At 38.6% G+C, this 63,510-nt stretch overlaps 3 protein-coding genes across 5 annotated transcripts; 2 read left to right on the top strand and 1 right to left on the bottom strand.

The window, feature by feature from the left end:
- Nucleotides 1-16,225: 16,225 nt before the first annotated feature.
- On the bottom strand, nt 16,226-18,746 carry LOC124278292 (proline-rich protein 36-like). Its single transcript, XM_046714019.1, has 3 exons — nt 18,712-18,746; nt 16,548-17,681; nt 16,226-16,265 (listed from the first exon to the last, which is right to left on the bottom strand). Exons 1-3 carry the CDS (start codon nt 18,744-18,746, stop codon nt 16,226-16,228), a joined length of 1,209 nt encoding a protein of 402 aa, XP_046569975.1.
- Nucleotides 18,747-27,712: 8,966 nt separating this feature from the next.
- On the top strand, nt 27,713-47,594 carry LOC124278284 (glutamine synthetase-like). Of its 3 annotated transcripts, none has more exons than XM_046714011.1 (2): nt 27,713-28,175; nt 46,115-47,594. In XM_046714011.1, the coding sequence occupies exons 1-2, from the start codon at nt 28,025-28,027 to the stop codon at nt 47,287-47,289; spliced, it is 1,326 nt and encodes a 441-aa protein (XP_046569967.1). In that variant the 5' UTR covers nt 27,713-28,024; the 3' UTR covers nt 47,290-47,594. The 3 variants fall into 3 exon arrangements, with proteins under 3 accessions (XP_046569967.1, XP_046569966.1, XP_046569968.1); XM_046714010.1 differs by lacking the exon at nt 46,115-47,594 and adding an exon at nt 35,406-37,770 and having other exon boundaries at nt 27,720-28,175; XM_046714012.1 differs by lacking the exons at nt 27,713-28,175; nt 46,115-47,594 and adding exons at nt 34,985-35,100; nt 35,406-37,770.
- On the top strand, nt 38,521-41,465 carry LOC124278285 (glutamine synthetase-like). Its single transcript, XM_046714013.1, has 2 exons — nt 38,521-38,617; nt 40,194-41,465. The coding sequence occupies exon 2, from the start codon at nt 40,247-40,249 to the stop codon at nt 41,006-41,008; it is 762 nt and encodes a 253-aa protein (XP_046569969.1). The 5' UTR covers nt 38,521-38,617; nt 40,194-40,246; the 3' UTR covers nt 41,009-41,465.
- Nucleotides 47,595-63,510: the final 15,916 nt, after the last annotated feature.

The following is a 63,510-nucleotide window of genomic DNA, read 5'->3' as shown; positions in this document are numbered from 1 at the left end:
TATGGAAGTTACGTATTGTTTTTCCCAGCGGGTACATGAGCGAACGAGCTTCACCCTGCCGAAAAACGAAAATAAGTTCCTCACACAAGCCTGTACATTCTGGTGCATTTTGAGGCAATATTAGTGGCTGATCAGTCAGTTTTATACCCTAATCTGCAGGTACATGGTACCGGGGGCATATTATTCCCTTTGACATCTCCTGTGTTCAAGATTTGATACTAGAATGTTTGGACGCAGCTGGATACGTTGTTATCATTTGGCTTACACTATATAAGATCGTGTAGGGTTTGATAAATGATACCTGTCATATATAGTATGACCAGAAATTATAGAGAATTTTAGGAATATGTTTTATTGATTTCTAGTATAAACAACCATGACCAGCTATCAAGTGATTGCTTTCTATTCAAGAGAGACAACTCCGTTAATCCTTTTCATTAGTTTGTGGGGGCGGTGGGGGTAGCCTAGTGGTTTAAAGCGTTGGCTCGTCACGCCGTCGAAGACCTGGTTAGATTCCCCACATGGGCACAATGTGTTAAGCCCATTTCTGGTGTCCCCGCCGTGATATTGCTGGAATATTACAAGTAAAAGCGGCGTGTAAAACTAAACTAAGTCACCGACTATGAAACCCTGAACAAAAGGAGCGAAAGGTTGAACTGGTGCTTACAGCATAGAAATTTTAACTGATTTTCTCAGATGAAAGTTCTGTGTGGCTGCTTCCTAATACCCTGAAATTCTGACCAAACAAACTGAAAAACTTTGTATCAGCGCCCAAAAGTACAGTCCGAAATATAACGTGGGGTGGCATATCTGTGTTAGGGGCAACGCCCCTCTGTATTATTTGAAGGGAATATGAACATGTGAGCGGTACACAGATATTCTCGAGGGACATTTACTTCCATCTGCTCACGTGTTTCTTCCAGCAGGGACAACGATCCAAAACATCGTTCCGTAAAGCATTCACAGGTCTGGTTTTGGACCCAAATTATGACATATTAGCTTGACCAAGCTATAGCCCTGACCTAAATCCAATTGAAAATGTTTGGGGACTTATGAAGGAAAGTGTCAATAAGAAACATCTGACAAATATTGCTGAAATGAAAGAAGAGGTGGTCCGATATTGGGACAGCATGGACTCACGGACTTTCTAACTTCTTTGATCAGTAGTATGCCCCGCCGCATTGAAGCCTGCATTGCTGCCCATGGTGACTTTGACAAAATACTAACTGTTCACCTGTCTTTGAATCTGGAGTTATGTTCTGGCTAATATTCACATTTAATACGTGAGTAATGAGTGAAAAAAATATATAAAAAATTACAATGCCAAAATTCTCAATAATGTATGGTTGTACTGTAATGTCTTTGAGTACAATGTCATAAACAATACAGACTCTCAAACACCACGTGAAATATTAATGCAAATAAAGGGCGAAACATTTAGGCACTGAAATTCGTAAATCTTTATTTTAATATGTGTTGTGGTTTAAATACAATTGTTATTGCTTGTAATTAAGATATTTTATTCTAATTTAGTTATTTGTTAGAAAACGTGTAATACAGAAACATATACAAGCAATAAAATATATAAATAGGTAATTCTCGCCTCCTGTTGATTACAAAATGGATGTCATGTTTGCCACTCTGGTTGTATTCATGTACAAAATAAGCATATTACCTGTGTATATTAGCATACACAAATAACTAGATTATATCTACTTACGGAGTAGATATTCACCCCGAATATCAACTGAATGTCAGCTGAACGATTCAAATCCCCGAATGTCAACTGAACGTTTCGGAATCAAAGCATCAACAATCTGTAAGTTGTGGCTTAATTCAATGAAGGGGTACTTCTGTAAATGAATGTATAGTCTGAGAATGCAGTTTTGCAAATATCTTTTTGTTATTCTGGGTTCCAATGTAAAAGTGTTTACATGTAACTGCATGTTTCTCCGTGACTTAACATGAACCTATTTTAATGTCAAAAGTGATCGCCTATAACAAAAAAATACACCTGACAAACATTACATTAAATGAACCCACACCTGGAATGAGTTGATCAAAACAATCACGAAACAATAATGATAGTTATACAGGTAACCTTTTAATAGGCGATCACATTTAAAGATGGCATTAAGGTTCCTGTTACGTCTCGAGATACAAGAAGGTACATGCGAGCACTTTTACATTGAAATGAATAACAAAAACATTTACAAAGCATGCAATCCCAAAACTTGACAGACTATAAAAGCTTTCAGAACATAGTTTTAAACTCATTAACAGTAACCAATAAGGATTAAAATGAATGCAATGCAATGTCTATATAATGTCGATTGTATGCTCCCCGTGTCGTGTGAAGAAGGATACTCATTTTAGTACGGCAGTTTATCTGAGAAAATATTCTTGCTGTTGAGGAGCATCAGGGATTTAGAAAATGACACGAGAAAGTATTCTCCTTACAAATGTATGATGAAGTATCACGACGATACTTTGTTGTTGCCATGGCCTTCTATACAACAGGAGGGTGATATTAATTGGGTACCACTGGCGACTGTGTGTACTCGTATCATGTAGAGCGCGTTTCAACAGATTCAACCCGGAAGTGATCAAGTTGTGAGCGAGACTCGTAGACCCATCGATTCCAAAGTCTCCCAAAGATTCTCGATTGGACACTTGACGCCCTTGCATCGATTCATACGTTACAGTACGTTTCAGGTTCCATTTCACGCAGTCATACGTATAATGTAAACTAGCCCCGCAACGGTGGACAGATAAGCAAACCCATTGCACTTTTATTTGTATTGTATTTATATGTTTCACTAGCACATCTCACACGCAATTGTCACGTGTATGCGTTCTGGTGATTGTTTCAGTTTGCCTTAGTTGCATTTCGACCACCGTAACAAGGGTAACATGTTAGGTTCACCACATTACGTCATAGTCATAATTTATGTATTGCTGTGTTTAACAGTTCTACATACATTAACGATTTAATTCATTTTGGCTATTTTCTCTCCCAATAGGCACGTCTTGTGTTGCTTATTATTTAGACGGGGTCTGATTCCAAACAAAATGACACGGGCACTGCTGGAATATTTATCTAAAATGTTCATGAAAATTATTATTGCTATGTACCCTAATATATCCAAAACCATATTATGAAGTCGCTGTGTAAATGTCAATGCCACTTCAAGCGTAACGAAATCCACTGTTCAGCGTGGATCTAGGATCCCCTTGGGCACTGACGTATCTGTATGATTATTAAACAGCAATATGATATTGTCCTTGTATATATCTCTGTTGATGTAAGTGTCTCATGAGTATATGCTAATACCAATACATGTTTCGAATAATATACAAAACAAACACAAAGATACAAAGCCAAAGCATTTAATTCAACATTACTATCATTGGACCTTGCACAACCAACACACGAACGTGATTCAAAGTTCAAACACATCCTGCTCCTGATGGTGATAACATTTCCGCAACAGACTTCCATACACTGTCCACATCACAATATTGTTCACAGTCCAACTTGGCCTTTGAGCTTCAGGCTATAAGCTGTTCACATGACCGTTGATAATATAAGTACTTTCAGGATTTCCACACAGGTCTATCGTTCTATAGCGCTTTTTCTTGCATGCAGAGTAACATGTTCTGTATTAATTAGTGGTAACGAACTACGGTGATGAGACACTGATGACGAACTAAAATTAACAGAAATCACTAAGGCGATGACGAACAAGACTTGGTGGTCCCTTGAGCTCGTTATAAACGTTATATATGTCGACCCGAACACTGGTACACTCCTCTGTCGTTCATTCCTCAGGAATAGTAGTCGCTGGACCTTTGGACGCTGGAAACCAAGATTTTATGCCCTTGTTCGGCACTGATTGTCAAAGGATACATTGTTCAGTGGACATCGCAACATTACGATTGGATCTATAATGTCGACTCTTACATCAATCAGCGGATGCACATGATAATATTCTGTCCCAGAATTCAGGATAGGTATCTACCTGTTCGTGTAACTTTTAATAGCTTTCTGTTTACATTTGCTCATAGGGTGATTACATTTGATGAAATGTACATATTACTGCAAAATGACATGCTGTTATGTTGAAAGAGCTGTATTTGTACAACGATTGCAGTTCAGGTTCAAGTAAGACAATATATGAGAGATGGTATCTGTCCCCTGCGTTACACGTGTACCCATTTATGATTTGATTGGAATTCCTGAAGTAGAACGTCACATTCTCCACGTCACATACCACCTGCTCACGCCCTCCTGTTCCACAACGCGTGTAATGTCCTTGTATCTCCACTTCCAAAGTGAACCACTGATTGGCACTGATGGCAACCGGCTTCTCCCACAACACATCAAACGTGTCGTCTTTAACCTCATATTTCTTGGCATCATGAATCATCGAGTTCGTATCTGTATCTTCGTTGCCCAAGTAGGACGTAACAGTGTAAAAAGACACACCAGATGGCGTATGGGGGCCATACAGTTGATAACCAAGCAGCATCACATCTTTGTTGGATGAGAAAGAAATACTATGTCTACTCGCATTGCGTACACAGGGCAATGTTTCTGTTCTGTATCTGTGGACATAGTACATGGGTAGTTTATCATATGCAGTTCTCTCTTTTGCATTAAATGGCTGGATGTCATTACTTGAATTGTCTCTGTAATCGAATATCTTAAGTCGCTCAGAGTCAGACAAGAGACCACTAGTTTTCACCTCACCCTCCAGAAACGTCGGCTTTAAAAGGGGAAATCTAACCTTTATTAAAGTTTCCCCAAGGATGGATTTCTTGGCATGAGGGAGTTACCTCCCTTCCCTGACGTCCACACTCTGCTTCTGCCCAGCTGTTCACTGCATTGAAGACCACGTGTGTTGCGACCAGAACTGGGATACGACCAGAACTGGGATAACTAATATGGAGAATTATACGTCCTACTGTCAACTATGTATTTAATCGACAAACAATTATTAAGATCAAAATCAGCTGCACAACTCGTGTCCTTTATTTTAACTACTGATTGCTAAAAATGCCAATGTCAGCGCTCCATAGTCGATGTCCGCCATAATAGCTAAATATAGCAGCGCAAAAAATGTAGAAACGTGAAACTGAAACGAAATAGAATTCATTTTCATACGCTTTACTCTAATTACTCTACTAGCTTAAAATAAGTGATGTTCCTGGTTGTGGATGCTGAATTTAGGTGTCAGGTGTTTTTCATTCATTTTGTATTCATAACGGTTCATTCATTCCCAGAAATGGTTACTACTCAACTTGAAATATGACTTTCTTGCAATATCTAATGATATTTTAAAATATAGCTAATTATTCCTTTTAACAATATATGTGTATGCCCACAAATAGAACCAGAAAATATATGATGTATGAATGGTATTGGATTTTATTTTATAGTTTAATAATTATGCTAATATTTGTAAAAATATAGTAAGTTGTATCTAAATATCGGCCAGCCTAGCCATTTTTGCATACAGTAAATAGTTTCTTTTAAAGTAAGAACGGGGAATAAAAGAAAATTAAATTATGTCATAATTATTTTTTAATGATGTTACATCCATTTTGATGGGTATGTAAGTATAACAGTTAGAGTTTGTTTTGGGGATTTAAGACTTCTAAGTTATTTGTGTTATGCCATTTGTGAGAGTATATAAGAGATTGGTATGTTGCTTGGTCATACTTTTCAGAAAATATTACTTTTGAAATACTCGAAAAATATACAGGTTCATGTACACATTCATGACACTGTAAAAGAGTGGTGATCTATTATTTATAATGGTAGGGTGTATTCAGTAACATCACCATCACACATAATACTACGCTGATAATGCTGAGTTAAAGGTCCAGTTAAAGTTCTCATCCCCAAAGTTCACATGGCCCCCTAAGCAGTTAGTGGCTCCCTTTTATAACATGTTTAGCCTCCAAGTAATGTTGTGTTAATATTACTGCTATTACCATATAAGATTTGCCAGTAATGATCATTTATAGCTTTCATCATTATTGTGTACATGGAAGCTGTTTGTAACAGACACCAGACATACAAGGCATAATTACTTCAGAATGAAAAAAGTGGGAGAGTTTGTGCCCCATCTCAGAAGGCTAAAGTTATAACTTTGAAGAAAAATGATGGTGTAGAAATTATCCAAAAACATTTCTTTAATGTTCCTTTGAAAATCCCCTTCCTGGTCAGCTTGATATAAATGGGAAATTCACTGAGCCCTTCATAGCAGCTTGAACTTGTTATTCCATGCATTGTCATTAATAACCTTATATTTGCTGAACTAATTCATGGTTAGAGTTGTCCCCCTTCACTATTTGCTTGAAAGGGTCATCTGCTCATTGTGTTAGAAGGCCAAGCAGCTGAAGCTTCTTTGATGACATATTGTTACTGAGATGAAACTGTCAAGGTAAATGATGCCTTCATATTTACTGTTTTGTGTGTAATTTTCCCCAGAAACCAATGCTACCTGATGTGGATATGGTTGTCAGGCTCAATGACTTAGTCACTGTCTAGCATCAAGTCTCAATGATTGCATGTGTGGATGCTTATGATCTCAATAACTGGATTGTCTGGTACAAACTCAGTTATTTACAGATATCATGTAGCTAGAATATTGTGTAGCAACAAACAACAAACTAACGAAAACAATTTATGCCAGCTTTGGATTAGGAAATTGTGTGATAAATGTAGTCAAGGAAATTAAAACATGCAATATTGCCCCACTACTTTTTAGATTTTGCCCATAAGTATGAAGTATAAGAACCCAAAAGAAAAATAATAAATTCCATTAAAATATAGATTTTAAACTTGTTCCACTTCAAACACTTTTGGTTGAGGGAATATAAGTAATACTATTAAACAAATCTCTTAAAAGTTAGTACTGTAGATCAGCCCAGTGTGCTCATAAATATGAAGTGTGATTTGCTATGAGCAGCCAAAATGAAATCAGAAGATTCCATTGATTGTAATTTTATGGTGTTAACCCTCATCTGGTTGAATCTGTATGTATTATACTAATATTGTACAGATTCTCTGAAAATAAGAGATATTGTCCTGTTCAAGATTCAGCCAACAATTTTTAAATGTCAGATTATTCTGTTAGTATTAGACTTAGGAGACATTATCCCTCTCCTGGTCAAAGGCATACAGGATTAAATCAAGTTAACTCTCTTAAAGTTGTACTAAGTAATGGCCTATTTGCTTTCATAGTCTGCTTTCTACATGTCTGAAATATGATCTACTATCATCAGATTTTAAAGTTGTTTTCCTTTATCTAATTAAGGGCATATGAATAGTAAAAATAGTTTAAAAATCTCTAAACATTGGCAATATTGACCTGTTGCATGTAGACTCTGTTTCATTAAGTTTCACATATGACTAAATACTATCAACAGCCAAGAGGAATCTTTTTTAGATTCGATAACTGTAATGTTTTAGTCAACTTTACTCAAGCAGATATTGTCACAACAAGGAATAAGAACGCCATAATAACTTTTACCAGATAGATATAACATGAACCTAACAGTTTACACACTCACACCCATTCAGCTTGAGTCAAATAACTATCACCCTTCAAGGGCATCACACACAGCACACAGTTTAGACACAAATCAAACGTTGCACAATCACTGTTTCCCTCAAAATACTAAATGTTACTACATGCAAATCACTAATACATTAATAGTGTGCTAACAATCAATCCTTCTCATACAATACATCCAACTGTAGATTTTTAGGCATATTCCCACTCTTGGTTAAGGACATGTGAGTATCATTATTACTATTGCATTATTAATGCTACACTATTATTTCATTCAGAATTTGCTGACAAGTTGGAATTGTTATTTACCACTATAAGCTCAGATGAAATCTTGAAATTCCATAAACTGTAAGTTTTAAAGGCTTTATCCCACTTCGGCAAAGGGCATGTCATTCATGATAACAGTTAAAAGTCTCTTGAAAATAAGAACTATTGACCCAGTTCATTCATAATTTGCTCACAGGGTTTGAAATGTTATTCAATATCATCAGCCAAGATACCATTTTGAAATTGAATAAACTGTAGGTTTAAAGACATTATCCTACTTCTGCTCAAAGGCACGTGATTGATAATAATAGTTGAATATCTCTCAAAATTTGAACTATTGACCCAGTACATTAATAATATTTTTACTTGTAGGTTTGAAATACTATTTACTATCATCAGGCAAGATGACATCTTGAAATCCCTTTAAACTGTAGGTTTTAAAGGCATTATCCCCTTCTGGTTAAATGTAAGTGATTAATAATACCAGTAATAGGTAAAAATCTCTGAACATTTGTATTATAGACCCAGTACATTCATAATTTGCTTGTAAGTTTGAAATGCTATTTACAATCATCAGCCCAGATAACATCTTGAAATTCCTTCAACTGTAGGTTTTAAAGGCATTATCCCACTTCTGGTCAAATGTATGTGATAAATAATAATAGTTAAAAATCTCTGAAAATTTGAATTAGTGACCCAGTCCATTAATAATTTACATGTAGGTTTGAAATGCTATTTACTATCATCAACCAAGAAAACTTCTTGAAATTCCATAAACTGTAGGTTTTAAAGGCATTATCCCACTTCTGGTCAAAGGCACGCGATTAATAATAATAGTTAAAAATATCTATAAAATAGAATTATAGACCCAGTACATTCATAATTTGCTCACAGGTTTGAAATGCTAATCTATATCATCAGCCCAGACAGCTTCTTGAAATTCCATAAACTGTAGGTTTTAAAGACATTATCCCACTCCAGGTCAAATGTATGTGATAAATAATAATAGTTAACAATCTCTGAAACTTTGAATTAGTGACCCAGTACATTAATAATTTAATTGTAAGTTTGAAATGCTATTTCCTATCATCGGCCAAGAAAACTTCTTGAAATTCTTAAACTGTAGGTTTTAAAGGCATTATCCCACTTCTGGTCAAATGCATGTGATTAATAATAATAGTTAAAAATCTCTGTAAAATAGAATTATTAACCCAGTACATTCATAATTTACTTGTAAGTTTGAAATGCAATGTCCTATCATCAGCCAAGACAACTTCTTGAAATTCCATAAACTGTAGGTTTTAGAGACATTATCCCACTTCTGGTCAAAGGCACGTGATTAATAATAATAGTTAAAAATCTCTGTAAAATAGAATTATAGACCCAGTACATTCATAAGTTGCTCACATGTTGGAAATGCTATTTCCTATCATCAGCCCTGATAATATCTTGAAATTCTATAAACTGTAGATTTTAAACGCATTATCCCATTTGTGGTCAAATGCATGTGATTAATAAATATAGTTAAATATCTCTGAAAATTTGAACTATTGACCCAGTTCATTCCTAATTTGCTCACAGGTTTGAAATACTATTTACTATCATCAGCCAAGAAAACTTCTTGAAATTCCATAAACTGTAGGTTTTAAAGGCATTATCCCATTTGTGGTCAAAGGCACGTGATTAATAATAATAGTTAAAAATCTCTGTAAAATTGAATTATTGACCAAGTACATTCATAATTTACTTGTAGGTTTGAAATGCTATTTACTATCATCAGCCAAGAAAACTTCTTGAAATTCCATAAACTGTAGGTTTTAAAGGCATTATCCCATTTGTGGTCAAAGGCACGTGATTAATAATAATAGTTAAAAATCTCTGTAAAATTGAATTATTGACCTAGTACATTCATAATTTACTTGTAGGTTTGAAATGCTATTTACTATCATCAGCCAAGAAAACTTCTTGAAATTCCATAAACTGTAGGTTTTAAAGGCATTATCCCATTTGTGGTCAAATGCATGTGATTAATAATAATAGTTAACAATCTCTGAACATTTGAATTATTGACCCAGTATATTCATAAGTTGCTTGTAAGTTTGAAATGCTATTTACTATCATCAGCCAAGAAAACTTCTTGAAATTCCATAAACTGTAGGTTTTAAAGGCATTATCCCATTTGTGGTCAAAGGCACGTGATTAATAATAATAGTTAAAAATCTCTGTAAAATTGAATTATTGACCTAGGACATTCATAATTTACTTGTAGGTTTGAAATGCTATTTACTATCATCAGCCAAGGAAACTTCTTGAAATTCTATAAACTGTAGGTTTTAAAGGCATTATCCCACTTCTGGTCAAAGGCACGCGATTAATAATAATAGTTAAAAATCTCTGTAAAATAGAATTATTAACCCAGTACATTCATAATTTACTTGTAAGTTTGAAATGCAATGTCCTATCATCAGCCAAGACAACTTCTTGAAATTCCATAAACTGTAGGTTTTAGAGACATTATCCCACTTCTGGTCAAAGGCACGTGATTAATAATAATAGTTAAAAATCTCTGTAAAATAGAATTATAGACCCAGTACATTCATAAGTTGCTCACATGTTGGAAATGCTATTTCCTATCATCAGCCCTGATAATATCTTGAAATTCTATAAACTGTAGATTTTAAACGCATTATCCCATTTGTGGTCAAATGCATGTGATTAATAAATATAGTTAAATATCTCTGAAAATTTGAACTATTGACCCAGTTCATTCCTAATTTGCTCACAGGTTTGAAATACTATTTACTATCATCAGCCAAGAAAACTTCTTGAAATTCCATAAACTGTAGGTTTTAAAGGCATTATCCCATTTGTGGTCAAATGCATGTGATTAATAATAATAGTTAACAATCTCTGAACATTTGAATTATTGACCCAGTATATTCATAAGTTGCTTGTAAGTTTGAAATGCTATTTACTATCATCAGCCAAGGAAACTTCTTGAAATTCTATAAACTGTAGGTTTTAAAGGCATTATCCCACTTCTGGTCAAAGGCACGCGATTAATAATAATAGTTAAAAATCTCTGTAAAATTGAATTATTGACCTAGGACATTCATAATTTACTTGTAAGTTTGAAATGCTATTTACTATCATCAGCCAAGAAAACTTCTTGAAATTCTATAAACTGTAGGTTTTAAAGGCATTATCCCACTTCTGGTCAAAGGCACGCGATTAATAATAATAGTTAAAAATCTCTGTAAAATAGAATTATTAACCCAGTACATTCATAATTTACTTGTAAGTTTGAAATGCAATGTCCTATCATCAGCCAAGACAACTTCTTGAAATTCCATAAACTGTAGGTTTTAGAGACATTATCCCACTTCTGGTCAAAGGCACGTGATTAATAATAATAGTTAAAAATCTCTGTAAAATAGAATTATAGACCCAGTACATTCATAAGTTGCTCACATGTTGGAAATGCTATTTCCTATCATCAGCCCTGATAATATCTTGAAATTCTATAAACTGTAGATTTTAAACGCATTATCCCATTTGTGGTCAAATGCATGTGATTAATAAATATAGTTAAATATCTCTGAAAAATTTGAACTATTGACCCAGTTCATTCCTAATTTGCTCACAGGTTTGAAATACTATTTACTATCATCAGCCAAGAAAACTTCTTGAAATTCCATAAACTGTAGGTTTTAAAGGCATTATCCCATTTGTGGTCAAATGCATGTGATTAATAATAATAGTTAACAATCTCTGAACATTTGAATTATTGACCCAGTATATTCATAAGTTGCTTGTAAGTTTGAAATGCTATTTACTATCATCAGCCAAGGAAACTTCTTGAAATTCTATAAACTGTAGGTTTTAAAGGCATTATCCCACTTCTGGTCAAAGGCACGCGATTAATAATAATAGTTAAAAATCTCTGTAAAATAGAATTATTAACCCAGTACATTCATAATTTACTTGTAAGTTTGAAATGCAATGTCCTATCATCAGCCAAGACAACTTCTTGAAATTCCATAAACTGTAGGTTTTAGAGACATTATCCCACTTCTGGTCAAAGGCACGTGATTAATAATAATAGTTAAAAATCTCTGTAAAATAGAATTATAGACCCAGTACATTCATAAGTTGCTCACATGTTGGAAATGCTATTTCCTATCATCAGCCCTGATAATATCTTGAAATTCTATAAACTGTAGATTTTAAACGCATTATCCCATTTGTGGTCAAATGCATGTGATTAATAAATATAGTTAAATATCTCTGAAAATTTGAACTATTGACCCAGTTCATTCCTAATTTGCTCACAGGTTTGAAATACTATTTACTATCATCAGCCAAGAAAACTTCTTTGAAATTCCATAAACTGTAGGTTTTAAAGGCATTATCCCATTTGTGGTCAAATGCATGTGATTAATAATAATAGTTAACAATCTCTGAACATTTGAATTATTGACCCAGTATATTCATAAGTTGCTTGTAAGTTTGAAATGCTATTTACTATCATCAGCCAAGAAAACTTCTTGAAATTCTATAAACTGTAGGTTTTAAAGGCATTATCCCATTTGTGGTCAAAGGCACGATTAATAATAATAGTTAAAAATCTCTGTAAATTTGAATTATTGACCCAGTACATTCATAATTTGCTCATGTAAGTTTGAAATGCTATTTTACTATCATCAGCCAAGAAAACTTCTTGAAATTCCATAAACTGTAGGTTTTAAAGGCATTATCCCATTTGTGGTCAAAGGCACGTGATTAATAATAATAGTTAAAAATCTCTGAACAATTGAATTATTGACCCAGTACATTCATAAGTTGCTTGTAAGTTTGAAATGCTATTTCCTATCATCAGCCAAGAAAACTTCTTGAAATTCCATAAACTGTAGGTTTTAAAGGCATTATCCCATTTGTGGTCAAATGCACGTGATTAATAATAATAGTTAAAATCTCTGTAAAATTGAATTATTGACCTAGTACATTCATAATTTACTTGTAGGTTTGAAATGCTATTTACTATCATCAGCCAAGGAAACTTCTTGAAATTCTATAAACTGTAGGTTTTAAAGGCATTATCCCACTTCTGGTCAAAGGCACGCGATTAATAATAATAGTTGAAAATCTCTGTAAAATAGAATTATTAACCCAGTACATTCATAATTTACTTGTAAGTTTGAAATGCAATTTCCTATCATCAGCCAAGAAAACCTCTTGAAATTCCATAAACTGTAGGTTTTAAAGACATTATCCCACTTCTGGTCAAAGGCACGTGATTAATAATAATAGTTAAAAATCTCTGTAAAATAGAATTATAGACCCAGTACATTCATAAGTTGCTCACATGTTGGAAATGCTATTTCCTATCATCAGCCCTGATAATATCTTGAAATTCTATAAACTGTAGATTTTTAAACGCATTATCCCATTTGTGGTCAAATGCATGTGATTAATAAATATAGTTAAATATCTCTGAAAAATTTGAACTATTGACCCAGTTCATTCCTAATTTGCTCACAGGTTTGAAATACTATTTACTATCATCAGCCAAGAAAACTTCTTGAAATTCCATAAACTGTGGGTTTTAAAGGCATTATCCCATTTGTGGTCAAATGCATGTGATTAATAATAATAGTTAAAAATCTCTGTAAAATTGAATTATTGACCTAGTACATTCATAATTTACTTTGTAGGTTTGAAATGCTATTTACTATCATCAGCCAAGAAAACTTCTTGAAATTCCATAAACTGTAGGTTTTAAAGGCATTATCCCATTTGTGGTCAAAATGCATGTGATTAATAATAATAGTTAACAAATCTCTGAACATTTGAATTATTGACCCAGTATATTCATAAGTTGCTTGTAAGTTTGAAATGCTATTTACTATCATCAGCCAAGAAAACTCTTGAAATTCCATAAACTGTAGGTTTTAAAAGGCATTATCCCATTTGTGGTCAAAGGCACGTGATTAATAATAATAGTTAAAATCTCTGTACATTTGAATTATAGACCCAGTACATTCATAATTTACTTGTAAGTTTGAAATGCTATTTCCTATCATCAACCAAGAAAACTTCTTGAAATTCTATAAACTGTAGGTTTTAAAGGCATTATCCCACTTCTGGTCAAAGGCACGCGATTAATAATAATAGTTAAAAATCTCTGTAAAATAGAATTATTAACCCAGTACATTCATAATTTACTTGTAAGTTTGAAATGCAATGTCCTATCATCAGCCAAGACAACTTCTTGAAATTCCATAAACTGTAGGTTTTAGAGACATTATCCCACTTCTGGTCAAAGGCACGGATTAATAATAATAGTTAAAAATCTCTGTAAAATAGAATTATAGACCCAGTACATTCATAAGTTGCTCACATGTTGGAAATGCTATTTCCTATCATCAGCCCTGATAATATCTTGAAATTCTATAAATGTAGATTTTAAACGCATTATCCCATTTGTGGTCAAATGCATGTGATTAATAAATATAGTTAAATATCTCTGAAAATTTGAACTATTGACCCAGTTCATTCCTAATTTGCTCACAGGTTTGAAATACTATTTACTATCATCAGCCAAGAAAACTTCTTGAAATTCCATAAACTGTAGGTTTTAAAGGCATTATCCCATTTGTGGTCAAATGCATGTGATTAATAATAATAGTTAACAATCTCTGAACATTTGAATTATTGACCCAGTATATTCATAAGTTGCTTGTAAGTTTGAAATGCTATTTACTATCATCAGCCAAGAAAACTTCTTGAAATTCCATAAACTGTGGTGTTTTAAAGGCATTATCCCATTTGTGGTCAAAGGCACGTGATTAATAATAATAGTTAAAAATCTCTGTAAAATTGAATTATTGACCTAGTACATTCATAATTTACTTGTAAAGTTTGAAATGCTATTTACTATCATCAGCCAAGGAAACTTCTTGAAATTCTATAAACTGTAGGTTTTAAAGGCATTATCCCACTTCTGGTCAAAGGCACGCTGATTAATAATAATAGTTAAAAATCTCTGTAAAATAGAATTATTAACCCAGTACATTCATAATTTACTTGTAAGTTTGAAATGCAATTTCCTATCATCAGCCCAGACAGCTTCTTGAAATTCCATAAACTGTAGGTTTTAAAGACATTATCCCACTTCTGGTCAAAGGCACGGATTAATAATAATAGTTAAAAATCTCTGTAAAATAGAATTATAGACCCAGTACATTCATAAGTTGCTCACATGTTGGAAATGCTATTTCCTATCATCAGCCCTGATAATATCTTGAAATTCTATAAACTGTAGATTTTAAACGCATTATCCCATTTGTGGTCAAATGCATGTGATTAATAAATATAGTTAAATATCTCTGAAAATTTGAACTATTGACCCAGTTCATTCCTAATTTGCTTTCACAGGTTTGAAATACTCATTTACTATCATCAGCCAAGAAAACTTCTTGAAATTCCATAAACTGTAGGTTTTAAAGGCATTATCCCATTTGTGGTCAAAGGCACGGATTAATAATAATAGTTAAAAAATCTCTGTAAAATTGAATTTATTGACCTAGTACATCTATCATAATTTTACTTGTAGGTTTGAAATGCCATTTGTACTATCATCAGCCAAGAAAATTCTTTGAAATATTCCCATAAACTGTAGGTTTGAAATTTTAAAGGCATTATCCCATTTGTGGTCAAATGCATGTGATTAATAATAATAATAGCTAAAAATCTCTGAACATTTGAATTATTGACCCAGTACATTCATAATTTACTTGTAAGTTTGAAATGCTATTTACTATCATCAGCCAAGAAAACTTTGAAATTCCATAAACTGTAGGTTTTAAAGGCATTATCCCACCCCCTGGTCAAAGGCATGTGGATTAATAATAATAGTTACAAATCTCTGAAAATTTGAATTATTGACCCAGTACATCCATAACTTTGCTTGTGATATTTTGAAATGCTTTTGTACTAGTAATCATCAGCCAAGAGGAAACTTCTTGAAATTCCATTAAACTCTCACAAGATATAAATGAATAAAAAGAAATTTGCTTAGTTTATGTCCATTTCTTTACATGTAAATCCTGCACATGGTAACTGTGAAAAACATAATGAAGATATGGCATCTGCAAAGCTTTAAAAGTCATTTTAACAGTCATTCCCTCCATTTACACTTTTCCAGTTACATAAGTTAGAAATTAACATAAGCCTTCTGCCCTTCTGTCCCTCCATCAAAACCCAACACAGGTCACAAACACTTGGGATGGACTCCATTTCTGAACTTCATTGTTGAGATGCTTGTAATCCAGGTTCCTTGAATCCCCTCAATCAGAAAACGACATGCTTCTTCAATTGCCACTCGCACAAAGGTGTGGTGTGGTGTTGCAACTGGTAAAGAAAACAGAAAGACATAATCAATGCAACCATGCCTGCAATTAACTAACTACATAAAAAAATCCACAAGAAAAAATGGCCACCAACATACTGAAAACCATGGAAAGCACTTTGAATAACCTTGAACGGCAGCTGCAAAATGGAGTGGACTGAACAAGAGCCGAGTGGAGGAGGAGTGGGTCAGCAAGGAAACGAGTGAGCACGCGGATGGCTGGGGAACGAGTGAGTGAGTGAGCGAGCGAGAGAAGCCGAGCTGAGTTGCTGAGCGGAGCTGACCTGAGAGGAGTGGGGTGGTGGAGGGAAGAGGGTGCAGTGAGTGCAGCATAGTGGGTGGAGGACTGGAGCAGTGAGTGGAGCAAGGGAAGAGGGGTGCAGTGAGAGCAGAGGGCGTGGAGTGAGGAGAGCAAGGAAGAGGGTGCAGTGAGAGCAGCCGAGGGGTGGAGTGGACTGAGCCGAGTGAGTGGAGCAAGGGAAGAGGGAGAGGCAGCTGAGTGGGTGGAGTGAGTGGAGCCAAGGAAGAGGAGTGTGAGAGGGAGTGAGGGTGGAGTGGACCGAGCAAGGAAGAGGTGTGAGAGCAATGGGTGGAGGACCTGAAATGGAGTGAGAGCCGGAAGAGAGTGAAGGAATGGAGTGGAGTGAGTGGAAGAGGCGTGAGTGAAGGACTGGTGGAGGAAGAGGTGAGTGGAGGAGTGTGGAGTGGACTGGAAAGGAAGGAGGAAGAGGTGAGTGGCCGTGGAGTGGACCGGAGCCCACTGGAAAATGAGTGGAGGAAGGAGGGGTGGAGGAAGAAGGTGGAGTGGAGTGGAGCGGAGGGAAGGAGGAAGAGGAGGAAGAGGCAGAGAAGTGGAGTGGACATGGAGTGGACTGGAGGAGAGTGAAATGGAGTGGAAGGAAGGGTGGAGAGAGTAGTGGTGGAGTGGACTGGATGGAAATGGAGTGGAAGGGGTGGGAGGAAGGTGGAGTGGAGTGAGGAAGGAAGGAAGTGGGTAGTGGAGAGTAGTGGAGTGGAGAAATTCAGTAAAGGGAAGTGGAAAGGAGAGAAGTGGAGGACTGGAGCTGGTGAGTTGAGGGAGTGGAGAGTGGAGGAGGCCGAGGAGAGGAGCAAGGGAAGAGGGTGTGGTGGAGAGAGAAGGAGGGTGGAGTGACTGGAAGGAAGCAAGGAAGAGGTGTGGTGGAGAGTAGTATAGTGGGCGGGAGGACTGAGCCGAGGAGAGCGGAGCTGAGGGGAAGAGGGTGTAGTGAAGAGGAAGGAGTGAGAGCAGCCGAGTGGAAAGGAGAGAATGGTGGTGGAGCCGTGGAGTGAGCTGAGCGAGGAAGAGGGTGTAGTGAGAGCAGCCGAGTGGGCGGAGTGACCGGAGCCGAGAGGGTGTAGTGAGAGAAGGAGGGTGGAGGACTGAGCCGAGGAGCAAGCTGGGAAGAGGGTGCAGCGAGAGCAGTGGGTGGAGTGTGAGTGGAGTGAGGAGCGAAAGTGAGTGAAGGCAGGGTGTAGGAGGAGTCGAGGAGAGGAGACAGTGAGTGAGTGGTGGAGCCGAGTGAGCTGAGGGAAGAGGGTGCAGTGGAGAGAAGAGGGAGTAGTCGAGTGAGCGGAGAGGGCAGTGAGAGTAGTGGGTGGAGCAGTGGAGTGAGTCATGGAGTGAGAGTGAGGAGGAAGAGGGGGTGTAGTGGATGGAGCAGAGTGAACCAGGAAAGAGGGTGAGAGAGTGTAGTGGGTGGACCGGAGCTGAGCTGAAAGGAGGGAAGAGGGAGCAGAGTGAGGACGGAGGGACTGGAGCGAGTGAGTCGAAAGGACTGAAGAAGGTGTAGTGAGAGTAGTGTAATAGCGGGTGGAGGGAATGACTGGATTTAAGTGGAGTGGGAGGAGGGGAGAGTGGAGTGAGTGGAGTGGAGCTGGATGAGAGCCAGCAGAGTGGATTGGAGAGAGAAGAGAATTTTAGCTATATGGAAACATATATTTACCAAACTGGTATTTGGGACATACCAGTGTAACATTAAACTTAACATCTCTCTCACTCATGCACTGTATCTTATCATTAACTGTTCAGTTTCCCTTTACATGTATGTAAACAGGATGCAACCTGCCTTTACTCCCTGATACAGATATCTCTGAGAAACATTGTGTGACTCTCTCCTCGCACCCATTTCCGTGGCCACTGTAAGGAGAGTACACATTGTACACATAGGCGTGAGGTTGAAGAAACATTGACTTACTAATTACCTGATTTCTTTATAAACCATGAAAATTTGTAAGAATAAATAGGAATGGCAGTTTCATTTAGTTATGTTAACGAATGCCATCAAAGGAAAAAATATATGAATGTGCATTTAACTTTAGGCTTGTTGAGAACTTCTTGGGTTTAGTCTGTTACATAACTACACATCAATGCAGAAATCACATGGAACAAGGATATGGGAACAGGCTAGACATGTTAGATTTTCTTACCAGAAGTTTCCTGTATTAAGTTCTATTCGGTACATGACAAGATTCACTTCTCATAGAGAAAGAACAGTGAACACTGTGTAGAAACAACTCCTATAAACTTGTGACATTATGACACTGTATAATGCTAAAAGAGTAAACAATATCTATATTGTTATTCATCCCATGTAACTTACCTTGTTCTCAAAGAATGCTCTTTTGAACTTGCATAGTTTCTGAAGTTGGAACACTGCTATTTTCTATTACTTGAATCAAAACTTTTAGATTCAATTTCATCATATACATAGAATATTTTTTCATGTCAAGGAGGATAACATTATTCAGTCTACAGTACAGAAAAATAGCTCTTAAAATGTTATGCTAGATGAGTGATATATCTGTTTCTTGGCACCCTTTAACTTTGGTTACTGTACTTGCAGTCTGTGCTAAAGTCTCTCAAGTTTGCTGGACTGAAAATGTAAATTGGCATTATTTTTCAGCATTTTTGTCTCACTTTATGGACTGGAAGTTTGTGTGCTCTTACTTGATAAGAACAAATTTTACCAGACTTAGCTATTAGACTGGTGGGTAAAGTCGAGGACTGTAACTTCAGTTTCTTAGGATATGTTCATAGAATTTATGAATCGTTGGATATTGTTCTCACCCCAGGAACCTTATTAGTATTCATTAGGATTGCTTCTAAATATTGTGTAGCGTATCATCATCTAATTGAGTTTCTTTTGATGTGAGATGTTCTTGGATATTTTTCTCATTCTACTATTGCATTCTATGTCATATCAGTTTTCTGTGTATCTCATCTTCTGTGTTGTTTCTCCAAGATATAGTATATATTTTAAAGACTTGATAACATGCCTTCATTGATACTTCTAAAGTTTTCTAATACTGTTTTGAAATTCTGTAATAATTATTTCTTTGCTCAATGAAAGTTTTCTTTAAATCGCTTCAATAAATCATCAATGTATCTGAAAGGTCATTTTCCATATCACTCATATCAGGTTTGGGAACACATAATTCCTTGATAAATTTATATGTATTTTCTTTTATATTTCAAGTGTAACATTTAATGTTTCATTTCACTTCAAGCATAGTTTAGGGTCATAAGATTCCAGTTCATTTAGCTTCTGGAATATTTATACAGTGTTGTAATTTCCTAAATCAGTTGAGGGGTCAAAAACTAAATTTCAAGCCCCATGTTACTACATGTATATACTATTATCAAATTCTTGAAAACACATGGGGTCATCCTTTGAAAATATGTATACATTTGTAAGAGATAATCTCAAACCTTCAATAGATCTTCATTCCCCACCTTTGTCCTTTTAACTGGATAATGCCAAGGATAAATCGACTTCATTGACAGAGTTTCTCATACAAATTTCATTGAAATTCCATCCATATATATAATTACTTAATAACAACAATGATACATAGAATTATGATAATAAGTATACCAATAAGACTTCCTTCAAAAGGAATGTATAACAGTGTGGAACAATCCAACACAAAAATTAATTGAAAAATTGCAAGAAATGGTAAATTACAGTATTTTTATCATTGAAGGCTGATATTACAGAACAGTTCAGTCAGTGGTCATAAATCTGGTAGTATTTAAATGAAATATTAACTTACCTATATGTGTTAACATTCAGGTGAAGATGGCCATTCTTCTCTTTCTTCTTCTTTGAAGTTATTTCTATATCAGTGCCTGTACTATGATAATTGTTCATGAAGGAAACATTGTACAATCTGATAAAGGTATTGTTAAAAACCTTTGGTTATAAACCCAGAGGTCAAATGTTCTTACACTCTTAATTAATTCCAACAACCCTCAACTAGTTACCAGTTAGACACTGACACTGACACTGGGGATGGGTAGAGGAGGGAGGGGGGTCTTGGCATCTGAGGGAGGAAGTGGTGCAAACAGTTCACAGCCTAATTTGGTGGCATTTTACAGCAGCTGTGATTGGGTAATTGGGAATACAGATTCATTTCTGACATGACAGTAACTGTGCAAGAATTAAGAGCAAACACAAATGTTGTTCCCATTGGGTGATCAGTTTGGTTTAGGTGTCTCATGTATATATAGGAGTTTAATTAGCTACTTAAAGTCGTGTGTGTGTGGAATTCTTTTACATCACTTTAATACTTTGTTAATATAATCTTGAAATCGAAACATTTTAGAGTGTTTTGTTACATAACATCAGAGACCATATAATATATTATATGGTTTCTGATAACGCCAAGGTGAGATGAATATATTACATGTTACCTACTAGTATGTTAATACCGCCAACCATGCACAGTACATTTTGGTGTATACCAAAGCATATCTGTTACACCAAACACATGCTCACCTTTTACATGTTACCTCCCCAATAAAGAAGATGCTTTCCTTACACATGAATGCTATGTTATGTAGATGTACTATAAGAAACAGTCACATTTCATTGTGTTCAAATGAGTTCAGTTATACAATTATACAGTGTCATATCTGGGTTGTATTTCACTTTTGCTGCAAACATTGTAATATGTATTGCAGAAAACAAATTCCAGTATTTGAGAGATGATATGTACTATACTAGTATATCAAAGGTTGATTATAATCAATGAATTGCCATCATCTTTGGATATGAGTGTTTGTCTGTTTCTAGACTTGCTTGAACTGAATTGGTGAAAGTAGAATTGGTTAAAACTGTCTGTTAATGGCTGAATCAAGTGAATAGAGACCAGCTTGAGTTAGCACTGACTGTGCAGACTTGCCATCAACATGTCACGAGATGCTTCCCTAATTGCTACTGAGTAGCTGTCTGTTCAGATCTGCTGCTGCTCACCAGATTGTTGAAACAATAATTCCAAGGAGGAACTGACTCTATGAAAGGTGTGAGAACCTATTGTTTATTTGAGCAAGGTGGTTATCTCTTATAGGACATTTTGTGGGAGAAATAATAATATTTGTAAAATAATTTGTAAATCTGTAAATGAATTTGGATGGGAATGTATATGGTTAGGTAATTTCTTAATTGTTGCAATGCATGTTAACAGATAATGTTGTCCTGATTTTAACCTATGTATACAATATGTTGAAAAGTTAAAGTGTGACCCATTAAGGTATTAAGTATGAATTTGGATTAATATGTATACTATTGGACGAAAGTAAATTTAAGAAGGACTGTGGAGTAAGCTCTTACCTTGAAAAGTTTTGTTTGATAGACTGACATGTTCAGCAATCCAGTGATTTTGGTAGTTAAATTTGATAAAATGAATTAAAATATATTATATATGTGGGTTTTTATCACTTGTTTGTCAAGAACAAAGCAATGAAGAAAAATCATGAATAATATACATGTAGTTATAAGTGTGCAGTTATAACTGAAGATGGGAACGGTACGTAATTATGAAAAGTAATGCTTGCCATTTCCTAACCTATCTAACAATCTTAATACGTTATAGGAATATGCATGAAGTATTGAGCTCTTAGACTGCAGCACAAGTCTAAAGTTTCTTATATTCCATGACTATCATGACCATTAACTTCCTCATGGCTAATGGTATGACATACCTATGATGCAGCTTCCAAAACAAAACCACTTTTGAGTAGTATTTCATTGTTAAAATGAACAACAATGTCATGTACTGTGTGCTCAATCACAAACAATTAAGGAAAATTCTGGATGTTTTCTGTGGAAATAACATTCATTTCATTCTATACAATATTTTAAATGCATTCCATTCTAAAGCTGATTTCTTCAAATCTTATGTATTAAAGAACAATAAAAATAGAACAAGAACAAGAAATTTATTCAGTAACAGAGGTCATAGGCCAAGAGTACAAAGCATTGGATCACCCATGTGCACAAGGACAGGTGGGACAAATGTTATTCTATCTTAATGCAGTGAAATGTATAGCTTTTAAGATATGGCATATTTTCGTATGTAATGCACATAATAATTAATGAAACATTAGTAGACCAGCATTATGTATTTATTGCTTACTATATTTAAGATTCTTTTTTTGTCAGATACCCTTCAAGGCTGAATATATTTGGGTATGACATGAAGCAGCATAGTGGCACATATGTTACTGATAATGAATATCTTAAGATATTCGGTAAAAGTGTAGGTCCTGGATGTGATTTTAATTGTTTCTCTTACAATATAGAAATCTATACATTGTGAAAGAATAGTGATAATGAGTAGTTCGGACTGCTTGGTATTCTTCAATAAAATATTTGTTATGCAGATCAGAGCAGGTATGTGGAAATATATGGGATATCCAGCTTATATCCAGTGCAAATCATCAACCATAGGAATGTTCAGTAATAGATGGTAGAAAAATGCCTATAAATGGGTTCGGTCATAGAAATACCAGCACGTATATATGTCTAAAGTGAATGGTGTGTGAGCTTGCGCTTATGATTAAGGCACTTAAGAAGAAGAGCGAGTGAGTGAGTATGGTTTTATGCCACTTTTAGCAATATTCCAGCAATATCACAGCCAACAGGGTCTTCGGCGCCTTAACCACTAGGCTACCCCACCTCGCCAGAAGAAGAAGAAGAAATTATTTTCTCAAAGTGTCACATGCTGTGGTACAAAATGTATAGATATAGTATGATACGTTAAAAAGAGCACCCGGCCAGTTGGCCTACGAGACACTAATTACTTGATGGTATAAATAAAATATAAAAGTGAATAAGATAGTTATAACTACACACACACACACGTACGCACGCACGCACACACACACACACACACACAGTAGGTAGGTTGTGTCAAACACCAATAAATGTTGCAGGTTGTTAAGCAGCTATGAAGATATATGTGACTTGCATTTGCATGCATAATGTAGCATATCCAATACAACTAAAGAAACCATTCTCTTCCCCGCCCGCCCCCACCCATCCCACACCCAATTCACGGGGTCATGTTCACTCTCTCCGACTTGTTAAGTTATAATTAAACTTTTGAATCATGCGAGATTATGGTCTGACAAAAGTGTTCGTCATATCAGCAGATTAATGATGAAACCCTTGCCATGCCGACATTATCTTATTCTCATCTATTTTTGCAATCTTTTGCTCAGTTTCTACATTCAAATTTCTGGCTAGTGAATTATTGTGTGGGCTAGTAACTTTCAGGCATAGGTAGCCCGACTGGGTAACAAAATTTGGAAACCAGTTCGCACACTGACTTGTAATATACTCATGCCAATAATGGTTGTCACCCCCTTCAGTTTTTTTAATTGGAGAGAGGGTGTGTTTGGGGTGGGGTTGGGGTGGGAGGGGGGTGACAACCATTATTGGCATGAGTATATATTAAACATGTTATGCACACCCGCCCTCACCTTCAGTCTGAATGAATAGAACATAGCCGATGTAAAACCTCTCCCGTCTTTCATTCTGTGTGGGTTAGTTTTATATCCGATATACCCTTCCCGTCTTTCATTCTGTTGGGGGTAGTTTTATATCCGATATACCCTTCTCGACTTTTATTCTGTATGGTGTAAGTTATATATCCGATATACCCTTCCCGTCTTTCATTCTGTGTGGCTTACTTTTTTTATCCGATATACCGTTCCCGTCTTTCATTCTGTGGGGGTTAGTTTTATATCCGATATACCCTTCCCGCCTTTTATTCTGTATGGTGTAAGTTATATATCCGATATACCCTTCCCGCCTTTTATTCTGTGAGGTGTAAGTTATATATCTGATATACCCTTCCCGCCTTTTATTCTGTGAAGTGTAAGTTATATATCCGATATACCCTTCCCGCCTTTTATTCTGTATGGTGTAAGTTATATATCTGATATACCCTTCCCGCCTTTTATGCTGTGAAGTGTAAGTTATATATCCGAAATACCCTTCCCGCCTTTTATTCTGTATGGTGTAAGTTATATAACCGATATACCCTTCCCGTCTTTCATTCTGTGTGGCTTACTTTTTTTATCCGATATACCGTTCCCGTCTTTCATTCTGTGAGGGTTAGTTTTATATCCGATATACCCTTCCTGCCTTTTATTCTGTATGGTGTAAGTTATATATCCGATATACCCTTCCCGCCTTTTATTCTGTGAGGTGTAAGTTATATATCCGATATACCCTTCCCGACTTTCATTCTGTGAAGTGTAAGTTATATATCCGATATACCCTTCCCGCTTTTTATTCTGTGAGGTGTAAGTTATATATCCGATATACCCTTCCCGCCCTTTATTCTGTATGGTGTAATGTATATACATGTATCTGATATACCCTTCCCGCCTTTCATTCTGTGAGGTGTAAGTTATATATCCGATATACCCTTGCCGACTTTTATTCTGTATGGTGTAAGTTATATATCCGATATACCCTTCCCGACTTTTATTCTGTATGGTGTAAGTTATATAACCGATATACCCTTCCCGTCTTTCATTCTGTGTTGCTTACTTTCTTTATCCGATATACCGTTCCCGTCTTTCATTCTGTGGGGATTAGTTTTATATCCGATATACCCTTCCCGACTTTCATTCTGTGAGGTGTAAGTTATATATCCGATAGACCCTTCCCGCCTTTCATTCTGTGAGGTGTAAGTTATATATCCGATATACACTTCCCGCCTTTTATTCTGTGTGGTGTAAGTTATATATCCGATGTACATGTATACCCTTCCCAACTTTCATTCTGTGTGATGTCGTATGATGACAATCAATGACTGTTTACCAACAACATTGCACACCTGTAATACTGCTGAAACAAATACATGCTCATGATATAGTCAGAATTGTACATTCGACTCTGCTTTTAGTAGAGATTACTTATGGACGTGGAAAAGGTTTGGCCTCTTCTGTTGATATATCCGACATACGCCCTTCCCTCCTTTTTTCATTGTGATGGAAGTTATATATCCGACACATCCCCTTTGCCTTTCAGCCTGAATGATAAGCATGTGCAACGTGAGCGACCCACTCCCTTTACAATTTATGTACAAAGTATGTGACACCCCCATGCAGCATGTAAAGTACAAAATCAATGACCGCCCTACCAGGCCCCTCACTATTCCCATAATGTTTAAGCATCGTTTTTAAATTTTGTCATGTACAAAACATCTCTCTCTCTCTCTCTCTCTCTCTCTCTCTCTCTCTCTCTCACTCTCTCACTCACTCACTCACTCACTCACTCACTCACTCACCCACCCACCCACCCACCCACCCACCCACCCACACACACACACACACACACACACACACACACACACACACACACACACACACACACACACACCAACCCTAGTATTTGTGTACAAAATAGATGTCCCTTCTACCTCCCCAGAACAAAATGGGTGACCCCCCTAAAATCATCATCACCCCCCGCACCCCAAGCTATAAATTATAAACGGTCCCAAATGTGATTTGTTTGGCTTCAGCTTTGAGCCGTACCCAATACAGCTGAACTATGCAACCAATTTAAAGTAAAGGATCATTTAAAATGCAGCAAATTCGGTCACAAACACCTGAATACGGAAATGTTTTCACAGTTACATAGCTTATTACGACAAAATCAGAATTATTTCAGAACACAATAGGGTGTTTGAATTATTTCCATTAACGTGGCCGATTATATGATATTTATTACGTGATGTAAATTACATGATGCTTGCATTATAAAACAACAAAGTTAATGAAAATGAAACGTCATACACCATGAGAGGTTTGCTTGAGTGGGAATTGCCACACGATATAAACGATTGAATAACTGGCGAGTACAAAAATAATTAGAAACTCTTAAGGTTCTTCCAACCTATATTGGAAAATTAAATGTGAGCTACATATTTGCAGAGGAATATGGAAATATGTAACTGATAATTTTCAGTGTCTCCTCACAAAAACATTAACTAAATCATATTCCGCGCATAGATCGCCTTAAGTTTTAGAGTTAACCGGGAGCAGTACTGCAGTAAATAGGGTTTTACGAAATTGTGGACTGTTTATCCCAGTTCTGGTCGTATCCCAGTTCTGGTCGCTACACTCGTTCACCCAGCAGCTTTTGTTTTGGAATTCCAGATCAGTGGAGCGCGATAAGAACAAAGGTGCGCTTTGTATTTTGTTCCCTGTGAAATTTGGTCACACACACTCTTGGCCCCCGCGCCAGTTGGTCACTGTGTTATATTGGTTACTGTGTTATTTGGTCTTGTAAGCTTTGGAATTTATGAAATGACTGTGACAGAATATATAGCGAACATATTTATTTATACATGATATTTTACATGATTCCACTAGGATTACATTTCACAGTGAACAGTAGAATCACTTACCCATGACCACTACTCCTTCCTAATCTGTTCAGGGTGGTGGGTAGACGAGGATGAACCTATATGAACATAGCCAGAGCCTTATATATTGCATCTCCACTGTCTGTACTGTCATTACCTTCTTTAAGACGTTGAGCATTAAATAACAAAACAAAAAAATGACACAATCTTAAGCCACTCCGAAATATTACAGATTATCTTTATCGTTTAATTTTAAAATATTGTTACCATCTATATTATTTCTGTTTTTGAATAATTTTTCATGGACTCGAAACGGTAAGTCTCGTAGAACTACGTTGAACTGACGCTCAGCAAGGAGGTATAGGTGAGATACTCGGCTCTCAATTTCGTAAATCCCCGTGAATTAAAAACAACAAATCAAACTGGTCGTAATAAATTGGAAAGATATTGAGGGTTTGCCGTTCACTTTGTAGTCGTCCTCATTCACATGAGTCTATATATAGCCTGTTTTTTATATATATTATATAAGAAATTAATATTTTTAATGAGATGTTTTTTTGTTTTATACCTAAACTGTGACACTGAACATTCTGTTTTACTGTCCTTTGTGGACATACTTTTAGTTGTAGTCAGCATGCTTTCATCGCGATATGGCTACAGTATTGCCGATGCGCTGTGAAAAACTCACTCACTCACTCACTCACAAGATTATGCATGTAGAGCACTTTGCGTCATAGTTAATGTCATCATTGGTGGAATGACCTGTTACACCAAAACGAGTTAGCGGCCGTATTACCCATGGGTCAGCACCACTATTGCACCACACTATGACATTTCGAATCCCCCTGTGTGTTCAGCCTTACAATATATAACTCTGACCTACTTAACGTGCCCGAACTTATCTGTGCTGTGGACGAGTGTACTGTGCACCGTCTCGTGTGACGGATCGACGTACAGTAATCGCTGAAGACGGTAAACGACGGTAAACCATCTGAACGTGCGCCTTTCCATTTGTAGCAAAACTGAGGGACATTCTACAACACTGCAGTTAATCGGTTTTCTCATCAAAGTGACAATGTCAAAGCTAGAAGAGGTCAAGAAAGAAATAGCCAAATACGACTACGTCCGGCTGTCTCTGTGCGACCTGAACGGCACGTATCGCGGTCAGCTGGTTGCGGGACGCCATGCAGCGAGTTACTTGGAAAACGGGCTCAACTTGTTTGAAGGTAAGGCAGCAAATCACCTGCTTTACACACCCGACGTCGCTGTAGTTGGTGTAGGGTGTGCATCGTTGAGCCTGAGGTTGTAATGACGGGCATACAAAGTAATAGTGTTTCATGTGGAGGTTGTGAAGTCGGGTATATGAAATAATGCTGCTAGATGTTTAGGTTGTGAGGTCGGGTATATGAAATAATGCTGTTGGATGTCGAGATTGTGATATCATGAATATGACATAATGCTGATGAAAGTTGAGATTGTTAAGTCAGGTATATGAAATAATGTTGGATATCGAGGTTGTGGAGTCGGGTACATGAAATAATGCTGTTAGACGTTTAGGTTGTTAAGTCGGGTATATGGAATAATGTTGGATATCGAGGTTGTGGAGTCGGGTATATGAAATGGTGCTGTTAGACGTTTAGTTTGTTAAGTCGGGTATATGAAATAAGGTTGGATATCGAGGTTGTGGAGTCGGGTACATGAAATAATGCTGTTAGACGTTTAGGTTGTTAAGTCGGGTATATGAAATAATGTTGTTGGATATCGAGGTTGTGGAGTCGGGTATATGAAGCAGTACTGTCGAGATTATGAAGTCGGGTATATGAAATGACCTGAGATTCTAACGATTTGATTGGATAACCGATGACCTCTCAGTTCACTCTCCTACCCAGAGTTCCATGCGGCAAGCCAGCATAGTATCTCTGCCACAGTCATCGCTGCGCCGGAGTGTGCTCTCAGTTAGGTCTCGTTGTGACGGAACTACTTGTTCATTCATAACAAATACGTGAATTCATTCATTTTACAACTTAGATGCATTGTGGGAATGTAAACATTGCGAACGTTGCCGTGTCGCTATTTAATTGTGAGTCGAACTGAGACGTTATATCCGTCGAAAAACATAAACGCAATGTTTCCACCAGTGATGTTAGCCGAGTGAAGCAGTTGCAAACCAAGGAACGGGGTGCTACGGAGTAGTTTATTGTAGGAGGCTGTACGAGAGGCGATGACAACTGACATGTATCGTGACGTCGGTAACCAAGGGGACAGACGAGTGACGGCAATACAGTGTGACGTCATGCAAAAGTGTACGTCAGAACAAAATTCTTTCGCAACCTCTTTATGAAACCGGTTTCGGTTTGAAACCACAACAATACCAAAACTACGCTATTTTGTCAATTTAATGCATGTAAGACGCGGGTAATAAATAAAATACCACACTCGGTCTCAGTACATACGAATTATACGAAACTCGTGACCTTCCTATGGAATCTGACCTATAATGAGACCTCGTGTAGTATTCTCTATATATGCACCCACATCCAAAGACACAGGTTTGATTCCCCACTTGGGTACAGTGTTTGAAGCCCATTTCTGGTGTCTCCCGACGTGATATTACTGGAGTATTGCTAAACGCGGCGTAAAACTAAACTCACTCACTCACAACAGTAAACCAGTAGATCATTAAGTGTGTTATTGTTGATGTAATCAGTTGCTCTCCTGATGAACAGATGAGATACACCAACGAGTATTACGGCCAGTATTAACCATACCACTACTGCACCACACCATGACCTTTCAAATTCCCCCAGGTTGTTCAAATACCTCTGACCTACTTACCAAGCCCAAGTGTAGCTGTACTGTGTATCCGTCACATCTTCACAAGGATCGACGTACAGTTCACGGCAAACAACCATCAACTGATCGTGTTCGCCCTTTCAATTGGAATTATATATGACATAGCCGATATACACACCCAGGTATTTTGTTTTCGATACTTTTAACAAATACAGTACAACCAGAAATTATTGAGAATATAAAGATTGTAATTTTTTTTTTCACTCATTACTCACGTATTAAATGTGAATATTAGCAGAACATAACTCCTGATTCAAAGACAGGTGAACAGTTAGTATTTTGTCAAGTCACCATGGGCAGCAATGCAGGCTTCAATGCGGCGGGGCATACTACTGATCAAAGAAGTTAGAAAGTCGTGGTCCATACTGTCCCAATATCGGACCACCTCTTCTTTCATTTCAGCAATATTTGTCAGAATTGTCTTATTGACACTTTCCTTCATAAGTCCCCAAACATTTTCTTTTGGATTTAGGTCAGGGCTATAGCTTGGTCAATCATAATGTCATATTTTGGGTCCGAAACCAGGCCTGTGAATGCTTTGAACGATGTTTTGGTCGTTGTCCTGCTGGATAATCCAAAAATTTCCATAGAACACGTGAGCAGATGGAAGTAAATGCCCCTCGAGAATATCTGTGTACCGCTCACTGTTCATATTCCCTTCAAATACACAGAGGGGCGTTGCCCCTAACACAGATATGCCACCCCAAACGTTAAATTTCGGACTGTGCTTTGGGCGCTGATACAAAGTTTTTTTCAGTTTGTTTGGTCCAGAATTTCAGTGTATTAGGAAACAGTCACACAGACTTTTCATCTGAGAAAATCACATTGTCCCAGTTAAACTTTCTATGCTGTAAGCACCAGTTCAACCTTCGCTCCCTTTGTTCAGGTTTCATGATCGGGGATGGAATTCCTCGACATTTCTGCCAACCCACTGCATGCAGCTCAGTTCTAATTGTCTCCTTACAGACAGCCACAGTTCCTCTATCAATTATATCCAGCCTTAAGTTTTCTAAACTCCTTCGTTTGTTTTTAGAAACAAGAATACCAAGCCGCCTCCTGTCACCGACAGTCAATTTTCTGGGTTTACCTGCGCCTCCCTGGTGCTCAATGCCATATCCATTTGCAATATTTTCCAAAACACGATAAACAGTGGCCAAAGGGATGCATGTTCTACTTTAAATCACTTTAGCTGATCTGATGTCTTTGTTATAATACTCTAAAATCAACTTCCTCTTCTCTAAATCATCCATACTGAGGATCACTGAAAATGTCGTCTGCCAGCAAGTAAACAAAAGGGGATAACTCTTCACAAACTAATGAAAAAGGATTAACACAGTTGTCTCTCTTGAATGAAACCAAGCACTGGATAGCTGGTCAAGGTTGTTTATACTAGAAATCCAATTAAACATATTCCTAAAATTCTCAATAATTTCTGGTCATACTATAGAATTTGATTGGCTTCAACTTTCAGCCATAACCAAAGCGATGCAACTAATTTCAAGACCATCAATGCAGCAAATTGGGTTACGATAAGCATGGGTTACTGAAAACCAATAATTATTCTAACCCGGATCTTCACTGGTTTGTCGGAGTATGTAAAGTAATGATGTTTGATGTCGAGTTTGTGATATCGGAGTACGTAATATAACGATGTTTGATGTCGAGTTTGCGATGACGGATTATGTAATGTAACATTGTTTGATGTCGAGTTTGTGATGTCGGACTGTGTAATGTAACGATGCTTGATGTCGAGTTTGTGATGTCGGAGTATGTAATGTAACGATGTTCGATGTCAAGTTTGTGATGTCGGTGTCTGTAATGTAACGATGTTTGATGTCGAGTTTGTAATGTCGGATTATGTAATGTAACATTGTTTGATGTCGAGTTTGTGATGTCTGAGTGTGTAATGTAACGATGTTTGATGTCGAGTTTGTGATGTCGGAGTGTGTGATGTAACGATGTTTGATGTTGAGTTTGTGATGCCGGAGTGTGTAATGTAACGATGTTTGATGTAGAGTTTGTGATGTCTGATTATGTAATGTAACGATGTTTGATGTCAAGTTTGTGATGTCGGAGTATGTAACGTAAGGATGCTTGATGTCGAGTTTGTGATGTCGGAGTATGTGATGTAACAATTCTTGATGTCGAGTTTGTGATGTCGGATTATGTAATGTAAGAATGCTTGATGTCGAGTTTGTGATGTCGGAGTATGTAATATAACAATGTTTGATGTCAAGTTTGTGATATCGGAGTATGTAATGTAACGATGTTTGATGTCGAGTTTGTGATGTTGGATTATGTAATGGAACGATGCTTGATGGTGAGTATGTAATGTAACAATATTTGAAGTCGGAGTATGTAATGTAACAATGTTTGGTGTCGAGTTTGTGATGTCGGAGTATGTAATGTAACAATGCTTGATGTCGAGTTTGTGATGTCGGACTATGTAATGTAAGGATGCTTGATGTCGAGTTTGTGATGTCGGAGTATGTAATGTAACAATGTTTGATGTCGAGTTTGTGATGTCGGAGTATGTAATGTAACAATGCTTGATGTCGAGTTTGTGATGTCGGAGTATGTAATGTAACAATATTTGAAGTTGGAGTATGTAATGTAACAATGTTTGGTGTCGAGTTTATGATGTCGGAGTATGTAATGTAACGATGTTTGGTGTCGAGTTTGTGATGTCGGAGTATTAATGTAACAATGCTTGATGTCGAGTTTGTGATGTCGGAGTATGTAATGTAAGAATGCTTGATGTCGAGTTTGTGATGTCGGAGTATTAATGTAACAATGCTTGATGTCGAGTTTGTGATGTCGGAGTATGTAATGTAACGATGTTTGATGCAGAGTTTGTGATGTCGGAGTATTAATGTAACAATGCTTGATGTCGAGTTTGTGATGTCGGAGTATGTAATGTAACAATGCTTGATGTCGAGTTTGTGATGTCGGAGTATGTAATGTAACAATGCTTGATGTCGAGTTTGTGATGTCGGAGTATGTAATGTAACGATGTTTGATGCAGAGTTTGTGATGTCGGAGTATTAATGTAACAATGCTTGATGTCGAGTTTGTGATGTCGGAGTATGTAATGTAACAATGCTTGATGTCGAGTTTGTGATGTCGGAGTATGTAATGTAACAATGCTTGATGTCGAGTTTGTGATGTCGGAGTATGTAATGTAACGATGCTTGGTGTGGAGTTTGTGATGGCGGATTTTGTAATGTAACGAGGGGCGGTGGGGTAGCCTAGTGGTTAAAACGTTGGCTCGTCACGCCGAAGACCCGGGTTCGAATCCCTACATGGGTACAATGTGTGAAGCCCATTTCTGGTGTCCCCCGCCCTGATGTTGCTGGAATATTGCTAAAAGCGGCGTAAAACCAAACTCAGTCAGTCAGTCAGTCAGTCAGTCAGTAATGTAACGATGCTTGATGTCGAGTTTGTGATGTCGGAGTGTGTAATGCGATAATGCTTGATGTAAGTTAAGAATGTTGAATCTGGAGCTTGTGATGTCGGCGTATATTAAGTAATGTCTGCTGCCGAGACTGCCGGTATATATAATCTAATAATGTCCATGTCGTGGTTGTGATGTTGGCGTATAGAAAGTAAACATGTTCACTGTCGAGGCTGTGATGTCGGTGTGTAGTTGTATATGCCCACTTTAGAATTGATGTCACAGCGCATATAGTTCTTCTGTACAAATTAGCGATTGTAAAGTAAGTACATGTAAAGTAATGCTGCCACTGCCGAGATTTTGATGTGGATGTATGTACGAGCGGCTATCAATAGGGCTACATGTGATAAGATGTCACGTGACCGGAAACTAGTGAGTGTGCATGTCAATTTATGTTTATGTGAATGATAGAAACCATTCTTCAATATCATGCAGTCATTTTTATCATGTACATATCAGAAGTATTTTAGGCTCAAAACTTTTTGATAGTCCCTCGTAACTTAATAGTTTGTCAGGTAGAGTTAGTTTGTTGTATTGGTGTATGTGGAGAAATAGTTTCATTTCTATCATGTCAGTGTATTTAAAGAAATATTATCTTACCTCACACATAAATGTCGCTTTCTGATTGGCTGAGCGCTCTTCTATTATTTTCAATGTACCCCGCTTACAAGCGAGTAACATTTCAATGTACCCCGCTGTCAGTGGCAACTCATTTGGTACTTCGTGGTAGTAATTCTTCATCTCGAATAACATTGAATCACTTATGATGTACGGAAATTACCGATGTTTTGCGAATGTAAATGGAAGGGAAATAGTGTGAATCTGATTTTTTGTCAGCAAAATCTAGTGATGGGTTTAAAAAGATTTGTACCCGTGCTTCAAACAATTCAAAATTAACATTCGGGACCCATGGGTTGATGTACCCTGATGTTTGCTTATGTTCCCCTCGACCTTCGGGCTCAGGGAACATAAACAAACATCGAGGGTACATCAACCCATGCCCCCCTCGTGACCAGTGAACAACTTATATTGTCTTAGACAGAGGTTGTGATGTCGGTTTATATAAAGTACATACAAATTGTATATCAGATATCAGGCTGTGACAATGGTTACACTTAAGTCGGTGCCTCATTGCATATTCAACACGGGCACGAAACTGGATACGTGACTGCAAATATGGTTTCGCCGATAGCAGGTTTAACTTGAGGTGTTCCGCGATCTAACCCACTCAGCCGTAATGGCGTAATGCCAAATATAACATCTGTTGCATTTGACCTTTTGCGAAAAGCATTCATAGCTTCGGCCTTGGGAGCAGTGCCAATGTACACTTGTCAGAGGGGTACGCATAGTACGTGATCTAGACTACCAGTTGTGAGTGAGTGAGTGAGTATGGTTTTACGCTGCTTTTAGCAATATTCCAGCAATACCGCGGCGGGGGACACCAGAAATGGGCTTCACACATTGTACCCATGTAGGGAATCGAACCCGTGTCTTCGGCGTGACGAGCGAATGCTTTAGCCACTGGGCTACCCCACCGCCCCTGCTGTAACGATGTGCGGTCAGTATGATGAGGACAAAACAAGACAGTCTTTTCTTTTCATGACATCCCCCATCCACATTGCTTGAATATTGCTAAAAGCGACGTAAAACTAAATTCACTCACTCACATCGTTACAGGGATGTATTCAGTAACCAGTCGTCCTTCCCGTTCTCATAGGACCGCCACAAGGGGCACAGTTCCTCAGGAATTTCATAGTCGATGACAGCGTCTATAACAGAACATCTCTGGGTTCTTGGTAACTAGAAATACCCCTTAGCCGACGACAAATAAGGCAAGCTGGAATGTAAGTTGTAGGATGAGGTAAATTGGTTTCTGACTCTTGAAGTAATTGGGAATACAACTGGCTCAGCGGGTTCCCGAGTAATTCACAGGTCATAAACATCCCTACTGCTGTCATTTGCTAATAAATGAGGTAACGATACTCCTTATTAAAATGCCCCACAGTGATTCCGGACTGGTCCCCAAGTCAACACATGCGGCTTAAATGAATCAGATTGTTGGACGACTGAATCTTCTGAACCACCTGAGTTCCCACGTGGTCCATGGTTTCAATGCTGTCATATAATGTTATTGATCTACACATTGCAGGGGTCTTGTTGGCTGGTCCAAGAACGGAAAAGGTTTTCATAGAACACCCAAAGATGTTCAACTTTGGCAGCATGTTGAGCTACCCCGACCCTGACACGCTGAGACCAGTCCCTTGGGTTGCTGACGGGGTCAAGGTCGCTGAAATGTTGTGCGAGTCTCGATGGAAGAAAGGCGGTGTTCCCCAGGAGGCGTGTCCACGATACGTTACTAGGAAACAATTGAAGAGGTTAGACGAACTTGGATACAAATTGTATTCGGGCTATGAAATTGAATTTAAAATGATGCATAGAGATACTATGGAACCTGTGTTCTATGGCCAAGACGCATACAGCCAGAGGTTACTAAACAAGCAATGCAGAACTTTACTTCACTTTGACAAAAACTTAAAGGAATCTAACATTGATGTTGAGCGGTATCATCCTGAGTTTGGTTCTGGACTGTTTGAAGCTGTGACCAAACCAAAGTATGGCATAGAGTGCCCAGATATGGTCTTAAACTTGAAACAGGGCCTCATGGAGATGTCAGATGTGAAAGATGTAGTTATCACCTTCATGTCGAAACCGGAACTGGACAACAAACCAACAGGAATTGGTGCCCATTTCAATTTTTCACTTTGGAACCAATCTGGAGACAGCCTTTTCTATGATGCTGACGCTCCTGATAATCTATCTGTTATGGCAAAGCAGTGGATTGCTGGCATCATGAAACACAGTAAGGCACTGTGCGCTTTTACCAGCCCCACCGTCAACTGCTACAGGCGACTTCATCAGCCCTTTTTCCCTTCAGCAATATTCTGGGGTATAGAAGATCGTGAGTCCTGTTTCCGAATCAAGAATGACGGTCCTTCTGGTACATACATCGAAAACAGACTTCCCAGTGGAAAGAGCAACCCTTACCTCATTGTGGCGTCTACCATTGCTGCAGGGCTGGACGGTGTCATCAACAAACTGGAGTGTCCACCGCCGGGAAAGACAGAAAAGACAGAGAACCTGCCCAGCGCCCTATCTGAAGCTCTTGAGGAACTGGAACGGGATGAGGCATTGGTAGATGCCCTGGGCAGTGAACTGGTGGCGTGGTTCGTGAAATGCAAGAGAGATGGGGAGATAGCCAAGTATAAGGACTTGGAGACTGACGAGGAACGATTTGCTTTAGAGAAAGAGGTGTATTTTCTATGATACAAAATTGAAGGAATATGGCATTACTGTTTCTCGCAAGAAACTTGTGATACAACTTATTGTCTGTCTCACTGTAGTTATAATGTGTCAGAAAAATACCGATAGTACGTTTAGTAAATACCTTAGTTTCTTCTCTTTTTCCGATCTGTAAAAGCTTAATTCGAACCTATGCTGTTGTTTTTAATTCATTCATGATATGTTTTATGTCAATACCCTGTTCTGTAAAACAAATATTCAATGAACTCACACAGTCATTTTCTGCCGACGTGGTGATGCTGTGTTGCAACATCTCCACCACCACCCACAAACGTCATTGTATCCCAATTGCAGATGGATGTCCTCCTGTTGATCACTGAATTGTTGTTCAGGTCCTATAGCTAGAATATTGCTGCGTGTGGCGTTTTGCAAAAAAACCAAAGCACGTTATTGGTGGGAGTTGAAGGTATCCTTAATTGTTGACCATCTTCATAGTTTTCTCTTCCCCTCCTGATATTGTCCATCTCTTAATATTGACACAAGAAGGGGGGACATCCTCTAAACTTGAAACCATGCACGCACGAACAGCTGTAGGGTGAGTGAGTATGGTTTTACGTCGCTTTTAGCAGTATTCCAGCAATATCACGGCAGGGGACACCAGAAATGGTCTTCACACATTGTACCCATTGAATCGAACCCAGGTTTTCAGCATGACGAGCGGACGCTTTTCCCATTAGACTACCCCACCACACCAAACTGCTTTAGAGATTTATGCCTTCCGTGGATATTTTTCATGAAAAATTACATTGTCGTTGGTAAGAGGACAATTCTATCTGAATCAGACATTTCTACATATGTAGCAATAAGGATTCCACATTAGCTTTAGACTGAGTGACTGACTGAGTTTGGTTTTACGCCGGTTTTAGCAATATTCCAGCAACATCACGGCGGGCATTAGCTTTAGAAGCGTCATTGACACATATAGTAGTAATGAACAATATAGGAAGGAGAAACAATGTTGTTATTATGCTTGAAACGAAATGGCTACTCGATGTTGATCGGTGTTGAATGCTGATTCATAAACACCGTGACTTTATTGATTATTGATTTCTTATCATTGAAAGACTTTTTGATTGCTTTGATTATAATATATTCAAACCATGTACCATTGCTTCTGCTGGAAATAAAAAACAAAACAACTATATGGGCAAAAACAAAGTGTTTGTCCCTATTTACATCAAAAGAGCATGTTTAGTGACTTTCATGCCTACAGATTTATACTACTCAAAGTTTGATTCGGGTCATCATATTAAAGGTTATACATATTGTGAAAGGGACACTATTGCGTGAAGACATGTTTAATGAAAAAATGTCCTTGACACGTAAATCATAATGACAACAAACACGTAGCCAGTAATGTTTGTGATCACCCGTGACTATGAATGTAACTGCCAAATACTGAAAGGTCAAAAGCTAACGAAAACAAATTCATTGTCAGAAAAGATCGAAAGAAAAATTCAACTATCATTAGTGCGTATTTCATCCATGTGATGCGATCACATTGTCTCGTGCACTCAAGAACTGTCTTAGTGGTTGCCAAGATTATTCCTCTATTGAGCAAGGAAGGGTTGAGTGGGAGGGTACGGTTTTACACCACTTTTAGCAATATTTCAGCAATAACATGGTGGCGGACACCAGAAATGGGCTTCACGCATTGTGCCGTGCAGGTAATCGAAGCCGGGTCTTTGTCGTGACGAGCGAGCGCTTTAAACAGTAGGCTACCCCACTGTCCCGCAAGAGCTCTAATTGGAGATTGATTTTTGAGAGTTTTATAGGCATTCGGCAACTAGGCCCATTAACACCTTGCCCATCATAAAGGTTTGCTAATTTTCTAAACTTTTATAAAGTAGTAAAGCTGCCACACACCTCATTATAATCAAGAATGACATTTCAGACCTCTAAGGAAGGACAGGGCGAAGTGAGAGGATGATTTGAAGCTTGTTACCCTTGTGGCCGAACTAACATGGGAGGTCAGCTGAGGACATCGGTCTCCTGCTCTAAGTAGGTATAAATACCTTGGCACGTTGGGCAAGATAACACTAGGATTGGGCCTCAGGTACAGATCCAGAAGGCCACTCCCGAAGAGGACACCTGTCATGTTGCACCCCTTTAGGACAGAACTCTCGGGACAATCATCAGTTACATTGGCATCCCGAAGTCTTCTGATATCATCAGATTTTTATGCTTGGGATTCTCCAGTTGTACAAGCTGTCTCTGTGTGTATTTGGTTCCAATGCTGCCTGTAAACACAGAATATAACACCGTGCACCTTATATAGCAATTACGTGTCGTTACGTGTCAGCTACATGGTACAGCATGTTGGGAACCGATGACATGTGTCAACCAAGTCAGCGAGCCTGACCACCCGATCCCTTTAGTTGCCTCTTACGACAAGCATGGGCTACTGAAGATCAATATTCTAACCCGTACCTTCACAGGTAGAAACATAATATAGGTGTGTGGGTTTGGGTGTGTGTGTGGGTGATTGTGAACTGTCTGTTCTGTTTGCTCTGCATAGCAGACTGAAAAAAAGGGTGAGGGAACAGGGGGTCAAAACAAACCGAGTGGATCCCTCGTCAACCGACACACCGAGAGCGCTGAATCAACGACCAAGGATGCTTCAGTTCCTGCAACACATGTGCTATAGAGAGTGACATTCGATGAATATTAATACTGAAAGGGACATTAATGTTTCCGAGATTGGCGATAGACCTTTGGTACAGCCGTCGAGATTCTGTTAACTTCATCAGTACATAACATTAACTTGACACAACCGCCCTGTCACGAAAGAGAAATTCATCCATGGTGTACTTTGTATAAAATTCGGAATATTTATTCACCTGTACTTTAACATGTTTAAAAAATCTTCAGAAGGAATTATACATAATGTTTTGACATTGGTCGTACAGTCTTATAAATGGACGCATCTGTATCGCTTAGGCATGCCAGAAATCTGATATTGGTTTGGAATACCTGGGCACTCTGAACGTTTGTAGGTTTGTCAACACCATAGCTGTGCCTGTAGGTCTCACCAAGGTAGTAAACATGTGGAAGGACATGATACAGATTACAAATGAAATTGTTATACTTTTTAAAAGACAGAATGACAATACATTACATTTGGTTATTGGTCCCTTCATACAAAACAGACATATAAATGTACATTATAAAGAAAACAAAATAACATGTCAAACCAATAGAAATATTTAAACATTGTGACCTAAACTATATTTACATTTTGAAAGTTGATCCAAACATACCTCTTTGTCATCCTTGCATACGTAACCCGTGAAGATGCGGGTTAGAATTGATCTTCTGCAACCCATGCTTGAAGTGAAAGGCGAACGGACATAAGCTCAGAAGAGTATAAATATGGAGGACAAAACACTTTGAACCTCACCTTATGGACGTTCGTGGCTCCATGGACTCATACAAGGTTAATGTCAAATTTCAAGTAAATGTACTTCTTGCTGTGTAAAGAACTGTTGAGATGCTGGGTTCTTCTGAACCACCCGAATCCCCACGTGGTCCATGGTTTCAATGCTGTCATGTAATGTTATTTATCTACACATTGCAGGGGTCTTGTTAGCCGGTCCACGAACAGAAAAGGTTTTCATAGATCACTCAAAGATGTTCAACTTTGGCAGCATGTTGAGCTACCCCGACCCTGACACGCTGAGACCAGTCCCTTGGGTTGCTGATGGAGTCAAGGTCGCTGAAATGTTGTGCGAGTCTCGATGGAAGAAAGGCGGTGTTCTCCAGGAGGCGTGTCCACGATACGTTGCTAGGAAACAATTGAAGAGGTTAGATGAACTTGGATACAAATTGTATTCGGGCTATGAAATTGAATTTAAAATGATGCATAGAGATACTATGGAACCTGTGTTCTATGGCCAAGACGAATACAGCCAGAGGTTACTAAACAAGCAATGCAGAACTTTACTTCACTTTGACAAAAACTTAAAGGAATCTAACATTGATGTTGAGCGGTATCATCCTGAGTTTGGTTCTGGACTGTTTGAAGCTGTGACCAAACCGAAGTATGGCATAGAGTGCCCAGATATGGTCCTAAATATGAAACAGGGCCTCATGGAGATGTCAGATGTGAAAGATGTAGTTATCACCTTCATGTCGAAACCGGAACTGGACAACAAACCAACAGGAATTGGTGCCCATTTCAATTTTTCACTTTGGAACCAATCTGGAGACAGCCTTTTCTATGATGCTGACGCTCCTGATAATCTATCTGTTATGGCAAAGCAGTGGATTGCTGGCATCATGAAACACAGTAAGGCACTGTGCGCTTTTACCAGCCCCACCGTCAACTGCTACAGGCGACTTCATCAGCCCTTTTTTCCCTTCAGCAATATTCTGGGGTATAGAAGATCGTGAGTCCTGTTTCCGAATCAAGAATGACGGTCCTTCTGGTACATACATCGAAAACAGACTTCCCAGTGGAAAGAGCAACCCTTACCTCATTGTGGCGTCTACCATTGCTGCAGGGCTGGACGGTGTCATCAACAAACTGGAGTGTCCACCGCCGGGAAAGACAGAAAAGACAGAGAACCTGCCCAGCACCCTATCTGAAGCTCTTGAGGAACTGGAACGGGATGAGGCATTGGTAGATGCCCTGGGCAGTGAACTGGTGGCGTGGTTCGTGAAATGCAAGAGAGATGGGGAGATAGCCAAGTATAAGGACTTGGAGACTGACGAGGAACGATTTGCTTTAGAGAAAGAGGTGTATTTTCTATGATACAAAATTGAAGGAATATGGCATTACTGTTTCTCGCAAGAAACTTGTGATACAACTTATTGTCTGTCTCACTGTAGTTATAATGTGTCAGAAAAATACCGATAGTACGTTTAGTAAATACCTTAGTTTCTTCTCTTTTTCCGATCTGTAAAAGCTTAATTTGAACCTATGCTGTTGTTTTTAATTCATTCATGATGTGTTTTATGTCAATACCCTGTTCTGTAAAACAAATATTCAATGAACTCACACAGTCATTTTCTGCCGACGTGGTGATGCTGTGTTGCAACATCTCCACCACCACCCACAAACGTCATTGTATCCCAATTGCAGATGGATGTCCTCCTGTTGATCACTGAATTGTTGTTCAGGTCCTATAGCTAGAATATTGCTGCGTGTGGCGTTTTGCAAAAAAACAAAAGCTCGTTATTGGTGGGAGTTGAAGGTCTTCTTAATTGTTGACCATCTTCATAGTTTTCTTTTCCCCTCCTGATATTGTCCATCTCTTAATATTGACACAAGAAGGGGGGACATCCTCTAAACTTGAAACCATGCACGCACGAACAGCTGTAGGGTGAGTGAGTATGGTTTTACGCCGCTTTTAGCAGTATTCCAGCAATATCACGGCAGGGGACACCAGAAATGGTCTTCACACATTGTACCCATTGAATCGAACCATGGTTTTCAGCATGACGAGCGGACGCTTTTCCCATTAGACTACCCCACCGCACCAAACTGCTTTAGAGATTTATGCCATCCGTGGATATTTTTTATGGAAAAATTACATTGTCGTTGGTAAGAGGACAATTCTATCTGAATCAGACATTTCTACATATGTAGCAATAAGGATTCCATATTAGCTTAAGACTGAGTGACTGACTGAGTTTGGTTTTACGCCGGTTTTAGCAATATTCCAGCAACATCACGGCGGGCATTAGCTTTAGAAGCGTCATTGACACATATAGTAGTAATGAACAATATAGGAAGGAGAAACAATGTTGTTATTTTCTTGAAACGAAATGGCTACTCGATGATGATCGGTGTTGAATACTGATTCATAAACACCGTGACTTTATTGATTATTGATTTCTTATCATTGAAAGACTTTTTGATTGCTTTAATTATAATATATTCAAACCATGTACCATTCCTTCTGCTGGAAATAAAAAACAAAACAAAACAACTATATGGGCAAAAACAAAGTGTTTGTCCCTATTTACATCAAAAGAGCATGTTTAGTGACTTTCATGCCTACAGATTTATACTACTCAAAGTTTGATTCGGGTCATCATATTAAAGGTGATACATATTGTGAAAGGGACACTTTTGCATGAATACATGTTTAATGAAACAATGTCCGTTGACACGTAAATCATAATGACAACAAACACGTAACCAATAATGTTTTTGATCACCCGTGACTATGAATGTAACTGCCAAATACTGAAAGGTTAAAAAATAACGAAAACAAATTCATTGTCAGAAAAGATCGAAAGAAAAATTCAACTATCATTAGTGCGTATGTCATCCATGTGATGCGATCACATTGTCTCGTGCACTCAAGAACTGTCTTAGTGGTTGCCAAGATTATTCCTCTATTGAGCAAGAGCATTAAAGATCACATGCAACCAAAAAATCAAACATAATTAAAACACAATTATCACTTATTCATGACATATAATATACATTGCTGGTAATGAAAAAACATATAAACAAAATTATAAGCGTACAATCGCAAATCAAAAGTGCAAAACTGTGTACTTCGGTTTACTTCCCAAGAAACGAAGCAGCCGGGATACCGAACCCAGTCAGAGCGGGTGGGTGTGCACTCAAGTGTAACGGCTGGTTCCTTTGCAGATGCCTTCACGGCTCATTGTGTGTGTGTACATGTATATATAGAGATGTTGGGTTTTGTAAATACATGCTCATTTTTTGTGTATAACATTTTGCAATTAACAGACATCATAACATGTCATGTGTTCAAGTATCACACCTGCCTGTCTGTGTAATTACATAATGTGACAGAGACCAAACTCGGGCAATAAATCAATGCATTTTGTTTATGGTGTATAGCCTGATTGGTGTTAAGTTCAAATTGCATGTGGTCAGTGATAGCAGCTGTGTATTGAATATTGTCAGACAGGCAGGCAGACACACAGGTGTCAATAAAACAAGACGTTGAGTTTTGTCTGTGACAACGACATATCTATATCACAGTTAGAAATTCTGTACAACGCTAAATAATGACATTGCTTTTAAGTATCGAACTGAGAAAGTGACTCGGTAAGAAGAACGTGTGGTGAAATAGACAAATGAAATTATATAAACAGTTAATTTACTGTCATAACATATAAAAAGCTCGCGCCTGTGAGATATCAACAAAACATTAGAAAAATAGCTCACACCAAAGCCTTCACCGAGTATTCACCCGACAACCCGCTTCCAAGCTGCGCGAACCGATTTCACTGCGCACGTGCTATGAGCGCAGCCCAGCTGTTGTAACCCGTTTTCCCCAGAAAAGTCGGGGGAAAATTAGTGAAACGTTTGAACTCCGATTTCGCGCATTTTTTTTAATCGCGTTATTTTTTAACTTTATAAGTTGAATTTGCATTTTTGACAATTTGTTTCGGTACGTCCATACCGAAAGGTATCAGAATCTGCAAAGTTGTGTTTTACGTTGCATGTGACCTTTAAGTGAGTGAGAGGGTATGATTTTACACCACTTTTAGCAATATTTCAGCAATAACATGGTGGCGGACACCAGAAATGTGCTTCACGCATTGTGCCGTGCAGGTAATCGAACCCGGGTCTTTGTCGTGACGAGCGAGCGCTTTAAACAGTAGGTTACCCCACCTACTGAGCTCTAATTGATGATTGATTTTTGAGAGTTTAATAGGCGTTCGGGCAACTAGGCCCATTTACACCTTGCCCATCATAAAGGTTTGCTAATTTCCTAAACTTTTATAAAGTAGTAAAGCTGCCACACGCCTCATTATAATCAAGAATGACATTTCAGACCTCTAAGGAAGGACAGGACGAAGTGAGAGGATGATTTAAAGCTTGTTACCCTTGTGGCCGAACTAACATGGGAGGTCAGCTGAGGACATCGGTCTCCTGCTCTAAGTAGGTATAAATACCATGGCACTTTGGGCAAGATAACACTAGGATTGGGCCTCAGGTACAGATCCGAGAAGGCCACCCCCGAAGAGGACACCTGTCATGTTGCACCCCTGTAGGACAGAACTCTCGAGACAATCATCAGTTATGTTGGCATCCCGTCTTCTGATATCATCAAATATTTATCCTTGGGACTCTCCAGTTGTACAAGCTGTCTCTGTGTGTATTTGGTTCAAATGCTGCTTGTAAACACAGAATATATTAATACCTGTGCACCTTATGTAGCAATTACGTGTCGGTCACAACTGGTACAGCATGTTATGCCACGACAATAATCGTTTCATCAAAACATTCAAAATGACAACCTCACAGTTCTAATTTGTATTGGGGGCACTGTTATCAGCAACACACTTTAGGATGGAAAAGGAAAAACAGTGGTAAGGTACTGCAGCTTACGTGGGAAAATGTAAGTAGATATGTGGCTTGGGGTACGTTGTTTCATTTTGGACATGAATTGCCGATTCAAGGCCACAGATGTTTTGTGTGAAATAAGGCGTTCACACTGAAACATAATATAGGTGGGTGATTGTGAACTGTCTGGAGTGCTCCAGGAACGTAGCCCTGCAAAGCAAACTGACAAAACGACAGGGTGTTGGGACAGGGGGTCAAAACAAACCGAGTGGATCGACGACCCAGGATGAATCAGTTTCTGCAACACATGTGCTATAGTGGGTGACATTCGATGATAATATGAATACTGAAAAGGACATTAATGTTCCGTAGATTGGCAATATACCGTTGGTACACACGTCGAGGTTCTGTTAAGTTCATCAGTACATAACATTAACTTGACACAACCGCCCTGTCACGAGAGAGAAATTCATCCATGGTGTACTTTGTATAAAATTCGGAATATTTATTAACCTGTACTTTAACGTGTTTAAAAGCTCTTCAGAAGGAATTATACATAATGTTTTGACATTGGTCGTACAGTCTTATAAATGGATGCATCTGTTTCGCTTAGGCATGCCAGAAATCTGATATTGGTTTCGAGTACTCGCGCACTCTGAATGTTTGTAGGTTTGTCAAGACCATAGCCGTGCTTGTAGGTCTCACAAAGGTCGTAACATGTGAAAGGACATAATACAGATTACAAATGAAATTGTTATACTTTTTAAAAGACAGAATGACAATACATTACATTTGGTTATTGGTCATTTCATACAAAACAGACATATAAATGTACATTATAAAACATACAAAATAACATGTCAGACCAAGAGAACTATTTAAGTATTGTGAACTAAACTACATTTACATTTGGAAAGTTTATCCAAACATACCTCTTTGTCATCCTTCCATACGTAACCCGTGAAGATGCGGGTTAGAATTGATCTTCTGCAACCCATGCCTGAAGTGAAAGGCGAGCGGACATAAGCTCAAAAGAGTATAGATATGGAGGACAAAACACTTTGAGCCTCACCTTATGGACGTTCGTGGCTCCATGGACTGATACAAGATTAATGTCAAGTCTCAAGTAAATGTACTTCTTGCTGTGTAAAGAACTGTTGAGATGCTGGGTTCTTCTGAACCAATGCTGTCATGTAATGTTATTTATCTACACATTGCAGGGGTCTTGTTAGCCGGTCCAAGAACAGAAAAGGTTTTCATAGAACACCCAAAGATGTTCAACTTTGGCAGCATGTTGAGCTACCCCGACCCTGACACGCTGAGACCAGTCCCTTGGGTTGCTGATGGAGTCAAGGTCGCTGAAATGTTGTGCGAGTCTCGATGGAAGAAAGGCGGTGTTCCCCAGGAGGCGTGTCCACGATACGTTGCTAGGAAACAATTGAAGAGGTTATACGAACTTGGATACAAATTGTATTCGGGCTATGAAATTGAATTTAAAATGATGCATAGAGATACTATGGAACCTGTGTTCTATGGCCAAGACGAATACAGTCAGAGGTTACTAAACAAGCAATGCAGAACTTTACTTCACTTTGACAAAAACCTGAAGGAATCTAACATTGATGTTGAGCGGTATCATCCTGAGTTTGGTTCTGGACTGTTTGAAGCTGTGACCAAACCGAAGTATGGCATAGAGTGCCCAGATATGGTCTTAAACTTGAAACAGGGCCTCATGGAGATGTCAGATGTGAAAGATGTAGTTATCACCTTCATGTCGAAACCGGAACTGGACAACAAACCAACAGGAATTGGTGCCCATTTCAATTTTTCACTTTGGAACCAATCTGGAGACAGCCTTTTCTATGATGCTGACGCTCCTGATAATCTATCTGTTATGGCAAAGCAGTGGATTGCTGGCATCATGAAACACAGTAAGGCACTGTGCGCTTTTACCAGCCCCACCGTCAACTGCTACAGGCGACTTCATCAGCCCTTTTTCCCTTCAGCAATATTCTGGGGTATAGAAGATCGTGAGTCCTGTTTCCGAATCAAGAATGACGGTCCTTCTGGTACATACATCGAAAACAGACTTCCCAGTGGAAAGAGCAACCCTTACCTCATTGTGGCGTCTACCATCGCTGCAGGGCTGGACGGTGTCATCAACAAACTGGAGTGTCCACCGCCGGGAAAGACAGAAAAGACAGAGAACCTGCCCAGCACCCTATCTGAAGCTCTTGAGGAACTGGAACGAGATGAGGCATTGGTAGATGCCCTGGGCAGTGAACTGGTGGCGTGGTTCGTGAAATGCAAGAGAGATGGGGAGATAGCCAAGTATAAGGACTTGCAGACTGACGAGGAACGATTTGCTCGAGAGAAAGAGGTCTATTTTCTATGATACAAAAATGAAGGAATATGGCATTACTGTTTCTTGTAAGAAACTTGTGATACAACTTATTGTCTATCTTACTGTGGTTTTACTGTGGTACAAACATAGCGATAGTACGTTTAGTAAATACCTTAGTTTCTTCTCTTTTTCAGATCTGTAAAAGCTAAATTGACACCACTGCTATTTTATTGAATTCATTCATTATATGTTTTATATCAATACCCTGTTGTGTAAAGTTAGAAGAGTTGATGCACCATAGTGTTCACATTTTGTAGAAAGTTTGCAGAAACAAAATATGCTTTAGAGAGAGAGAGAGTGAGTATGGTTATACGCCGCTTGTATCATTGTCGTTGGTAACAGGACACTTCTGTCTTAATCAGACATTTCTACATAGGTAGCAATAAGGGTTCCACATTAGCTTTAGAAGCGTCATTGACACATATTAGTAATCATGGACAATATAGGAAGTAGAAACAATTATATCATTAGGTTTAAAACGAAATGGCTACTCGATGATGAGCAGTATTGTCTACTGATTCATAAACACCATGATCTTGACTGATTATTGATTGCCTATCATCGAAAAACGTTTTGATCGCTTGAATTATAATGTATTCAAACCATGTACCCTTGCTTCTGCTGGAAACATTAAAAAATATATCGGAAAAAAAAAGTTTATCCCTATTTTCATCAAAAGAGCACGTTTATTGACTTCCATGCCAGCATAATTATACTGCTCAAAGTTGGATGGAGGTCATCATATTAGAGTGAGTGAGTGAATTTAGTTTAACGCCGCTTTTAGCAATATTCCAACAATATCACAACCAGGGGCCCCATGTGGGGTCTTCGGCTTGACGAGCGAACACTTTAACCACAAGGCTACCCGGCCGTCCCTCATCACATTAAAGGTAATACGTGTTTTGAAATATTATTGCATGAAGACATGTTTAATAAAATAATGTCCTTTGACACGTAAATCACAATGACAACAAACACGTAGCTAATAATGTGACTATGAATGTAACTGCCAAATACTGAAAGGTCAAAAGATAATGAAAACCCGGGTATTCAGTGTGACGTCACTAGGTTACCCCAATGCCCCGCAAGAGCATCAAGGAGGGTCAAGGGGTAGTGAGAGGATGATTTGTAGCTCGTTACACTTGTGGGCAAACCGGCAGAGGTCTGGTGACTGAGCTGGCCACTCCACGCGGACATTGGTCTCCTGCTCTAAGTAGGCATAAATGAGCAAGAGAACACCAGCATTCGGCCTTAGGTACACATCCAGAATGCTACCCGTGTAGCGCTGACCTATCATCTAGGACATGGATATAGAAGTAATCTTAGGCAACGTTGTAATCCCGACATCTTATCCTTGTCAATCTCCAGCAGTACGTGCAGCCTTTGTGTAAGTTTGGTTCAGAGGCTGCCTGTAAACACAGAATATATATGGCACTTAAGACCTACAAACTGTCACGAGTGTGTTACTTATCCTTCGTAGCACTAGCATGGTTAAAGAGCTGAAATATCCTGAAAACCGGAATATATGCACAGTGCAACTACATACACATCCTGACATTTTAACCCCTGAAGATCCAGGTTAGAATTCATCCTCACCAACCCATGCATGTCGTAAAGGGAGGATCGGGTCTAGCATGGTTTACTCCCATAAGAACTAAATCCCAAATTAACTACATGGATTATTAGGGATTAATTATCTGAGTAGAGGCACTCCCATGGCATGTAATGAGCCCAGCCCAGAAGAACTACATGCTTAAAATCCTATTGACCAGTAATTATGTTGTTGTAAAGGTAATCTAATAACCGGCTTTTCACACGCATGGTTCAACCAAGGAGTTGACAATGTAAAGTTATTCATGTTTATCTTCCAACAACGACTTACAGATATAGGACACCAAAGCTGGCGCAACGATATCAATACATCAAAACATCTAAATCAATACTCACAGTTCAAATACGATCTCCAACTGGAACCTTACATCACAGAACTAAAAAGTAAAGATCTCATACGTGCTCTCTGCAAATTTCGGATTGCCCACAACGATTTTAAAGCCAACATCTTTTGTCATCAGGATGTGCCTATTGAAGAGCTCTACTGTACATTCTGCAATTCCCCACAGATTGAAGACGAAAAACATATATATATCTTCTTTTCTTGTAAACAGTACCAACACTTCCGCGAAAAATATCTCATCCAACTTAGAAATGTATATAAGGGCCCACTCTCACTCCATAATATTTTAAGCTCTAAACATCCACGTATTATATTCAATACTGCTTTATTTATACACCAAATACTCCCTTGCAGGTATAAAGCTACAATGTAGTTAATGAGAATGACCACTGTCAATCTGTACCTTATATTAGGTAACTGTATTATGGGCCATTAGGCCGGCATTACAAAATAAACTCTGTCTGTCTGTCTGTCTGTCTGTCTGTTTTAATAACCAGAAAGTAAAGGACTTAAGAGAGAAGGGTATGCTGTAGTTAGTGAATGTCCTTGTATTCATATGATAGAAAAAAAACCAAGCCAAGCTTAGTATATTGGAGTTATATTGTATTGTTATAGACTGCAATCCAGTACCTCGATGCAGTTGGCTACTTATTGAAGCTGGGCTAAACAAACATCGTATCCCAATAGATCGATACTCATGATGTTAATCACTGGATTGTCTGGTCCAGACTAGATTATTTACAAACTGCCGTCATACAGCTGGAATATTGCTGAGTGCGGCGTAAAACAACAAACATTACATTTTAAGTACAAATATGTCATAGGAAGTCATCATCATCATCATCTTCTCGGACTTGCAACACCCTCTTATAGTGAGTAATAGTGACGCATAGCAGGGTTGTGTCAGCCGGTCCACCCAACTGGTATGCTGTTGGGTGACATACATCGCGACGTGGACAAAGTCCACGAAATCGGCCTTATGTTCACTGTTGTATATTTGTGTGTAGAACTCAAGAGAGTAAATGTGTCGGCACACGGGGACTGGTATATGAGCAGAGCGGGATTAAGCTAGCTGCAAATCAATCGTCAAGAATAAATATTGACTCCTTCAGGGCACGACGGCACTACCAGCAACAGGTCACAGTGCGTTCATTGGCGACAAGCCTGGGCTACCGTGGATACAACCTCAATGGAAATGCACAGGGGTGTGTTTGATTAAACCTGTGCCGCTTGTGCATCTGGCCCCGTTCCATAGTGCAGTCGCAGCGAGTGGGTGGGTGGGTGAGTGAGTGAGTGGGTGAGTGAGTGAGTGAGTGAGTGAGTGAGTGAGTGAGTGAGTGTGAGTGAGTGAGTGAGTGAGTGAGTGAGTGAGTGAGTGAGTGAGTGAGTGAGTGAGTGAGTGAGTGAGTTTTACTGCGCACTCAGCAATAGTATGGCAGCGGTCTGTAGATAATCGAGTCTGGACCAGGTAATCCAATGATCAACTGTTACATCATGAACATCGATCTACGCAACTGGGATATGATGACAGCGAGCCTGACCACCCGATCCCGCTGGTCGCCTCTCACGACAAGCATGGGTTACTGAAGACCAATTCTTACCCGGAGCTTATACTGGTCGTAGACAAAAGACACTAGTATCGATTGCCCAAGGTACGCGCTGATTTGTCATATTACCTTTCTATGGGTAATCAGGAAGTGATGATATAATGCCGTTTTACACTGTGTCACACCAAATGCAAGATTTTCGCTGAATATATTGGGACCCGTGAATATCCAGGTCAGAATCTTCAGCAACACATGTGACTAGTGTGATCAATCGGTCACGTTTTCTTTGATGCATGTCATCGTAACCCAGTTAAGTAGATCGATGCTCATGCTATTGATCGCTGGAATATCTGGTTCTGACTCGATTATTTACCAACCGCCACCGTATGTCTGGAGAATTGCTGAGTGCGGCGTTAAACAACATACAAAGAAATACAAACACTAGGGAACATCAAGGCGAATTTCAGAATATCCTGAAAACACACGATGTTGACTAAACATTTATAGAAAAATAATTTGAGAATAAAATGTAAACATGATTTACCCCATGGCGAATAACTGTGACATGGAGATGTGTGTGTGTGAAATAACGAAGGAAACGCAGTAAAACACAAGCATCAGTTACGTGAAGTCGTCGTAAAATCTCTCACTATACACTGTATTTCCACAAAATGTTTAATCGAAGTTTTACTCACGTGAAACTGTCAAACACACCCTGGAACAAATATATTTTAGAAAACGAGGAACTAATACATTCAAGAAAGCCCATGCAGGGCTAGAATGTGTGGCAATACTAGGTTTCCACAGCTTCTGGAAAAAAGAAAGTCTCTGGACTCCTTTTCATGATATATTTTGTGATCATAATTTAGGAACCGTTTTTTCTGTAAAATATGTCCCTTTCAGAGACTAGAAATTTGTCTATCGAGTGAAGTTACACGTCATGACCGTAGTATTCTCGTTCTACCTCAATGGATCTATGATTTTCAGAGTATGATTATGGCTATAATGATACATATTCATTCAATATGTCTTTTTTCCCGTCAAACAACAATTTCATCCCATCGTTTGGTCTAAGGGGCGGTGAGGTAGCCCAGTAGAGAAAGCTTCCGCTCGTCACACCAATAATAGTCGATTCCCCACATGGGTACAAGTGTGAAGCCCTTTCTGGTGTCCCCCGCCGTGATAATGCTGGAATATTGCTATAACCCACACACTCACTAATGGTTGTGATGTCGGGGTTTTACACTCACTCACTTGGCCTACCTGTGGACAGTTATCTTCACAGCTGATTAGTTCGTGTGAATATGGTATTTGCACCTAACCTGATCATGCCATCAACGGTGTCGTGCCGGGAAGGCGAAAATTGAATTTTCAGATGTCCCGGGAAGGCTAAAATGTATATTTCGGATTTGCCGGGAGAGCTAATTTCCAAGGGAGTAGGGGAGTACCGCCAAAGCTAAAGATACGGTGTCGGGAAGCATAATCCATGTCGGGAGTAGATAGATTTCTTTTCTAAACATTGTTATAGAAGAGTGTTTCAGATGTACTTCATTATAAAAACAGAATACTAGTCATTAGGCATAATCCATGAGTAGATAGATTGGAACCAGTGTTAAGTTTGTTGAATAACAATAGACATATTGATTTTCAAACTGCCTGTAAAATATTTGATTCCAAAATATCTCCTATTCTCACATATGGGTCAGAAATCTGGAGGGTAAAATACCTCATCAGCATGATACTGCATACAGTACAAGTTAGATAAGAAGTTACATGGGCTATGTTTATCGCCGAGCACATAATATTGTACGTCAAACCAGGGATACTCTACAACTCTTATAGAGTCTCCCTGGTCAAACCGAAACATGAGTCTCATTGACCTATTCAGACAATGACCTACTTTTCAGCCGATCCGAATTTTCTCGTGTTAAAATGAAAATAGACATAACAAACAACTATGGTTACACTGAATTGCAATTCCTTTTTTCATAAGACAATGGTAGTTACAAATGAATTTTAATTTCAAACTTTAATAGCATCGTATTTCTATATTTTATGGCGAGGTGTAGGCAACATGACCTTAACTAAGACGTCACAGACTGCCCCAGTTTGATGAGGTCGTAAAATGATTCACAATGCATCTGGCCCACTGGTTACACCTGTTATGTATTTTCAGTGTAGTTCTGTAGCGCACAATGTGATTGATATAATATCAATTCCGTACCAGACCGCCAAACTTTTCTAGCGGCAGAGCCTCGTTTTGAGATTTCCAGATTTCCAGGTTTCCGTTTGTCAGAACTCGCTGTACGACAAAGCACGCTGCACGACGTGTTTGCAAGGATCAGAAGAAGCGTAATGTTGCAATATACAAGTGCTTAGATGTATCTAATAAAACTGATTAATATTTATGTATCCAGTTAAATGAATTGATCTCAAAATTCTGGACTGGTTATTGTACGAAGTTGCGCAATAGGACAGAACTCAGTCAACAGGAAACGAGACTGTTGTGTATTCAATGTTTTGACTTGAAAGCAGTGAAATGTTGACACCAGTGAATACACCTGCTGAATTGCCCGACATAAAGTGGGACAGATGACTGTTGGAAAGTCACCCCTTCTTGTTATAGTCGTGTTAGGAGTTATGTTTTATTCATGGGTCTATGCATGCAGTGAGATTCAAATATTTGAACAGATAGGCACGTTTCGCTTTTGAAAACTCGACGGGCTTTTGTCATTTTATCAATGGTGGTGGTGTTAAGTCTCGTCGCTGCAAGTACTTGATCACTGCAAGTTTTTGAAAGGCCATAGTATCCTGTTATTTCAATGACCTGATTCATCTTGGGGGTTTTGAGAGGCTCACAGAAGTATAAGACATATTCAAGTATAAGACAAAACATTATGGATGTCAACTTGTTTATTGTAAACACAACGTTTCCGGGTTTTTCCTTGCCCCTTCGTCAGATTCTTCTTTGTCAAGTCCCAGCTTATCATTTCACAGTGAGTGAGTTTCGTTTTACGCCGCTTTTAGCAATATTCCAACAATATCACGTCGGGGAAGACCAGAAATGGGCTTCACACATTGTACCCATTTGGGGAATCGAACCCGGGGCTTCGGCGTGACGAGCAAACGCTTTAACCGCTAGGCTACCCCACCGCCCCAATTTCGCAATGAAGCAATTCCTTCGAGTATTTGTCGAACACCTGGTGTCACCACTGATCAGTCATACATTCAATTAACATATTGTACCCCATGGATACCCTGAGCCCATGTATAGATAAAAGTACACGCAAGGTTATGACAATACACATATTAGACTGTATTTCACAAAGACTTTCTTCCCGTGACAAATGAATAAGCAGAGTGGTTGTATGTGTTTTTTCCGTTTTGAAATATTTGTGCAAATATATGCATATTTACAATAGTGATACATGTCATTTGAACATATTTCATTCTAATTTAATCATATATAGGTAGCACATTCAAGAAATATAACATTCGTCTACTATACTTCGTTCTCATAACGGGCAAAATATTTCTCGTATATTTACCAAACCCAAAACTACGGAAGCGTAGTAGGGCCAAGGTGAACTTTTTGGGGGGGGTCACTATCTCCTACGTAGGACTTAATATCTCCTACGTAGGACTTAGTATCTCCTACGTAGGACTTACTATCTCCTACGTAGGACTTGATATCTCCTACGTAGGACTTAATATCTCCTGCGTAGGACATAGTATCTCCTACGTAGGACTTAGTATCTCCTACGTAGGACTTAGTATCTCCTACTATATCCTACGTAGGACTTAGTATCTCCTACGTAGGACTGAATATATCCTTTTTACGGATGGTTATTAAGTTGAGAAATGTTTTGCTAGACGTTAGATAGTCGAAATGTGAGTCAGTCAATATTCATGACACTAACGCAGTGTTACTGTACAGTGTTATTGTGTGTGTATTACGTTAGAGTGACGTGGACCCTGTTCTAATTGCAGTTATGGAGGTTTGGGTATGGTTATGTTTAATCTATCATACATACATCTATTCACACACACACACACACACACACACACACACACACACACAGAGGTGGGTGGGATGGTTGGGGTTAGGTTGTGATATGAAACTCGGGTTATAACACGACCTCCGCAAGTTGTTGCTTGTCTTTATAGGGCTAGGTTGGATCGGATGCAACGCTCGTTTGCGGTTTTATTCGTAATTGTTTACAGGTTGACTTGACTGGGGTGGACAAGTGTTGAGTGCGGCGTAAAACAATACGAAATTCAAAAAGGCAAAGAATTGTCATTATAGTTATTTGTATAAATATAAGGGGATACGTGCACATAGATTACCACCTATAGTCTAAGACACGTCTGTATACGCAGATTATGATTCATGTGAAACGACCTCTGAAATATCCAATGCATAATAGTAAAGTGTAAGAAAGTGCAACATATAACAGTGAACTAACTGCAACGCGTAATAGTAGAGCAAACTGAACGCAAGGCAGTAAAGTATAACAGTCGGTCCAACACAGTACTAATGTGCAACAATTAGTTGAACACATGACTCTAATAGTGAAGGAAACAGTAGACTAATAGTAAATTGAAACACATGATAGTAGACTCTAACAGTAAATGAAACACATAACTGTAGACTCTAATAGTGAATGAAACGAATGACTGTAGACTCTTACAGTGACTGAAACAGTGAAACAGGAGATTGTGTGCGTGTCTGGGGCTTTAAGTCGACCGTTTCAGATAAATCCATATAAACGTATATCGATCATCTCCTACAGGAGATACTAACTCCTACTTAGGCGATATTAACTCCTACGTAGGAGATACTACGTCCTACGTAGGAGATACCCACTTAGGAGATACTAACTCCTACTTAGGCGATATTAACTCCTACGTAGGAGATACTACGTCCTACGTAGGAGGTATTAAATCCTACGTAGGAGATACTAAGTCCTACGTAGGAGATAGTAAGTCCTAAGTAGGAGATACTAAGTCCTACGTAGGAGATACTAAGTCCTACGTAGGAGATACTATGTCCTACGTAGGAGATACTAAGTCCTAAGTAGGAGATATTAAGTCCTACGTAGGAGAAACTATGTCCTACGTAGGAGATACTAAGTCCTACGTAGGAGATACTATGTCCTACGTAGGATATACTAAGTCCTACGTAGGAGATACCCACTTAGGAGATACTAACTCCTACGTAGGAGATACTAAGTCCTACGTAGGAGATACTATGTCGTAGGACTTAGTATCTCCTACGTAGGAGATATTAAGTCCTACGTAGGAGATACTAAGTCCTTCGTAGGAGATATTAAGTCCTACGTAGGAGATACTAAGTCCTACGTAGGAGATATTAAGTACTACGTAGGAGACAGTAAGGCCCAAAAGAAAATTCACCTTGGCCCTACTACGCTTCCGTAAAAACCATCAGTAAAGAGTACATATCTAATATCTGAGGACCAATTGGACTATCCTGCACGAAAACGAATAAACTGTAGACATAGTTTCTTCCTTTCAAAGGGACATTTGTTCAATAATTTCACACGAGGAGAAAGGCATGATCCACGGTCGAAAAGCCTTGGCGAAAAGTTGCTTCTTTCAGAATTTGTTCACGTTTTCAACGAATTTGGTTGGGATATAAACATTTAATTTTCAGGATTGCCTCTGTCTAATTTGTAAAAATCGTAATAATCATTGCCCGAGTCCTTAAGTCCGGAATAGATCCAATGTTTAATATCGTGTTAACTTATGTGGGAGAAACATTATAATTGGTTCGAAGACGAAACCATTTCAATCAGCACACTATCTAGTGCAGGCGAGTTTCCATTTTCCATTCATGGAATAGTGATTTATTTAACTCTCATTATCTCTTTGATTGGCATTTTAGAAGTTGTTGAGTAATAAAAAGTAAGAAACTTTATGGAGGACATCACAATATAATAAAGAGGTTGTCATCCATAGAGTATCTTACTTGCTTCTTATGGAGTATTCTAATGACTTTTCAATCTCATTTTCTCTGTAAAGGTCTGTCATTTTCGGTTTCTAAAGTAATGTTTTCCAACCCTTTCTAAAAAAGAAACTACTGAATGTGTTCACGTTCTGTAAACCATTTGCCCCAAATTTAGTGCAGGTGCTCATGTAGCAAATATGCTTTCCGTGGAAAGTGCATGTTAAAGTTTTGGAACCACTGATAATTGTAATCAGTATGCATATATATTTAAAAAACACCGAAGGTTTGTTGCAGAGGGCATGTATTCAACCGTGTTTGTGTGTGTGTATTTATGTGTTAGCAACTTTACTTAAAAACTACTAAATGGAGTTCAATGAAACTTACTGGATCTCTTGTGTATGTCCCCAGGACAAATCAGTTAGATGTTGAAGAAAGTACACTCTTCAAAAAAGAAACGCACAAAGGCAAAATATTGAAAAAATTGGTCTTATTCAATTATATGTACATCAACGAAATAAACGGAACAGTATTGAAATTATGTAGAGCAATACATTGATATCCCGTGCACATTTCACAAGAATGACAGTCATCATAGTCATTACTGCCACGAGGTGGCGTTGACGCTACTAACTTGTATGAACACCTCTTACTGCTAGAATTGCATGACACATCCTTGACACTGATCGAATCAGTTGTTGGATGTTTCGTTGTGGAATCCTTCTTCATTCCTCCGGCAGCATGTTGAACAACTGTTAAAGAATCAATGGCGGAATACGACGTTGACGTACACGTTTATCGATCTGATCCCACAGATATTCAATTGGTTTCAGATCCGGGGTCTGGAGGCCAGGGGATGACATTGATGTTGTTATTGGCCAGGTAGTCCACTGTAGCACGTGCTTTTGTGAGGTCTGGCGTTGTCCTGTTGGTACAGCTTCCTCTGGAGGTCAACAAGGCGATGCACGTGAGGACAGAGAATCTGGTCGATATATCGAGCAGCCGTTAGATTGCCTTGGAAGAGCACCAATTCCGATCCCCCACATCATGACACCATCTCCACCAAATCTGTCCACTTGCTTGATGCAGTTTGGTGCAAAACGTCCATTGCGTGGTCTGTGGACACGTTATCTTCCGTCACGTCGCTTGAGGGGATACCGCGATTCATCACTGAACCATGTGTGCCTCAAGTTTCCAAGGTTCCATGGAGGCACCGTGTTACACCACCTGACTCGCGGACGTTGATGTAATCGTGTCAGAGAGGGGGGCAACTTTTGGACCTCTGCCACGCATACCTGCCACTCGGAGACGGTTCCTGATTGTCTGGTCGGACATTCTCCAGGCTCCAAACCGTTCTTGTGCTGTGTCCAGGGCGGAACGATGGTTTACGCGGATGTAGCCAGCCATCTTGGACTTGTGTGGTGACTCGCGGTCTTCCTTGTCTAGCGTGGTCATTTGTCGAATTGGAATACACAAAAGGATTCCGCAAACACGTTATTGAGCCAAGATGAACGCTGAAGGACCTCGTCACGACGCTCTTTGATTCGCCAGCTTGTAATCGTCCAATGGCAATATTTCGGTCGGCACCGTTGAGACGTCCCATTTTCTCATCCAGTATTTGCAAGGTACTTGGATGAATTTGCGAGATACATTCTGGTCTTTTATAGTCATGGGTTGCACTCATGCTTTGCACGTGAAAAGCAATAACTGAGGCTTTGGTGGTTGTGTTCCATAACAGTCAAGCTCATCATGACAATCATGATCGATAAAACAATTCAAAATCGTTTTTGGTTGCATTCGCTCACGCATGTTCTTCTAAACCACACTAACAACAATATTCAACCATCAAAACCCTTACTTTGACATATGCGTACACACGTTCGATCATACATTTCAAATTTTATTTTGCTTTTCTTTTTTTGAGAGTGTATATTAAAGTACATGTACAAAGAGGTACTTCGATAATAATCGCAATGTTACGAAAATGGGGAATATGAATAATATCTCAAAGGTTATGAATGGATTTGAATGAATCTTGGTGGTTATGTTAAGCATGACACAAGGGCTATCTACGTACGGTTTGGGGAAAGTACATTAAAGTACAAGTACACAGTAGTACTGGAAAATGTAATAGTGAATGGAGATTGCTGTGGAAGGCGGAGACATGTTCTCTAACGAGGGCCCTTCTAGTTTCCAAATTAAGTAAAAAAAATGCGTTGAATTCATGCTTTTGTTTGAATGTCCAATACGTACAAAGCTTGTATTTCAACAGCATATTTTGTTCTGGCAGGATTGACAATGCAAGTTACTTAATGCTAAATCCTTGTGAAAGTTAAAATACATATACTAGTACACATTATGTATTGCACTTGAAAAACCCACTTAATTTTTTGTAATATGTGGTTATCTGTTCACTATGATATAAGCTGTCACTCATGCATTAATACATTCAGTTTATATTGACTGCAGATTTGGCTTTATGTCATTTGTCATTTAATTACCCAGACACGAGTGTCAGTGTGTCAATTCTGACTGTACTGGTAGGCCAGATTTGACACTTGTGCACGACTATATGATAGTCACATTAACCTTATCTGGGTACTATTATTACTACATAAGTATGTCATGGTGGTATATATTATGAAATGGGAGGATACATTAATTGAATAACTTGTTTCCATTAATATAGGCCAATACTTACGATGTTGGTGTCCGATGAAGGAAAGACAATATTTGCTTAATCTATATGATTACGTCATATTTTATGTCTCCAAATTGAAATTAGAAGCATATTATATGGTTATTTCCATATCATGCATCAAAAGCTACCTTTTAATATGCTATATGACTATGTTGTGATAAGTTTATGGAAATATGTTTGTCTCGAAATGGTGTCGCAAGCAATTGTGGGAACACATATTCAATCACCCCACAATGACACTTATAGCACACATAAAAAATGGAACCGTGTTTTTCTGAATCCATACACTATAGTGATTACAATTAACATTGGTTCCAACAATTGACATGCAACTCCCACAGAATTACACAAGCCCCTGCACCATCTCAGCACGCAACGCTGCTTAACTTCAACTGATTTGTGACCTGAGCTCTATGCACAGGTCAGATGAGGCGAAATTGGGTTTTACGTCGTACTTGAGAATATTTCGCTCATATGACGACGTGCATGCGTGTGTATGTGTATGTGCGGCTGCTTGTACTAGCCCAGACTGAAGCTGGTTTTATAGTGCTAGTCCACTGAGATACCATGCCGCAGTTAAGTGAATGAGTGGGTGAGTGAATTTTGTTTTACGCCGCACTCAGCAATATTCCAGCTATATTGCGGCGGTCTGTAAATAATCGAGTCTGGACCAGACAATCCAGTGATCAACAGCATGAGCATCGATCTGCGCAAATGGGAACCGATGACATGTGTCAACCAATTCAGCAAGCCTGACCACCCGATCCCTTTAGTCGCCTTTTACGACAAGCATGGGTTACTGAAGATCAGTTCTAAGCCGGACCTTCACGGGTGCCGCAGTTAAGCATAAATACCCTACATTATACTGACTCCGAGCTGACCAGTCCTTGTTGTACCCGTTAATGCCGAGCGCCAGGCAGGGACCATCAAGTACCATATTTTAACGTCTTTTGGTATGACGCGGCCGGGGATCGAACCCTCGACCTTCCGCTCACTTGATGCAAAGGACCACATACCACCGCCATATAGCAAATATTTACATGTAAATGTCTAGATCTATTTCCACAAGTATCAAAAAATGTCTGTTACTGCAAGGCACAGGTTCATCTTCTGCTAACCAGAGACTGACGATAAAATTCCCGCATGACTGGATATCATGGTCTGTAACGTAACTAGGGTTATCATACCGTTACATTCTAAAACACTGCTTCCGATGTGAAGCTACAGTATGTCGACTGATGAGGAGGAACATATGTTCAAAAACATGTCATCAATATTTTTAATCACAATACGTTTGGCTAGCCTTTGGCGTCCTGCATTCCAAATAGCGATAGGAACATGAGTACAATAAGAGTGAGTGAGTATGGTTTTACGCCGCTTCTAGCAATATTCCTGCAGTATCACGGCGGGGGACACCAGAAATAGGCTTCACACAATGTACTCATGTGGGGAATCGAACCCGAGAAACGAGGCATACAATAAGACTCGAATTGACCTCTAAGAACCAATGCATGTGTGAGTACTCACGTACCCAATCCACACCACTGGACACAGCTTGGCAAGATTGATTGCATTAAACTGTTATATATGAGTACAAAGTGTTATAGTTCAGGAATACCAAATATATACATGTGCACATACATACATACATACATACATACATACATACATACATACATACATACATACATACATACATACATACATACATACATACATACATACATACATACATACATACATATACTACATACATACATACATACATACATACATACATACATACATACATACATACATACATACATACATACATACATACATACATACATACATACATACATTTACAGAAGAGATTGGTCACTGGAGCGAAGGAGATATGCATAATTATACATTTCTAGTGCACATGTAATGTTATATGATATGATGAAGTCAGGGAAATCTCTACCATCCAGTTCTTCCCCGACCAGAGCCTTCTAAGTACACAATTATGATAGACGACAACTTGGTTCCAATGCGTTATATATTTAAGTCCGACTTATTATAGACTTAGCCCAGAAGTATGCCGGTATATCTTGTAAATATGAAAAGCAAAATCAATTTGAAAAACATAATATATATGCCAAGTTATTACTTGACATTGGAAGATTTTGAACTAAACTGTCACTCACTCGCTCACTCACTCATCCACTCACCAAGGCAACGGATGTAAGGGAACGTTATGAATACAGTTATGATATTTCGGGCAGCGGCTAAATAAATACACTGACTCGCTTTGAATAAAACTGTAATAAATTTATGACTGGGTGCGGCGTCAAACAATATTCACTCAATCATTGAGGTTTAAACAGGCGCTGTGAATAAGCTGTGATATTTCGGGCTCTGATTTCAAACAATATTCACTCAATCATTGATTTCTAAATGCCAATCAAACAGATCAATCATTGAGGTTTAAAAAGGCGCTGTGAATAAAGCTGTGATATTTCGGGCTCTGATTTCAAACAATATTCACTCAATCATTGAGGTTTAAAAAGGCGCTGTGAATAAAGCTGTGATATTTCGGGCTGTGATTTCAAACAATATTCACTCAATCATTGAGGTTTAAAAAGGCGCTGTGAATAAAGCTGTGATATTTCGGGCTGTGATTTCAAACAATATTCACTCAATCATTGAGGTTTAAAAAGGCGCTGTGAATAAAGCTGTGATATTTCGGGCTGTGATTTCAAACAATATTCACTCAATCATTGAGGTTTTAAAGGGCGCTGTGAATAAAGCTGTGATATTTCGGGCTGTGATTTCAAACAATATTCACTCAATCATTGAGGTTTAAAAAGGCGCTGTGAATAAAGCTGTGATATTTCGGGCTGTGATTTCAAACAATATTCACTCAATCATTGAGGTTTAAAAAGGCGCTGTGAATAAAGCTGTGATATTTCGGGCTGTGATTTCAAACAATATTCACTCAATCATTGAGGTTTAAAAAGGCGCTGTGAATAAAGCTGTCATATTTCGGACTGTGATTTCAAACAATATTCACTCAATCATTGAGGTTTAAAAAGGCGGTGTGAATAAAGCTGTGATATTTCGGGCTGTGATTTCAAACAATATTCACTCAATCATTGAGGTTTAAAAAGGCGCTGTGAATAAAGCTGTGATATTTCGGGCTGTGATTTCAAACAATATTCACTCAATCATTGAGGTTTAAAAGGGCGCTGTGAATAAAGCTGTGATATTTCGGGCTGTGATTTCAAACAATATTCACTCAATCATTGAGGTTTAAAAGGGCGCTGTGAATAAAGCTGTGATATTTCGGGCTGTGATTTCAAACAATATTCACTCAATCATTGAGGTTTAAAAAGGCGGTGTGAATAAAGCTGTGATATTTCGGGCTGTGATTTCAAACAATATTCACTCAATCATTGAGGTTTAAAAAGGCGCTGTGAATAAAGCTGTGATATTTCGGGCTGTGATTTCAAACAATATTCACTCAATCATTGAGGTTTAAAAGGGCGCTGTGAATAAAGCTGTGATATTTCGGGCTGTGATTTCAAACAATATTCACTCAATCATTGAGGTTTAAAAAGGCGCTGTGAATAAAGCTGTCATATTTCGGGCTGTGATTTCAAACAATATTCACTCAACAAGGCAACGGTTGTGATATTTCGTGCAGCTGCTTAAAAGAAGACACTCTGTGTCAGCGAGTCTTAAGGCCAGCTGTAAATAACGCCGTGACATTGAAGAGTGCGGCGTCAAACAGCATTAACTTTTATATTTTATTAGTACGATGTTTCAAGAGAGTACACCGTACAAACATCTGTACCTTCTGTACATGAACTCCACGAGATTCACAAATACCGCAGCTTCTAAAATACTAGTTAAAGGTAATCGACCGTCCCTCTATCGGCGATACAAAACCAATTCATTCTCATCCCAAAACATGACAGATACCGTTCACCATTAAACCCACGATAACAGCATACTGAAGGAAATCATAATTCACGGCCGACCTGTAATCGACAAGTACGGAGTGGAAGCTATTTCAGTT

The sequence above is a fragment of the Haliotis rubra genome, unplaced genomic scaffold (assembly GCF_003918875.1).
Source record: "Haliotis rubra isolate DU_JTF1 unplaced genomic scaffold, ASM391887v1 Scf234, whole genome shotgun sequence".
NCBI lineage: Eukaryota > Metazoa > Mollusca > Gastropoda > Lepetellida > Haliotidae > Haliotis > Haliotis rubra.
The sequence above is the reverse complement of the archived record's forward strand: the minus strand, read 5'-3'. Positions and strand labels throughout refer to the sequence as shown.

Bases quoted from the DNA above. Each gene is read 5' to 3' on its own strand.
- LOC124278284 (XM_046714011.1), top strand. From the start codon at position 28,025: ATGTCAAAGCTAGAAGAGGTCAAGAAAGAAATAGCCAAATACGACTAC. The intron at 28,176-46,114 runs GTAAGGCAGCAA...TACACATTGCAG, and splicing joins CGGGCTCAACTTGTTTGAAG to GGGTCTTGTTAGCCGGTCCA.
- LOC124278285 (XM_046714013.1), top strand. From the start codon at position 40,247: ATGTTCAACTTTGGCAGCATGTTGAGCTACCCCGACCCTGACACGCTG.
- LOC124278292 (XM_046714019.1), bottom strand. From the start codon at position 18,746: ATGTACCGAATAGAACTTAATACAGGAAACTTCTG. The intron at 17,682-18,711 runs GTAAGAAAATCT...CCCTCTTCCCAG, and splicing joins CTTAATACAGGAAACTTCTG to CTTGCTCCTCGGCTCAGTCC. The intron at 16,266-16,547 runs GTCAGCTCCGCT...TTTCTTTACCAG, and splicing joins CACCACCCCACTCCTCTCAG to TTGCAACACCACACCACACC.